General features: G+C 37.0%; 3 protein-coding genes and 1 long non-coding RNA gene across 6 annotated transcripts; 3 read left to right on the forward strand and 1 right to left on the reverse strand.

Moving 5' to 3' along the window:
- The first annotated feature begins 1,869 nt into the window (after positions 1-1,869).
- LOC118817583 lies at positions 1,870-38,224 on the forward strand. 3 transcript variants are annotated; one of them, XM_036584402.1, is made up of 8 exons: positions 1,870-2,143; positions 3,103-3,171; positions 15,601-15,924; positions 16,185-16,712; positions 16,833-16,937; positions 17,060-17,081; positions 17,191-17,213; positions 17,316-18,024. In XM_036584402.1, exons 1-8 carry the CDS (start codon positions 2,092-2,094, stop codon positions 17,477-17,479), a joined length of 1,287 nt encoding a protein of 428 aa, XP_036440295.1. In that variant the 5' UTR covers positions 1,870-2,091; the 3' UTR covers positions 17,480-18,024. The 3 variants fall into 3 exon arrangements, 1 of the variants encoding a protein (XP_036440295.1); XR_005008031.1 differs by lacking the exons at positions 1,870-2,143; positions 3,103-3,171; positions 15,601-15,924; ... (3 more) ...; positions 17,191-17,213; positions 17,316-18,024 and adding exons at positions 35,188-35,345; positions 36,160-36,869; positions 37,135-37,603; ... (2 more) ...; positions 38,029-38,051; positions 38,154-38,224; XR_005008030.1 differs by lacking the exons at positions 1,870-2,143; positions 3,103-3,171; positions 15,601-15,924; ... (3 more) ...; positions 17,191-17,213; positions 17,316-18,024 and adding exons at positions 35,843-36,228; positions 36,549-36,869; positions 37,135-37,603; ... (2 more) ...; positions 38,029-38,051; positions 38,154-38,224.
- LOC118817586 lies at positions 4,137-5,965 on the forward strand. The gene is made up of 5 exons (XM_036584407.1): positions 4,137-4,782; positions 4,903-5,007; positions 5,133-5,154; positions 5,259-5,281; positions 5,384-5,965. Exons 1-5 carry the CDS (start codon positions 4,461-4,463, stop codon positions 5,545-5,547), a joined length of 636 nt encoding a protein of 211 aa, XP_036440300.1. The 5' UTR covers positions 4,137-4,460; the 3' UTR covers positions 5,548-5,965.
- A 6,410-nt stretch (positions 38,225-44,634) lies between the features above and the next one.
- Positions 44,635-45,349, reverse strand: LOC118817588. The gene is made up of 3 exons (XR_005008033.1): positions 45,326-45,349; positions 45,194-45,216; positions 44,635-45,091 (listed from the first exon to the last, which is right to left on the reverse strand). It is a non-coding gene; the product is annotated as an uncharacterized LOC118817588 (long non-coding RNA).
- Positions 45,350-63,677: 18,328 nt separating this feature from the next.
- LOC118817584 lies at positions 63,678-68,451 on the forward strand. The gene is made up of 8 exons (XM_036584403.1): positions 63,678-63,722; positions 64,940-65,008; positions 65,356-65,643; positions 66,891-67,412; positions 67,533-67,637; positions 67,760-67,781; positions 67,891-67,913; positions 68,016-68,451. The coding sequence occupies exons 2-8, from the start codon at positions 64,948-64,950 to the stop codon at positions 68,177-68,179; spliced, it is 1,185 nt and encodes a 394-aa protein (XP_036440296.1). The 5' UTR covers positions 63,678-63,722; positions 64,940-64,947; the 3' UTR covers positions 68,180-68,451.
- Positions 68,452-72,089: the final 3,638 nt, after the last annotated feature.

A 72,089-nucleotide genomic window follows, 5' to 3' on the forward strand; every position in this document is an offset into this window, starting at 1 on the left:
AGAGTAAGTCTGCGTTTTCGTTTATATTATATTTTTAGCACACACTGGTACATTAGCTCATACTGAGACAGATTTACAGCCAAGATGGAAAAAACGTTACTTCAGTAAAAATGCTAAAAACAAATAAAAACCATAAAATGTTGTGGCTCCCAAGGTGGTTTGATTTTAGTTGAAAGGACAAAATGGTGACCCCTGTTCAACACCAACATTGTATTTACCTTGTAGCAGTTGTACAGTGACTCTTTTAGGGACGCTGTTTTCCATTCCTTAGAACTCACTGAACCCTCTTTGGACTATGGTTTGTATTTGCAACCAGTGACATATCTAGAACTTCCAGAAGGCCTAGGTCTTTTCTCACCAAACAGATCCCACCCACTGTAAATTAAAACCTGATGGTTAATCCACTGTCAGTTCCTAATTATGTTGGTGGTTAATCTGATGTGTTAGGACTTTAATCCAGCTCCAGAGGGCCTAACCAATGGGAGAACTGGCTTAGCTGTATCTACCTACACTCCTTAAAAAGATGGTTCCTCAAGGGTTCTTTAGTACAGAAAATGGTTCTATATAGAACCTTTTTAGAAAACAGTTCAACTTAGCACCAGAACTGGTTCCTCTGATGGTACGAGGTCAAGCTCGTACACACTTAAAAAAGATGGTTGTTTTAGGTTTTTTTAGTAAAGAAAATGGTTTCATATAGAACCATGACCACTCAAAGAACCTCTGCATTATTAAAGGGTTCTTTGCATGGTGAGAGGGTTCTTCAGATTGATGGAGAATGTGTTATATATGGTTCTATTAGAACCTATTTGAAAAGGGTTCTATATAGCACCAAAAAAGGTAGTAATTCACAATAGAAGAGCCCTTTTTGGTGCTATACAGAACCCCCTTCAAAAAGGTTCTATACTGAACCATCTACAGCACATTCTCCATCAATCTGAAGAAGAACCATTTAATGAGGCAAAGAATCCCTGTAATCATGCAAAGGGTCCTTTGAATGTTAATGGTGCTATATAGAACCATTAAGAACCCTTAAAGAACTATCTTTTTTAAGAGTGCAGAAATCACGGATGAAGGAAATTCTGATTGGACAGTTTGCTGTGCGGCGTTTCTTTTGTTTTCAACCAAGAGTTTAAATACAACAAGCGCAACGATTTGATTAAACAAAAAACTGGTTTAAAGTTACAGACATGCATTTTTGTATTTCACAGAAATCATTGGGCCTCCTCTGAAGGCCTAGAAGGTCCTGAGGGTTCCCCACTGATTTCTAGGCCTTTACATTCTTTCTCTTATTGTTTCTTTGGTGTTGAAGTCGACACAATAAAATTTTCTATGCAGATGAAACCATGAACGTTGGCCGATATTGATACTGATCCAATGTTTCATCTTTGAAACACTACTAGGCATAATATGAGCTGTTTTTAACTAAGGCACTTCACTTAAGATGAGCATCTCAAAGTAGTTTATCATACTGAAAGTACTCAGTCACTCTATTACCTACAACATCATATCACTCAGTGTAGTGAGGGCTGTTTCAGACTAGACTTGATACAGGATTAGATTACACACACTTGTTCCCTCTGATGTCTGATGCAGCATTTTCTGCTAATGTTGACCTGATACCAATACACACTGTGAGAAAAAATCTTATACCCTGATTATAAGCATTAACTTTCTGCCTGTAATCTGCAGAAGACAAATAATCCAACAAGCTGACAATGAATCTTTTTTAAGAAACATATAGGGTGCAGATATTTCCTGTGTGAGAAGGGAAGTAAGACAACGTCTGCCTCTGTGGTTGATGCCCATTTATTAAAATGAAGTCATCACCTTCTAGAAATAGAGCTTCTGTCCTGATCTTATAGTTTACACATGACGGCTCCATGTTCTAGCAATGTTTTCAATCTGTTCTGTGCTGATAGAAGCTGGATGTACTAAGAATTTCAACTGCAGTTCTACAGGAAACTCAGGACTGGAGGGACGTCAGCACTCAAGGGGTGTCAGATCTTTTTTTCACTCAGTTTTTTTTTTTGACAGTCATTTTTACTTCTGCTTGAGTCAAGATTTCACTGAAGTGAACAGTTTGACTCCAGTATGAGTTTGAAGCTCGTCTGTCCAATGCCATCCATCTCAAAGCCATCATTAGGTGAGAAGAATCCATTGTTTATTCATTGTTATAAGAAATGTGTTGACATATATTTACAGAAATACATAACTTGCTATCAAATCTTACTGTGAAGTAGTTATTCATTTATTAATTTATTCCTTTTAACAAGAAAGGTTCTAACTTTGACTCATAATAATGGTGGAACCCCTTTTAGCGCTGTATCGAACCATTTTCCCCCAAAGGGTCCTTAAAGAAGCAAAAATTTCAAAATTACTGCATAATTCCATTAATTCAATGTAAACAAAGTCATTCAGAGTGGTTTGATGTGAGATGGTTCTTTGTAGAGAAACCCAGAGACTCAGATGTCTTTACAGTGGTGGTGATGGGAACCAGGGGTCACAATGTCTACAACACAAATTCAGCCATTTTATTTACTATCCGAAACCACCAGTGAACCTTCTGAGTTTTTATAAATAATGTTGATGATTGTAACATAGCGCTAAATCTGAAAAAAAAACCCAGCATGTATTATCTTTTGAGAGGGAGCTTTATATGGTATTAAAGTCTTCAGACATCTGGTTCCCATCACCACCACTGCGAATAATTCTGACTTGGTAAGTCTCTCCAGAATGGAGCATTTTGTATGAAACCACTCTGAATTACTTCAGTTACATCTTAACTATTTGATTATTTAATAATTCTGAAAAAAAAATGGTGGAATTCCCCTTTAAGTAAAGCAATTGACTCTATATAATCACTGGCTTTCCTAAAGAACCCTTGAAGGACCCCTTTTTTTAAAAAAATAGCCCATCATCATTTGTGATCTCTTCATTATTCAGCATTTTTAATTAAAGACTGATAAAGAATGTCTCTGTATTTTTGTACACAGAGTTTTTTGAACAGTATTAAACTAGAATGAAGTGAAAACAGGAGAAATGAATAGGAAGTTAATCTGCATGTTTGCATTTTTGTTTCTGACTTCTGCTTTTTTACCGCAGTGAATGAAATGGAAGTCATGGTGTGGCTGTGTTTCTCTCTTCTGCTCTGTTTTCTTGGTAAATGCCATGGTGAGTCATTTTCACTTTGTTGTGAGTATATTAGCATTTCATTGTCATTCAGGAGGCTGTTTTATATAATATTGGTCTATATTACACTTCTGTCATGAAATTTCAACTACAGTTTGAAATAAAAGACAGAGAAATTAATAAGTCAATATGAACTTGAGAGGAAGTCTTTTCTTGTTTGTCTGTTATTATTAATAAAGAGAGCTGGATTAAAACTAATGGCTAAAATTTTGCAAACTGTTTTCCCCAAACTTACAGTAATTTCTTTTTTGTTTTTAAGGACAAACTCAGTTCATCTACACAGCAATGGATAAAGTAGATTGAGATGTGAAACAAACAAATGGCAAATAAGCACAGAGTCTGACAACCGGATTGACCTGAACTGCTCACTGCGTGACCACATCAGGATTGAGCTTCTCAAGAATTATGATAAACTGGACTTTTGCACAAATAATCATTCACAGTCAGAGCCTGATTGTACTCTAACAGTAAAGAGTGGATTTGTTGCCTGTGTTAAATCTCTGGATCCTGGATTTTTATATCCATTCAAACCGTCTCCCAACGTCATCCATTCATACATAGTTGCTGTTCCGAACCCAAACAGTGAGTAACGTTTCATTCTCTGTATTATTATTGTATCACTACCAATGTTCATGTCACTGTTGAATATATTGTAAATAACACCAGACTATGTAAGTAATCATTCATTTAATCATTTAATCTTTCTCCTTTTAATTTAATTTAATTTCTCCCTTTGTTCATGTCTCACTTACCCTTTGAATATCTCTCAGCAGTTCTGTGTGCTTGTCTGCTCTATTTAGTTTGTTACATGTCAGATGTGTGCACTAACTGAGACAAAGTGTAACACACCACTCTTTTCTCCCTGCATAACAAAACTGCCGACTAGTAACAGCACAGTTTTTCCCATGTTCTTTATCAATATGCATCCTAAATGTATTCTGAATGTTTTCTGAATACATTACTTTTTACGTGTTGTAACGGACTGCATTACTGAACACATTTAGGACAGTGTATTCAGAATTCAGATATCACTACTTTTTCTTGCTAAACTCTGGCAGTAACCAAGACAAAGTAATACACTCTACTCTTTTCTCCCTGCAGTAACATCCACACCTGAGGAAACATCTTCACTGAAAGTAACTAAAGGTGAATCAGTGAGTTTAAACTGTAGTTTCACCTTCACACAAGAATATAATGGGGTGTCCTTTGTTGTTTACTGGATTAAGACTGTTGGACAGAGCAGCACCTGTGTGTATTCTTATGATTTTGCTATGAATGAGGTTGTGCTCGGTCACCACTGCAACATACAGGAAGAACTGCTTAACAGACTCTCAAACCAAACCAAAGAACCGAACAGTCACAACATCAGGATCAGTGAAGTGATGGAGTCGGACAGCGGTCAGTACCTCTGTGCTGTACAAGTGCACCCACATAATAAAAACACTACTAAAGGAAACTGGAAGGTGATACAAAGAGTTACAGTCAGTGTTCACAAAGACAAAAGACCACAGCCAACCATGACCACTGTGACTCAGACAACAACTGAGGACACAACAAAGAAAACAACAAAGAAAACAACTGAGGAAAACATTGGTGAGTTTGTATTGAACTGATTTTATGTGTGTATCATAGGGGAGATATAAATGACCCTCACAGCTAATCTACATTATTTTATTTCTAACTGCTGATGTTTTCACTGTTGTCTCTACACAGATCATGATCGTCTTAAGCCCTTATATGTTACAGTTCCCATAATCCTGTGTCTTCTGCTGATTGTCTTGGTCGTGTTAATAAGAAAGAAGTGCATCACTTCACAAGGTAACCACACTGTGAAGAAATAGCTTGATGAACAAAGTTCTCTGTGTTTTTATCTGACCATTTACTATTAGACATTTGATATTGTGATTATTTAATATATATTTAACATATTTTCTTTCATACAGGATGTCAGACTGTACAGCAAAGGTGAGCTATCACAGTTTATCTTCATTTTATGTAGACATGATTTCCATAATTGCATCAACTGTTACTCATTTCTGTTACACCATGTTTTCCTTTGATTGCTGCAGAGAAGAAGCTCCTAACATGGACTGTAAGTGTGTCAGTGTTTCAGTCGTGTCATCTTCTTCCTCTTTTCCGTGTTCAGTCGTCTCTGTAATGCTTACTGTATAATCTTCACTCATGCTACGTGCAGGTTCTCCACATGCTGTTGGAAATGGTGAGGAGGGGACGTTCTTTGGATCTAAGACGGCTGATCCAGGCCGTGAAGAATCCACACCATCTACCGACTCTTATTCAGTTGTTAGACTGAACAGCTTATATGAATCTGGGGCTTCAGATCACAACAGACATATTTAATACGAAGCTGCTGATCTGTGTGTGTTAAAGGTGCCTCAGTGCCGCAGCTCACATGCTGAAACACTGTAGAGAAGAACGCAGAGTAACAAAGTGGTCAAGCTTGTTAAATAATGCCTTTTGCAAATTTTGATACATCACCAGTCAAAAGCAAAAGTTTGAGCACCCCTGGTCAGATTACATTCATTGTTGAATTCCTAAGTGAAACTAAGTTACCACATCCTCTACAGAGAACACTTCTTGCACTTGACTGCACTTATTTTCACTTCAGTCAACAAAACGTTATTTGACCAGGGGTGCACAAACTCTTACATATAACTATATGTGTATAACTATATGCATTTTTTCATTTCTTTTGTTTTAAAGGAGAGATATTACTGCTTTTTTGAAATGTATTTACAGTTCTCTGTGCTCTTTAATGTCTAAAATAAATAACATCTTAATTAAGCTTTTGTGTGATGTTGAAGTTTGTAACAGACATTGAAGTAGCACATTCTTTACTTTGGATGTTACAGTTTGGATGTTGTATCTTTCAGTAAAGATTTAAACTTAAAGCTGGTCTCTGAATATTATTGGAGGAGCCTGTTAGCTTAGCTGTAAGCCCAACTTGCTCTAATGAGGACAGAATATGGTCCAGTTCACCCACAAAGAGCCTGTTAACATCAGTGAAAAAGAGTCTACTGACTCAGTCACCAGCACAGATTAATGTTTGTGTTATGTCTCTTTACATCATGTTATATATGTTCCTGTCCATCAGAGACGTCTGAATAGAAACTGCAGAGGTGATGGTGAAAGTATGTGCCTTTTCACACAGGCACATGGGCAAGACTTCACATTTCAAATTTATTGAATGGTACATACAATGACAGGTATCATATACATGAACTGGCAAAGAAAAAAACAGTTTTTGTTTACTAGGTCTCGTTATAAGCAGGACTGCTCAAACCAAGGTCTGTGGGCCAAAGTTGATCAGTGAGGATGTTTGATTTGAGCTTCTAGTAAGTTACCCCAACCCCACCCCCTCACCAAATGAGAGAACATACATTTTTATGCTATAGATAACTCACTGAATTTGTATTTTAGTTACAAAATATAAGTAAATGTTATAAAATACAAATTTAAAAACTCAGTGTGATACCAACGTACCTTCTTTATTTGTATATTATTTCGTTTTGTTGTTGTTTTTGGCCCTCTGCCCACCATAAACATTGCACTTTGCCCCCCCAAGACAAAGAGTTTGGGCATCCCTGCTTTAAAACATGATCGCATGCATGCCTTAAAATTTTATTTAGCCAAAATGAAAAAGAAACACTTATTTTAGCCCAGCGTGGCTATTAAGGAAGCAAACTAGTGTTGAAAGCATTTGTGATAGATATTTTTAGGCTGAAAAGCCATTATGACCCACCAGATGGCGCTGCTGCTGAAATAAAGCTATTCATTCAATCCCCACTCATTCAATCCCCACACCACGGTTGACACGCAACCTGCTAAGCATTTCACTTTCTTTCATAGATTAAATCTGGTGAAAATTAATAATTTAAGTTTAATTATTGCTGATTGATATCCAACATTTTCCTACCAACGATTTAGGAGCTGTGTAACAAGTAGTGTAGAGCAAAATTATAGATTTTTCCATTTTTAGAGTTTTATGAATTCATAAAGTACCAGAACAGTAAAAAACATCAGTTCCTATGCTGATAGACGGACAATGAAGTTTCACTGCAGCTCTGTGACTTAGCAGGTTTTGGACCTCACACTTCTGTAGTGTTTTTTTCTATATGTTTTATTTACAGCCTTCTTGATGAAAGATTTTCTCTGTGTTATTTGTAAAATAAATAAAAATTTGTGAAATCTTAGTTCTCACTTCTGCTTTTCATGACCATCACCGAATACCAGCACTGCGAGATTTTAGACCAGAAGACCAGTCTCATCCACAAAGGGCCAGTTTGATTGCAGGTTTTCATTCCAACGAATCAGGAGATCAAATGATCAGTTATCTGACGACGGACAGCAGCTGATTAATCAGGTACAGTCAGGTGCTCCTGCTTGTTTGGAGGGAAAACCTGCAGCTGCTCCGGTTCTTTGTGTCGGCCCTCCGGTCGTCTAAGAATTTTCTCTTCATGCCACAAACTAATGATGACAAAAACAACTCATGTTTAGGTACTGCTGTTTATTACAGTTACCAACAATTACAGGAACACTGCAACATTTCTTTTTTTGCTTTTTTACAAATTCTATCCTTTATTTTTACTGGGCAGAGCTAAACTGCTGTAGGCGGAACAGGCAGATACATGTAAATGTGTTGTTTTTGATATGTGACATCGCTAAAACACTGAATTCAAAACAGATTTTCGAAGACTAGTTTCCATATATGGACTGTGTGGGCTGAGGAGTGAACATTGCTGACATACTACATCAAATGTTTTTTTTAAAAAAGCAGGGAAAATTTAAATTTTCTATGATATGAGCTCTTTAAATCATCATGAATGAAAGCGTAAGGTGTAGGTTTTATTGCAGTTCTGTAGTTCTTGAGTTTTTGATACTGAAATCATACAGCGGTTAGTTTTAATATTATCCCTTCATAATTATATAGCCTACAGCTTTAGGTTAGATCTAGCTTTGTTTCGCTTTAGCCTGAAATATCTCTGTATTGTTTAGAAAGGAAATGTCTAAAAAGAACATTTAAACTGAGGAAATGAGCTCAGTTTTACACTTATTACAGCTAAATATGTGTTATGAATGTGTCACAGCTCTTTCAGTAAGACGAACAGTTACAACATCTCACACTTCTGCTTTTGAGCAAGTAATAGTGCTTCATTTTTCTGTTTTTTGTCTTCAGTAAAAGCCACAGTGAATGATTTTCACATTATTATGTTTGCATTATATATAATATTGTTTGTTGTGACATTTTATAATGTATCTTTGACTAAAGTTTGAACTAAATGACAGTCATTCTGTAGCATTAGATTCACTTTCATCAATAAAATCTATTTTTCTTTCTGTACAATATTTATATTCACTTTTGCTAAGTGTTAGATATCTTTAGCTTTTTAGTTTATTATTTATAAAGTAATGATAATAAAAACAAATGCCAGAATTCACAATCTGTTTTTATTTAGCCTCACAATCATTTCTATTTCTAAGGACAAACTCAGTTCATTTATACAGCAATGGATAAAGTAGAGTTGACATGTGAAACAACCAAATGGCAAATAAGCAAAAAGATTGACAACCGGACTGACCTGAACTGCTCACAGTGTGACCACATCAGGATTGAGCTTGTCGAGAATTATGATAAACTGGACTTTTGCACAAATAAGCATTCACAGTCAGAGTCTGACTGTGAACTGAAAGTAAAGAGTGGATTTGTTGCCTGTGTTAAATCTCTGGATCCTGGATTCCTTTTTCCATTCAAACCGTCTCCTAGTTGCTGTTCCAAACCCACACAGTGAGTAACTTTTCATTCTCTGTATCATCTTATGAAGGTGTAGATGATTTATTGGTTTTGAATAATTAGAATTATTATACCTGCAGTAACATGAGAGAACATCTTCACTGAAAGTAACTGAAGCTGAATCAGTGAGTTTAAACTGTAGTTTCACCTTTACACAAGAATATAATGGGGTGTCCTTTGTTGTTTACTGGATTAAGACTGTTGGAGAGAACAGCACCTGTGTGTATTCTTATCATTTTTCCATTTCTGAGCCGGTTGTGCTCGGTCACCACTGCACTGTGCAAGAAAAACTACTGTACTGTGCCGTACAAGTGCACCCAAATAATAAAAACACAAAGGAAACTGGAAGGTGATACAGAGTTACAGTCAGTGTTCACAAAGACAAAAGACCACAGCCAACATGACCACTGTGACTCAGAAAACCACTGAGGAGACAACTGGTGAGTTTCATCTACATGATGCATGTACTAAAGCTGCTCTCTATGATTTATGTATGTGCAAAATATGTATATGTATAAAATTTTGTATTCTTTTAAGTTTCTAAGTGTAAATAAGTTAACACATTCTCTACAGTGAAGACACTCAAATATGGCATTTTCTGCACATTTAATACACAATTTCTATTTCTAAATAACTCATTGGAAACAAATAAAACAGAAAATCAAATGTGCTATAACTTTTGCACAGGCTGCATTTTAGATTTAGGTTTAGATTTTGATTTTTTATGACCCACCACATGGCGCTGCCACTTAAATAAAGCCACTCATTCAGTTCCCACCAGGTACAGCAGGTGGCGCTGCAACACCATATTTCTCAGTTTAACACGGGGGTGTCCAGTCTCATCCACAAAGGGCCAGTTTGATTGCAGGTTTTCATTCCATCAAATCAGGAGAACAAATGATCAGTTATCTGAAGACGAACAGCAGCTGATTAATCAGGTACAATCAGATACAATCAGATACAATCAGATACAGTCAGGTACAGTTAGACACAGTCAGATACAATCAGGTACAGTCAGATACAATCAGGTACAGTCAGGTACAGTCAGGAACAGTCAGAAACAATCAGGTACAGCCAGATATAATCAGGTACAGTCAGAAACAATCAGGTACAGTCAGATATAATCAAATAAAGTCAGGTACAGCCATATACAATCAGGTACAGTCAGATATAATCAGGTACAATCAGATATAATCAGGTACAATCAGATATAATCAGGTACAGTCAGATACAATCAGGTACAGTCAGAAACAATCAGGTACAGCCAGATATAATCAGGTACAGTCAGATACAATCAGGTACAGTCAGTCAGGTACAGTCAGATACAGTCAGCTGCTCTGGTCCTCTGTGAATAAGATTGGTGGCCCTGGTTTAATGTCTGAGCTCATCATCTACTAATGATTTTCCTTCATGTCACAGATTAATGATGACAAAAACATCTGATTCATGTTTAGATACACTCTTGCAAAAGACGGTTGTTCAAGGGTTCTTCGATAAAGAAAATGGTTTTGTATAAAACCATGAACACTCAAAGAACCCTTTGCATAATTAAAGGGTTCTTTGCATCGTAAATGGGTTCTTTAGATTGATGGAGAATGTGCTGCAGATCGTTCTATCTAGAACCTTTATGAAAAGGGTTTACAGACATTATGGAAAAAATCCAAAAGGGAAAATACAAAAAGACAAAGTCAGAAGAAGTCAGAACCGGAACAGAATACAAACACACTGGAAGTAACGGTTCTGGTCATTTTACACTGTATTAATGTTTATTAGTGTGTATTTTAATAATAAATAGTGTTTTATGAGTATAATCACACTCACTGCTGAGATAAATGGTGTTAAATAATGTGTACACATACAAACTCAGTCACACACAGGTTTATATAATATAACTAAGAATATAAACGTCACTTTTATCTGCACTGTTTTACAGTATTTCTAATCACTGATACTGTGATGGTCGTCTGTTTACAGGTGTTCACCCTCTCATGCCTCTGTTTACTTCATGGCCCATATGTTTGTGTCTTCTGCTTTCTGTTTGGATCACATTTGCACTCATGAGGAAAAAGGCCAGCACTGCACAAGGTGACCCTCCAGTACGAATCTCTATGACCTCTATCTGACCCTCTAATAAAGAGCTCTATGATTAATGAAACTAATAATCTAGTTATATGTATTTATTTTCTGATGATCAGTGAAACTAATAATACTAATAATGTATATGTTTCTCTACAGGATCTCAGGCTGTGCCGTTACAAAGGTAGACTGTGACAATAAAGTTGAAGTTTAGGTCTTAAATTAACTTGATCACTTTCATTATTGTGGAATTGTTCCTCATTTCTTTTCCTGTCTCTGCTGCAGCCTCCAAAACGGAGAAGCAGCTCCTGACATTGATGGTGAGATTTGATGTGTTTCCTTTTTCTTCATAAATTCTAAATCTTTCTAAAAGCTCTCATTGGGTGATGTGTGATGTGTACAGGTACTCCATAAGCTGTGGGACGTGGTGAGGAGGGGAACTAGGATCCATGAGGAATTCTACCATGAAGATCCAAACCATGAAGAATCCACAACATCTGTTGATCTTTATGCAGCTTCCAGGCTGAATGATGGATCTGGAGCATCAGAGGACACCAAACATATTCATGATAAAGATTATCTGTTGTTTTTAAAGGGATGAATTGTAAAAATAGTATACATAGATATTAAATAGTCTCCCCCTTTTGATGAGAAATCATCGAGAAATGTTTAGGAATGTTCACTGACACGTTTATCCATTTCATTTAAATCTTCATTCTAATGTGAATTATTAAAATATATGTGTTTTCAGAATACGTGTGCCAGAACATTAATTTAAAACTGCTGTATGTGATCTTGCTTTGTTTTTCTTTGTGCAGCATTAAATCAAGTATCTCTAAGTTTTCACAAATCGAATGCTGAGGAATTTATACTCCTGCTGTATGAGGCACTTTCCATGAATAAGTTCACTTTATGGCCCATGACCTTTTTAAAAACACTGAAGTGACTGTTGTTGTCATTTCTGTGAAAAGTGAAGGGATCTGTACTTTAATATCCAATCAAAATGATTAAAAATAGCATTTAAATGATCACAAAAACACATAAAATGTCTGCGTTCACCTTTAATATGGTGATTTTGGGCTGTCCCACCTCACTGACACTGAGCTTCTCTTTGAAATATATTCATTAAAATCATCCAGTAACAAAACGACAATGTTATTTGATTTATTTCCAAACAATTCATGTCAAAAGGATTATTGTTCCCTATTAATTTATTTAACTTAACAGAAAAAGTCATTGTTTTTTCAATTTGCTGTTTTCTCAATTCTGATTTCTCAATTTACACACAAAAAACTGACATCAGTCAGTTGCATCAGTATTAGGCGTTAGCATGCAACATGTGCACCCTGTCAGGCTAACCACAAATCTCCAACCTTCTTACCCATTTTTCAACCTTCAGTTATTTTAATTGATGAAAATGAAATAAAAATGGCTTGAAACAAATATTTACATGAGAACATTATAATTGAAACAGCTTTACCTTTTGCTGTACAGTGTATATTTAATGTTTTTTTACTGTATTAATATTATCTTAAAGGGGGATATGATCTCTGTATTCAACCTGTAATCCAAGTTTCAATCCTGTTATTCAGTGATTTCTGGTGAAAATAGTCTAAAAACTTTTAATTTAGTAGGTTATGTTACCAGAAGTGTCAATTAGTAATGAGAGTCATTAGTTAAAATTACTAAAACTGAAAAAATGCACTATTTCTTTCATTAAGAGTGAAAAACTCTAAAGGCTTTAAAGTAATATATACAAGAAATATAGAAAACACAAGACATTTCAGAAAACAACGGCTCATATAGTCTCTGATTTGACAGTCTGAGACGGGAAAATTATATTTTCTGAAGGTTAAGTACTTATTTTGGTTAATAGTTCATCAAAAAATATCAAAGAAAAAAATACATTTTTAAAGAGTTTTGAGGCCTAAAATGAACACTAGTCATAAGCCATTTCACTCTGTGGGTGAACATAAGACAGGGCTGGATAAAACAGACTGCAGCACAGAGACTCCATTTTAGAGAAAAAAAATCAAATATGTCATAAAACAATGAACATTTTTCACTTTTCAAGATGTTTTTATTCAGTAAAAGTATCAAAACATACCTCCTATTTAGCTTTAAGAGAGGGTAAAACTTTTTATTCGGACTATAACTGGTATTTTGTGAGGTCAGTGAGTGTCCTGCCTACAGAGCTTCTTAAAGCAGCTTTTCATTCTTGTCCTGTGCCCTTTAGAAAGCTATGGGAGGTCATTACATCTCACTAAAGAAGAACAAACACAAACAAATTATAAATAATGGATAATCAAAATACAAACAACCCACAAAATTACACTTTGTTACGTGAAAAAAAAGTTTTAATTTATTTGTGTAGGCCACACCTCCGTCTGTGTCTCAGCCCCGCCCTCTCCATACTCTCCATTCTGGAGTGATTTGTTCACTCGAATCAATCCACTGAGCCGATTCTTTCCAACTCCCTGTTTCAATGAATCGAATGTTGGATTCAACAATTCAGTGATTCACAAGTTATGAAATAATTTTGGTGGTTAATCTGACACGTTAGGACTCCAGAAGGCCTGACCAATGGGAGAGCATGCTTAGCTGTATTTACCCACCTTAATTTCTTTGATGTTAAAGACGGCACAATAACACTGAAACCTTGAACGCGGCCGATGTTGATACTGATCCAGTGTTTTATCTTTAAACACTGCTAAGCTTTAATATGAGCTCTTTTCAATTAAAGAACTCATCTCAACGCAGACTATCATCCTGAAAGTACTCAGTCACTCTACAACCTACAACATCACATCACACAGTGTAGTGAGTGCTGTTTCAGACTAGACTTGGTCCAGGATTAGATTACACTCATTCCTTGTTTCCTTTGATGTCCCATCCAGCATTTCTGCTGATATCAGCCTGATACCAATACATTGTGAAACAAAAATCTTATACCCTGATTATAAGCTTGGCTATATTTTAATATTAATCACGCATTTAGCTTCAATCAACCAACATTAACTTTCTGCCTGTAATCTGCAGAAGACATATAACCCAACAAGCTGACAATGAAACTTTTTTAAGAAACATATAGGGTGTAGATGTTTCTTGTGTAAGTGAGAGGGGAAATCAGACAGTGTCTGCCTCTGTGGTTGATGCCCATTCATATGATATGAAGTCATTACCTTCTTCTAGAAATAGGGCTTCTGTCCTGATCCTAGTTCACCCTTCAGGGGTACAGGCTCTGACATTGTTTTAATCTATCTGATGCTGATGGATGCTGGATGCTCCAGAAGTTCCACTGCAGTTCTACAGGAAACTCAGTACTGGAGGGACGTCAGCACTCGAGGGGTTGTTGAACCTTTTTCACTCATTAGGTGAGAAGAACTCCAACATTTATTCATTGTTATAAGAAATGTGTTGACATATATTTACAGAAATACATAACTTGCTATCAAATCTTACTGTGAAGTAGTTATTCATTTATTAATTTAATCCTTTTAACAAGAAAGGTTCTAACTTTGACTCATAATAATTGTGGAACCCCTTTTAGTGCTGCATTGAACCATTTTCCCCCAAAGCGTCCTTAAAGAAGCATATACAAGAGGTTCTCCATCATAGAGGAGGAGAATTTCACTGATGCTTTAAAATTACTGCATAATTCCATTAATTCAATGTAAACAAAGTCATTCAGAGTGGTTTGATGTAAAATGGTTCATTTTAGAGAAACTTAGAGACAGTGGTGGTGATGGGAACCAGGGGTCACAATGTCTACAACATAAATTTAGCTATTTTATTTACTATCCAAAACCACCAGTGAACCTACATGTGTCTTCTGAGTGTTTATATGTAATGTTGATGATGGTAACATAGTGCTAAATCTGAAAAGAATAAGTAACCATCATGAATTATCTATTGTGAGGGAGCTTTATGCGGTATACTCTTCAAACGTCTGGTTCCCATCACTACCACTGTGAATAATACTGACTTGGTCAGTTTTTCTAGAATGGAGCATTTTGAATGAAACCACTCCGAATGGCTTTGGTGGAATTCCCCTTTAAGTAATCAACTGGCTCTATGTAACCACTGGCTTTCCCAAAGAAGGACCTTCCCTTGAAGGACTTCTGTTTTTTTACCACAGTGAATGAAATGGAAGTCATGGTGTGGCTGTGTTTCACTCTGCTGCTCTGTTCTCTTGGTCAATGCTACGGTGAGTAATTTTCACTTTCTTGTGTGTTTATTATGATTTTATTGTCATATAAGAGGTTGTTATATATAATATTGTTCTATATTACATTCTGTCATTCAGTTTTTGCTACAGTTTGAAATCACAGACATTAATTTCTATTGCAGAGAAAGTCTTGTTTTTCTGTCTGTCCAGTGTTTTTGTTCACTTTCACTGTTATTTTGAAAAATGAACTCTGAGTCATTGACACTTTGGCTGTTATTGTTAATGCAGTGAGCTGGATTAAAACTACATTCGCAAGCTGTTTCCTCAAACTTACAGTAATTTCTTTTTCATTTCTAAGGGCAAACTCAGTTCATTTATACAGAAAAAGATGAAGTAGAGTTGAGATGTAAAACGAACAAATGGCAAATAAGTACAGAGTCTGACAACCGGATTGACCTGAACTGCTCAGTAAAATGTGACCATAATAAAATTGTTGACCTTGAGTGCGATGATGATGATGATGATGATAATGATGACTCACAGCCAAAGCGTGTTTGTAAACTGAAAGTAAAGAGTGGATTTGTTGCCTGTGTTAAATCTCTGGAGCCTGGATTCTTATATCCATTCAAACCGTCTCCCAACATCATCCATTCATACATAGTTGCTGTTCCAAATAAAGACAGTGAGTAACGTTTTATTGTCTCTTTCATTTATATCACTGATATATTGTAATATATTGTACTATGTACATAGCCATTTATTTGGGGTCCTTTATTTTAATTTCATTTCATTTCTTCCATAGTTAATGTCCAATTTTCTCTTGAATATTTGTCAGCAGTCTTGCTCACTCCTCTGCTCTACTTCAGATATTACAGTTTCAGATGTTATACATGTGTGCTGTACCTGAGACAAAGTGTAGCATAACACTTCTTCTCCCTGCAGTAACATCTACACCTGAGAAAACATCTTCACTGAAAGTAACTGAAGGTGAATCAGTGAGTTTAAACTGTAGTTTCACCTTCAAACAAGAATATAATGGGGTGCCATTTGTTGTTTACTGGATTAAGACTGTTGGACAGAGCAGCACCTGTGTGTATTCTTATGATTATTCCCTGTATGAGCCGGTCGTGCTCGGTCACCACTGCAACGTGCAAGAAGAACTGCTTAACAGACTCTCAAACCAAACCAAAGAACGGAACAGTCACAACATCAGGATCAGTGAAGTGATGGAGTCAGACAGCGGTCAGTACCTCTGTGCTGTACAAGTGCACCCAAATAATAAAAACACTGCTAAAGGAAACTGGACAGTGATACAAAGAGTTACAGTCAGTGTTCACAAAGACAAAAGACCACAGCCAACCATGACCACTGTGACTCAGACAACAACTGAGGAGACAACAAAGAGAACAACAAAGAAAACAACTCAGAAAACAACAAAGACAACAAAGAAAACAACTGAGGAAAACATTGGTGAGTTTGTATTGAACTGATTTTATGTGTGTATCATAGGGGGGATATAAATGACCCTCACAGCTAATCTACATTATTTTATTTCTAACTGCTGATGTTTTCACTGTTGTCTCTACACAGATGATGATCGTCTTAAGGCTATGTATATTGCAGTTCCCATAATCCTGTGTCTTCTGCTGATTGTCGTTGTTGTGTTTATAAGAAAGAAGTGCATCACTTCACAAGGTAACCACACTGTGAAGAAATAGCTCGACAAACTAAGTTCTCTGTGTTTTTATCTGATCATTTACTATCAGACATTTGATGTTGTCCTCATTTCATATATTATATATTTCTCATTCATACAGGATCTCAGACTGTACAACAAAGGTGAGCTGTCACAGTTATATTTATCTTCATTTTATGTAGACATGATTTCCATTATTTCATCAACTGTTACTCATTTCTGTTACACCATGTTTTCCTCTGATTGCTGCAGAGAAGAAGCTCCTAACCTGGACTGTAAGTGTGTCAGTGTTTCAGTCGTGTCATCTTCTTCCTCTTTTCCGTGTTCAGTCGTCTCTGTAATGCTTACTGTATAATCTTCACTCATGCTACGTGCAGGTTCTCCATATGCTGTTGGAAATGGTGAGGAGGGGACTTTCTTTGGATCTAAGACGGCTGATCCAGGCCGTGAAGAATCCACACCATCTATTGACCCTTATTCAGTCGTTAGACTGAACAGCTTATATGAATCTGGGGCTTCAGATCACAACAGACATATTTAATACAAAGCTGCTGATCTGTGTGTGTTAAAGGCGCCTCAGTGCAGCAGCTCACATGCTGAAACACTGTAGAGAAGGATGCACAGTACTGAAGTGGTCAAGCTTGTACAGAAGTGTGTTCTCTGTAGAGGGTGTGTTCACTTATTCTCACTTAAAAATTAACACAACATGTCATTTGACCAGGGGCACAAAACTCTTGCATACAACTTATATGTGTATCACTATATGCATTTTTAAAATCTTTTTCGCTTTAAAGGAGACTTTTTTTTTTTCAAATTTAACACAGTATTTACAAATTTAATCATTCTTTGTGCTCTTTAATGTCTAAATCAAATGACACATTAATTTAGACTTTATCATGTTAAAGTTTGTAACAGACATTTAAGTAACCAGAAGACTGGTTGGTCATGTTTGTCACATTTCACATGGGCAAGACTTCACTTTTCACAGTTTTCAAATGCTACATACAATGGCAAGTAAAATATATGGGAACTGGCAAAAAAACAGTTTTGTTTACTAGTTCTTGTGTTAAGCACAGGGTCAGCAGAACCACGGTGGAGAGCGTTTGACCCACCAGTTTGCAAAGGACTGGGTGATGCCTCACTGCTTGAGTATTTGACCCACCAGTTTGCAAAGGACTGGGCGATGCCTCACTACTTGAGTATTTGACCCACCAGTTTGCAAAGGACTGGGCGATGCCTCACCACTTGAGTTCAGGACGCGACATAAAAACCCCCGCTTTCCCTAAACTGCATGAATGGCTGACCAGCAGGAACCAACAGAGTAAAACTCTGTTTCAGAATCTCAGTTTCAGCTGGGAGGCACTTTCAGACCCACCCTGGATGGTGCAGACCTGTCTTTAGTTTGGTTTTAATATGCAACTTTACCTGAATTCAGGAAGCACTAAAAAGCTGAACCACACTAATTCAGAGAGAATTCAACACCTGAGCATGTTTTTGTGGTACTGTCTGCACAATCTACAGCTTTAACATTTTACTCTTTACAGACACTCATATCCTTCCTGCACTGAAAGGCAAGCAATAAAATAATAATATGTGTTTGATTATCAATTGTAGAGCATATTTTTGGCCAAGCATCAGTGATCAGTTAAATTTAAATTGGCATTCACACAGATGATAAGCGTCTCCATTTTCTGTTTCTCTGTTTTCATGGTGGTGAATGTGAGAGTAACAGAGCACTTCCCCACAAAACTTCTGATCAATAAATAAACACCCACCAGTGTAATTTAATGCACTTTAGCCCTTACAGTCCACCATCCGAACCAAACGAAAGAGATACAATATCACAAAAACACTTTAGAAAACGAACAAGTTTGAAAACTGCCTGATGTCCTTCAAGAATGTTAGCTAACAAATACTGCTATCTGAGGCGGCAGCTACTGAAGCAGCATCAAAACTAACACTGACACTGCTCATGATCAGGTTCAATGGAGGGTAGAGGAGCCTAAATCAGTACTCAAGTAAAAGTATTGATAATGCATAAAATAATTACACAAGTAAACTTCCCCAAAACAACATGAGTAGAAATACAAAAGTAGCAGGTTGAAAATCTATTTTAAGAACTGAGTTCTGCAGTGAAACTTCTTAATACATGCGACATTTATCAGCAGAGGATAAAGATAGTACCACTGAAATATTGCCACTGTCAAAACATATTGAAATGAAACACAAAAAAGAATTAAAAACTAAATATGAATGGCTAAAATGTAACTGAGTGAAAAGATTTCTTTACTCATTAATATACTTTAGCAGAAGTAAATGTACTCAAAAATACAACAAAAAATAAAGTACTAAGTACTAAAAACAAAACTCAGGAGAGCAAAAATCCATCAATATTGTAGTTACATACATGTACTTGAGTAAATGTAAGTAGTTACTTTTTTAGCAATATGTTTTGCCCCACCACTTCTGGAGGTTTGGTGCCACCCCTGATGATAACTGTCTGAAAAAAATAGAAGAACGTTAACGAAGGAGGGGTGAAAAGACTTACGGTGTAAAGTATTATGTGATCAGTAATATGATTGTGTGTGTCATAGATATGGTGTGTATGATCTACGTCCTCTGAGTTTGAGGCTTTCGTTCGTAAATATATCAGTATGTCTTCATTACTGCCCACACATACAACACACACACAAATAACTGCTTTATTGCTGTGATTTGCTGCAGAAAACAAGCTACACACTTACAAACAAGGTTCTTTAAGGGTTATTGAAGAAAATGGGTCCATTAACCTTGAACACTCAAAGAACCCTTTGCATGATTAAAGGATTAATTCCATTGTGAAGTGGTTCTTCAGACTGATGGAGAATGTGTTGTTTATGGTTCTATATAAAACATTTTTGAAAAGGGTTCTATATAGCACCGGCAAGGTTACAAGCTTAATCTCGTAACAAGAGAAGAACCTTTTTGGTGCTATATAGAACCTGAAATGAATTTTAAAAATGGTCAAAACTTGATATGCTACATAATCATGAATACTGACTTTTCCAATAATGTCTTAATTACATGTTTCTTATTATAAAAATTAAATTTTAATATATCTTGGAGATCTTTTGACCAAATAACTCATGTGATGAACAGAGGTGCGTGGAGGAGCTTGAAACGCTAAAGGAGCTTTCACACATTAAAGTAAGGAAATTATTACTGCACTAAAACAGCTGAAAAATAAAACATATAGAAAAAAACACCACAGAAGTGTGAGGTCCAAAACCTGCTACGTCACAGAGCTGCAGTGAAACTTCATTGTCCGTCTATCAGCATAGGAACTGACGTTTGTTTCCTGTTCTGGTCCTTTATGAATTCATAAAACTCTAAAAATGGAAAAATGTATATTTTTGCTCTACATTACTTGTTACACAGCTCCTAAATTGCTGATTGGACAATGTTGGAAATCAATCAGCAATAATTAAACTTAAATTATTAGTTTTTGCCAGATTTAATCTATGAAAGAAACTGAAATGCTTAGTAGGTTGCATGTCAACAGTGTTGTGGCAGCGCCACCTGCTGTACTGGGTAGGGTAGGCACCATCTGATGGGTCATAATGGCTGGTCAGCCTAAACATATGAATCACAAATGCTTTCAACACTACTGTTCTTCCTTAATAGCCACTTTGGGCTAAAATAAGTGTTTCTTTTTCATTTTGGCTAAATAAACTTGTAAGGCATGGATGCTATCATGTTTTAAAGCAGGGATGCCCAAACCTTTTGTCTTGGTGGAGCGAAGTACAATATTTGAAATGTGAAATACAATTTGAAATGTGAAATCTTGTCCATGTGAAATGTGACAAACACACCCAACTAGCCTTCATACTTTCAACATCACTTCTGCAGTTTCCATTCAGACGTCTCTGATGGACAGGAACGTATAAAACAGTGAGGTGACATAACACAAACATTGAACTGTGCGGTCAGTAGACTGTAGCCATTAACAGGCTCTTTGTGGGTGAATTGGACCATATTCTGTCCTCACTAGAGCAAGCTGGGCTTATAGCTAAGCTAATAGGCTCCTCCCATAATTTTCAGAGACCGGCTTTAAGTTTAAATCTTTAAGATACAACATCCAACCTGTAACATCCAAAGTAAAGAATGTGTTACTTCAATGTCTGTTACAAACATCAACATCAAAGGCAGACTTAAGGTGTCATTTGAATTAGGCATTAAAGAGCACAGGGAACTGTATTAAATAAAAAAGGAGTAATACGTCTCCTTTAAAGTGAAAAAGATTTTTAAAATGCATATAGTGATACACATATAAGTTGTATGCAAGAGTTTTGTGCCCCTGGTCAAGTGGCATGTTTTGTTGATTTTTGAAGTGAGTATAAGTGAACACACCCTCTACAGAGAACATGCTTCTTCACATTTTAATGCACAATTATTTGTATATTTGCTGAATTGAACATTTTGGACCTTTGTGTAAAAGTTATGCCACAATTTTTTATTTTATGTTTTTCACTCCAATATGTTAAACTCAGCAAAGGCAATAATAATTTGCTAATAAAAATTAGCGAAAAACAAAAATGCCATATTAAAGTGTTCCCTGTAGAGGATGTGGTCACTTAGTTTTCACTTAGAAAACCAAAGAAACATGTAATTTGACCAGGGGTGCTCTAAACTTTTGCATATGACTGGTGATCTATCAGAATCTGCGAAAAGCATTATTTAACAAGCTTGTCCACTCCGTTACTCTGCGTTCTTCTCTACAGTGTTTCAGCATGTGAGCTGCGGCACTGAGGCGCCTTTAACACACACAGATCAGCAGCTTTGGATTAAATATGTCTGCTGTGATCTGAAGCCCCAGATTCATATAAGCTGTTCAGTCTAACGACTGAATAAGGGTCAATAGATGGTGTGGATTCTTCACGGCCTGGATCAGCCGTCTTAGATCCAAAGAAAGTCCCCTCCTCACCATTTCCAACAGCATATGGAGAACCTGCACGTAGCATGAGTGAAGATTATACAGTAAGCATTACAGAGACGACTGAACACGGAAAAGAAGAAGAAGATGACACGACTGAAACACTGACACACTTACAGTCCATGTTAGGAGCTTCTTCTCTGCAGCAGTCAGAGGAAAACATGGTGTAACAGAAATGAGTAACAGTTGATGCAATTATGGAAATCATGTTTACATAAAATGAAGATAAATATAACTGTGATAGCTCACCTTTGTTGAACAGTGTGACATCCTGTATGAATGAAAATATATAATATATGAAATGATCACAATATCAAATGTCTAATAGTAAATTGCTACATAAAAACATAGAGAAATTCATTTTTCAAGCTATTTCTTCACAGTGTGGTTACCTTGTGAAGTGATGCACTTCTTTCTTATAAACATGACCAAGACAATCATCAGAAGACACAGGATTATGGGAACTGCAACATATAAGGGCTTAAGACGATCATCATCTGTGTAGAGACAACAGTAAAAACATCAGCAGTTAGAAATAAAATAAGTATGTAATAATAATAAGTTACCCTTATTAGTCCCACAATGGGGAAAACCACCTCTGCATTTAACCCATCTATGCAGTGAAACACCCACATACACACTAGTGAACGCACACACTAGGAGCAGTGAGAACACTTGCCCAGAGCAGTGGGCAGCCCTATCCACATTATCTAAATAATGCAGATCAGAATCAGAATCAGAATCAAGCTTTATTGGCCAGGTATGCTACGCATACAAGGAATTTGGTTTTGGTTACAGGAGCTCACAGTGCACAGTACCAGACAGACATTTACATGTAGTGAATAAAATAAAATAAATATAAAATATAACAAAATAAAATAAAGTAAAATAAACCATGCTTTCCTACCATCACTCACTCAGACACACACAGTCATTCCTGTAAACCTTACAATGTGCAAAGTATGGGTCTGAAGTTAAAGTGCTGAGTGCAGCAGCAGGTTGAACTTCCTCAGCTGACGCAGGAAGCAGATTAACAGTGATGGTCATTTATATTTTCCCCAGTCATACATACTTATAATCATTTCCATGCAAACTCACCAGTTATCTCCTCAGTTGTTTTCTGAGTTGTTTTCTTTGTTGTCTCCTCAGTTGTTGTCTGAGTCACAGTGGTCATGGTTGGCTGTAGTCTTTTGTCTTTGTGAACCCTGACTGTAACTCTTTGTATCACCTTCCAGTTTCCTTTAGCAGTGTTTTTATTATTTGGGTGCACTTGTACAGCACAGAGGTACTGACCGCTGTCTGACTCCATCACTTCACTGATCCTGATGTTGTGACTGTTCGGTTCTTTGGTTTGGTTTGAGAGTCTGTTAAGCAGTTCTTTTTGCACAGTGCAGTGGTGACCATACTGGGGCGAATTACGCTTGGAATAATCATAAGAATACACACAGGTGCTGCTCTGTCCAACAGTCTTAATCCAGTAAACAACAAAGGACACCCCATTATATTCTTGTGTGAAGGTGAAACTACAGTTTAAACTCACTGATTCACCTTCAGTTACCTTCAGTGAAGATGTTTCCTCAGGTGTGGATGTTACTGCAGGGAGAGAAGAGCAGTGTATTACACTTTATCTCAGTTAGTGCATACAGATCTGACGTGTAACAAACTAAATAGAGCAGACGAGCACACAGAACTGCTGAGAGATATTTGAGGGTAAGTGAGACATGACCCAAGGGAGAAACTAAATTAAATGAAAGGAGAAAGATAGAATGATTGAATTAATGACTATTTGAATAATCTGGTGTTATTTACAATATATTCAGCAGTGATATGAACATCTGTAGTGATACAGTGATAATATAGAGAATGGAAAGTTACTCACTATGTGGGTTTGGAACAGCAACTATGTATAAATGGATGACGTTTTGAGATGTTTTGAATGGATATAAGAATCCAGAATCCAGAGATTTAACACAGGCAACAAATCCACTCTTTACTTTCAGTTTACAAACACGCTTTGGCTGTGAATGTTTCTTTTTGCAAAAATTCATTTCATCATTGTCAACGACAATCTTAATCCTGATGTGGTCACACTGTGAGCAGTTCAGGTCAATCCTGTTATCAGACTTTGTGCTTATTTGCCATTTCTTTGTTTCACATCTCAACTCTACTTTTTCCTTTGCTGCATAAATGAACGGAGTTTGCCCTTAAAAACAAAAAAGAAAAAGTTTGAGGAAAACAGTTTTCAAATTTTAGCCATTAGTCTTAATCCAGCTCACTTATTAATAACAGCAGACACAGCAGTCAATATGAACTCTCAGATTAATTTCTCAAAATAACAGTAAAAGTGAATAGAAACACTGAACAGTCAGAAACAAGATTTCCTTTGAAGGGAAATTAATGTCACTGTTTTTTATTTCAAACTGTAGCAACAACTGTATTACAGAAGTGTAACATAGAACAATGTTATATATAACAGCCTCCGGAATGATAATATACACATGAGAAAGTGAAAACTACTCACCGTGGCATTTACCAAGAAAACAGAGCAGAGGAGTGAAACACAGCCACACCACGACTTCCATTTCATTCACTGTGGTAAAAAGCAGAAGTGAGAAACAAAAATGCAATCATGCATCATTTTCACCTCATTTTAGTTTATTACTGTTCAAGGAACTCTGTGTACAAAAATACAGAGACATCCTTTATCAGTCTTTAATTAAAAATGCTAGATATTAAAGATATCATAAATAATGATGGGCTACAGGGGTTTCAAGGGTTCTTTAGTGAAGCCAGTGGTCATGTAGAGTCACTTGACAACTTAAAGGGGAATGCCACCATTTTTTCAAAAATGCACGCTGCACACTCGCTTGACTGTGTTTGAGCATATTCTAACACACAAAATGCCTTTTCATTTCTAGTGAACGCCATTCTTCAACCTGAAAAAAAAAAACATTAAAAATTAAACTTGGTTAGTTTTTACACATTCTGTTAAAATTTGAGATCATTTGAGGGAGAATTGGCTGTTATTAGACTACGGAATGATGTCAATTTTTTTGGGACACCCTGTATTTACGAATGAACCCAGCATTTCTCACAGTAACATAGAACTTTTGCAGAAAATGAGAACATTCAGCTGACAGATTTGAGCATTAAGTTAACCTGCACAGACACTAATATAAAACACAAAGGAAGATTTTACATGAGGAGCTTTTACTGAGCTTAGCAATCGAACAAATGAAGGTCTGAGTGAGTTTAAAGGGATAAATAAAGCCTTTCGCTGAGAAACTCAAACTCAGAGGACGTAGATCATACACACCATATGTAAGACAAACACACTCACATTACTCATCACGTGATACTTTACAATGCAAGATTTTTCACCCCTCCTACGTTAACTTTGTTTTCTTTTTTGCAGACAGTTATAATCAGGGATGGCACCAAACTTCCAAACGTAGTGGGGCGAATCATATTGTTAAAAAATTAAAGGCGGCTGAGTGATGAAACGCCATTAGGCCACTGACTACATTTACATTTACATTTACATTTACAGCATTTAGGAGACGCTCTTATCCAGAGCGATTTACAAAAAGTGCTTAAAAGCAAAAAGTATCTTTGCTAGTTGCAAGTCGTTCAGAGAGAAAGCCAGTCCTGAGCTCAGATACTGCTAGAAACAAAAGCCCCTGTTGATACCCAGAGAAAAGGAACAATTAAACATAGCACAATACACTGTAATAAGTGCAGTACAATACATTTCAATAAGTACTTAACTCAGTGCTCACTTAAGTGCTGTATAAAGAGATGTGTCTTCAGTCTGCGTTTGAAGACCCTGAGAGTCTCTGCTGTTCGGACAGCCAGTGGGAGTTCGTTCCACCACCTGGGTGGCAGGACAGAGAAAAGTCTTGATGCTTGTCTTCCACACGTCTTGAAGGATGGCGGGTCAAGCCGAGCTGTACTCGAAGCTCGAAGGGCTCAAGGTAGAGTTCGTGTTTTGACTATTGCCATTAGGTGCAGAGGGGCTGATCCATTTTTGGCTTTGTAGTCAAGCATCAGGGTTTGAAATCTGATGCGTGCAGCTACAGGAAGCCAGTGAAGGGAGCTCAGCAGTGGAGTGACCTGACTGAACTTAGGAAGACTGAAGACGAGCCGCGCTGCTGCATTCTGATGGATTTTTACTCTCCTGAGTTAAGTTTTTAGTACTTAGTACTTTTATACTTCAGTATTTTTGTAGTGTTTTTGAGTACATTTACTTCTGCTAAAGTATATTAGTGAGTAAATAAATCTTTTTACTCAGTTACGTTTTTTTCATTTTAGCCATTCATGTTTAGTTTTTAATTCCTTTTTGTGTTTAATTTCAGTACATTACTGGCATGGCCTTAACTAGCTATGAGGACATCAAGGTCCTGACCTCAGTAGTTTCAGAAGGATTTTTTTCCCACTTTTCTCCAGTCATGAGATTGAATGTAGAAACAGCACCGTTATGATAATGCAGAAAGTTAGTCCTCTCAGCAGTGCAGCCACAGTATCACAGACCCGCACAAATGGGGACAGGATATTTATTATGCCCCATTTTTTAAATCTGATTTGTTTTCTGTGAGCTGTCACTGTATTATGGCCAACCAAAATCTGCCAAGCTCCGCCTCATTTTCTTCAACCATCCAATCACTGCTTAACAACCATTGCTGTCTGTAATTGCTTCAGTAGTCAGCGTCTTTCTTGTTCGTGACTGGTGTTGAAACTCCCAGCTCCTCGGGAGTTTATGAAAGGTGTAATGAGACTCACTGTGGAAAAAGCAACGTAACTATCCATTGAGGAGTGACTGGTTTTCTGCTGACCTCAGAACAGCTGTGGTTTGGTCATAGATTTAACTACCCGCTTTGTTTATCTCTGTAGGTACTGGGCTACTCTGCCCAGAGAACCACAGTTGACTTGAGATGTTCAGGTATGCAGCACACATGCTATAGGCTATCATATAACATCACTATGGTAAAAATGTAGCTAGATAGTTAAGAGCTTATGAGCACTATTAACACAATAAGATTGTAAAATGCAAACCCTATATTTGAATTTTGTTTGGACTACTCGTAATGATGCTGGCTAAATCAGTGAGCTTTAGTCAAGTTCCAGTAGCTGCTCAGTTTTGGCTACTTTTTTTTCGTCTTCAGTCTTCCTAAGTTCAGTCAGGTCACTCCACTGCTGAGCTCCCTTCACTGGCTTCCTGTAGCTGCACGCATCAGATCTAAAACCCTGATGCTTGACTACAAAGCCAAAAATGGATCAGCCCCTCTGCACCTAATGGCAATAGTCAAAACACGAACTCTACCTTGAGCCCTTCGAGCTTCGAGTACAGCTCGGCTTGACCCGCCATCCTTCAAGACGTGTGGAAGACAAGCATCAAGACTTTTCTCTGTCCTGCCACCCAGGTGGTGGAACGAACTCCCACTGGCTGTCCGAACAGCAGAGACTCTCAGGGTCTTCAAACGCAGACTGAAGACACATCTCTTTATACAGCACTTAAGTGAGCACTGAGTTAAGTACTTATTGAAATGTATTGTACTGCACTTATTACAGTGTATTGTGCTATGTTTAATTGTTCCTTTTCTCTGGGTATCAACATGGGCTTTTGTTTCTAGCAGTATCTGAGCTCAGGACTGGCTTTCTCTCTAAACGACTTGCAACTAGCAAAGATACTTTTTGCTTTTAAGTCTCCTAAATGCTGTAAATGTAAATGTAAATGTAGTCAGTGGCCTAATGGCGTTTCATCACTCAGCCGCCTTTAATTTTTTAACAATATGATTTGCCCCACTACGTTTGGAAGTTTGGTGCCACCCCTGATTATAACTGTCTGCAAAAAAGAAAACAAGGAGGGGTGAAAAATCTTGCATTGTAAAGTATCACGTGATGAGTAATGTGAGTGTGTGTGTCTTACATATGGTGTGTATGATCTACGTCCTCTGAGTTTGAGTTTCTCAGCGAAAGGCTTAATTTACCCCTTTAAACTCACTCAGACCTTCATTTGTTCGATCACTAAGCTCAGTAAAGCTCCTCATGTAAAGTCTTCCTTTGTGTTTTATATTAGTGTCTGTGCAGGTTAACTTAATGCTCAAATCTGTCAGCTGAATGTTCTCATTTTATGCAAAAGTTCTATGTTACTGTGAGAAATGCTGGGTTCATTTGTAAATACAGGGTGTCCCAAAAAAATTGACATCATTTCGTAGTCTAATAACAGCCAATTCTCCCTCAAATGATCTCAAATTTTAACAGAATGTATAAAAACTAACCAAGTTTAATTTTTAACGTTTTTTTTTTTCAGGTTGAAGAATGGCGTTCACTAGAAATGAAAAGGCATTTTGTGTGTTAGAATATGCTTGAACACAGTCAAGCAAGTGTGCAGCGTGCATTTTCGAGAAAATTCAATAAAAATGCACCAACTGGAGCTGCGCTGGACACAAGACATGCTACAGCGTGTTTGGCAGGAGCTGGACTACCGACTTGACATGTGTCGCGTCACAGGTGGTGCGCATATTGAACATTTGTGTAGCTTTGTGAAATCGGTTATAAAATCTACATCCCTCTGAATTTCTTGTTCAAATTTTGATAAATAAATCTTGTATTGTTCAACATAAATAATTTTGTTTGCCAGGACATGTAGTTACTCAGATATTCACATCTCAAATTATGTCAATTTTTTGGGACACCCTGTATATCAATATGTCTTCATTACCACCCACACATACAGTAAATGCTTCACTGCTGTGATTTGCGGCAGACAACAAGCTACACACTTACAAACATGGTTCTTAAAGGGTTCTTTCGCAAAGAAATTGGTTCTATAAGAACCATGAACTCTCAGAGAACCTCTTGCATGATTGAAGGATTGTTTCCATCGTGAAATGATTCTTCAGATTGATGGGGAACGTGTTCTTTATGGTACTATTTAAAACCTTTTTGAAAAGGGTTCTATATAGCACCAACAAAGGTTCTTCCACTGTTACAAGCTTGATCTCGTAACAAGAGAAGAACCTTTTTGGTACTATATAGAACCGTAAACAACACATCCTCCATGAAATTGAAAAACAATTTCATGGAGGATGAAGAATGAAAAATTGAAGAACAATTTCATGATGCGAAGAACCCTTTAATCATGTAAAGGGTTCTTTGAGTGTTCATGGTTCTATATAGATTGATAAAAGCTTCATCATTACCTCAGATGACTTTTTAACATGGAATATATGTATATATATATTTAATGTTGGCTAACTTGGCTTTAGCTTTTATTGTATAGATCGTTGTTGCAATGCTTTCACAATACAAATGTAATATTGTTATGTCAGTAAAGTTAACATGAACTTGAACTTGAAATATGTAGTCAGATATGTGTATGTACATGTGAGTGTCATTCACTCTGGGACAGTGGTTGAGCACTAAACCACAACCTTTTTGCATTGCAAGATTTCTTTATATGTTGTAATCACAAAGTTATAACCAGGGTCGCCGGAACCACAGTGGTGAACAGGCATTTGACCCAACAATTTTCAAAAGGCTGGGTGACGCCGTGCTAATTTTTGAGTCCAGGACGTGACATAAAAACCACCGCTTCCTCTAAACTGCATGTAACATAGTGATAAATTTTAAAAATAAGTAACCATCATGTATTTTCTGTAAGGGAGCTTTAAAAGGTATTTGATTCTTCAGACGTCTGGTTCCCATCACTACCAACGTAAACAATTCTGACTTGGTTGTTTACATCTCAACAATTTAATTATGCAGGAATTTTGAAAAAATGGTGGCATTCCCCTTTAAGTGACTCTATATGACCACTGGCTTTACTAATGAACCCTTGAAACCCCCGTAGCCCATCATTATTTATGATTTCTTTAATATCTAGCATTTTTACTTAAAGACTGATAAAGAATGTCTCTGTATTTTTGTACACAGAGTTCCTTGAACAGTAATAAACTAAAATGAGGTGAAAATGATGCATGATTGCATTTTTGTTTCTCACTTCTGCTTTTTATCACAGTGAATGAAATGGAAGTCGTGGTGTGGCTGTGTTTCACTCCTCTGCTCTGTTTTCTTGGTAAATGCCACGGTGAGTAGTTTTCACTTTCTCATGTGTATATTATCATTCCGGAGGCTGTTATATATAACATTGTTCTATGTTACACTTCTGTAATACAGTTGTTGCTACAGTTTGAAATAAAAAACAGTGACATTAATTTCCCTTCAAAGGAAAACTTGTTTCTGACTGTTCAGTGTTTCTATTCACTTTGGCTGTTATTTTGAGAAATTAATCTGAGAGTTCATTTTGACTGCTGTGTCTGCTGTTATTAATAAAGTGAGCTGGATTAAGACTAATGGCTAAAATTTGCAAACTGTTTTCCTCAAACTTTTTCTTTTTTGTTTTTTAAGGGCAAACTCCGTTCATTTATGCAGCAAAGGAAAAAGTAGAGTTGAGATGTGAAACAAAGAAATGGCAAATAAGCACAAAGTCTGATAACAGGATTGACCTGAACTGCTCACAGTGTGACCACATCAGGATTAAGATTGTCGATGACAATGATAAAGTGACTTTTTGCAAGAAACATTCACAGCCAAAGCGTGTTTGTAAACTGAAAGTAAAGAGTGGATTTTTTGCCTGTGTTAAATCTCTGGATTCTGGATTCTTATATCCATTCAAAACATCTCCAAACGTCATCCATTTATTCATAGTTGCTGTTCCAAACACACATAGTGAGTAACTTTTCATTCTCTGTATTATCACTGTATCACTACAGATGTTCATATCACTGCTGAATATATTGTAAATAACACCAGATTATTCAAATAGTCATTAATTCAATCATTCTATCTTTCTCTTTTCATTTAATTTAGTTTCTCCCTTTGTTCATGTCTCACTTACCCTCAAATATTTCTTAGCAGTTTAGTGTTTTTGTCTGCTCTATTTAGTTTGTTACATGTCAGATCTGTGTGCACTAACTGAGATAAAGTGTAACACACTGCTCTTCTCTCCCTGCAGTAACATCCACACCTGAGGACACATCTTCACTGAAAGTAACTGAAGGTGAATCAGTGAGTTTAAACTGTAGTTTCACCTTCACACAAAAATATAATGGGGTGTCTTTTGTTGTTTACTGGATTAAGACTGTTGGACAGAGCAGCACCTGTGTGTATTCTTATGATTATTCCAAGCGTAATTCGCCCCAGTACGGTCACCACTGCACTGTGCAAGAAGAACTGCTTAACAGACTCTCAAACCAAACCAAAGAACGGAACAGTCACAACATCAGGATCAGTGAAGTGATGGAGTCAGACAGCGGTCAGTACCTCTGTGCTGTACAAGTGCACCCAAATAATAAAAACACTGCTAAAGGAAACTGGAAGGTGATACAAAGAGTTACAGTCAGGGTTCACAAAGACAAAAGACCACAGCCAACCATGACCACTGTGACTCAGACAACAACTGAGGACACAACAAAGAAAACACCTCAGAAAACAACAAAGAAAACAAGTAGTGAGTTTCATCTACATTATACTGTATAAAAGCAGCTCTCTATGATTTATGTATGCATAAGTAAGGTATACGTATAGAAGTTCATATACTGTTCACTTTCCACACATCCTCTACTGAGAACACACTTAAATATGGCATTTTCTACACGTTAGTGCTCAATTTCTATTTACTCTCTGAGTTTAAAATATTGAAAACAAATAAAACATAAAATATAAAATGTGCCATAACTTTTATATTTAGATGTTTTTCCCCAATATGTTAAACAGTAATTGTGCATTCAAATATGCAAAGGTTTGTTCCCTTTAGAGGATGTGTTAACCTATTCACACTTATATCAATAAATCAATGTCATCTGACCAGGGGTCATATATATGTATATAAATATACTGAAATTTGTTCTTCAAACTAGCTCATAAGATATCAACTATCTTTTTAAAAAGAAGAAATTTTGGTTGCTTTATGCTGTATTAATGTTTATTAATATGTATTTTAATAATAAATAGTGTTTTATGAGCATAATCACACTCACTGCTGAGATAACTGGTGTTAAATAATGTGTACACATACAAACTCAATCACACCAGGTTTATATAATATAACTAAGAATATAAACGTCACTTTTATCTGCACTGTTTTACAGTATTTCTAATCACTGACACTGTGATGGTCGTTACAGGTGTTCACTCTCTCATGCCTCTGTTTACTTCATGGCCCATATGTTTGTGTCTTCTGCTTTCTGTTTGGATCACATTTGCACTCATAAGGAAAAAGGCCAGCACTGCACAAGGTGACCCTACAGTATGAATCTCTATGACCTCTGTCTGACCTTCTAATAAAGAGCTCTATGATTAATGAAACTAATAATCTAGTTATATGTATTTATTTTCTGATGATCAGTGAAACTAATAATACTAATAATGTATATGTGTCTCTACAGGATCTCAGGCTGTGCCGTTACAAAGGTAGACTGTGACAATAAAGTTGAAGTTCAGGTCTTAAATGAACTTGATCACTTTCATTATTGTGGAATTGGTCCTCATTTCTTTTCCTGTCTCTGCTGCAGCCTCCAAAACGGAGAAGCAGCTCCTGATATTGATGGTGAGATCTTAGATTTGATGTGTTTTTATTTTTCTTTACAATTTCTAAATCCTTTAAAAGCTCTCATTGGGTGATGTGTGATGTGTACAAGTTCTCCATAAGCTGTGGGACATGGTGAGGAGGAGAACTAGGATCCATCAGGAATCCTGCCAAGAAGATCCACACCATGAAGAATCCACAACATCTGTTGATCTTTATGCAGCCGCCAGGCTGAATGATGGATCTGGAGCATCAGAGGACACCAAACATATTCATGATAAAGATTATCTGTTGTTTTTAAAGGGGTGAATTGTAACAATAGTGTTCATAGATATTAAATAGTCTCCCCTTTCACTGACACGTTTATCCATTTCATTTAAATCTTCATTCTAACGTGAATTATTAATGTGTTTTCAGAATATGTGTGCCAGAACATTAATTTAAAACTGCTGTATGTGATCTTGTTTTGTTTTTCTTTGTGCAGCATTAAATCAAGTGTCTAAGTTTTCACAAATCGAATTCTGAGGAATTTATACTCCTGCTGTATGAGGCACTTTCCCTGAACAAGTTCACTTTATGGCCCATGACCTTTTTACATTTTAAAAAAAATTAAAAAAAATACAACAATTTAATGAATAAAGAATAATTTTTCCCTATTAATTTATTTAACTTAACAGAAAGTCATTTTAATCTGTATCCCAAATTTTACGTGCAACCCTGTTACCCAAACTTGTTTTCTCTGGAACATTCCTACAGGAAATTTACATCAACTTATTGTTTTCTCTATTTGCAGTTTTCTCAATACTGATTTCTCAATTTACTCACAAAAACTGACTTGGCTGCATCAGTATATATATGTGTGTGTGGGTGTCTGTGTGTTTGTGGGTGTCTGTGTGTGTGTGTGTGTGTGTGTGTGTGTGTATGTGTTTATTTAAACTATATGGTTATTAGTAGTTAGCATGCAACATGTAAGCACAAATCTGTAACCTTGTTACCCATTTATTCTATTATTCAATTATTCAGTTATTTTAATTGAAGAAAATGAAGTAAAAATGGCTTGAAACAAATATTTACAAAAAAATATTTTGACTGAAACAACTTTACCTTCTGCTGTATGGTGTATATTTTATATGTTTTTTACTGTATCAATATTATCTTAATGGGGGATATGATCTCTGTATTCAACCTGTAATCCAGGTTTCAATCCTGCTATTCAGTGATTTCTGGTGAAAATAGTCTAAAAACCTTTATTTTAGTAGGTTATGTTACCAGAAGTGTCAATTAGTAATGAGAGTCATTAGTTAAAATTACTAAAACTGAAGAAACTTCAAAGCCTTAAGAGTGAAAAACTCTAAAGGCTTTAAAGTAACATATACAAGAAAAACAGAAAACACAAGACATTTCAGAAAACAGCGGCTCATATAGTCTCTGATTTGACAGCTTGAGGTGGGAAAAAAGTACTTATTTTGGTTAATCGTTCAGCAAAAAACATCAAAGGAAAACAATAAATTTGAGGCCTAAAATGAACACTAGTCATAAGCCATTTCACTCTGTGGATGAACATGAGACAGAGCTGGATAAAACAGACTGCAGCACAGAGACTCCATATTAGAGGAAAAAAATGGTATATTTCATAAAACAATGAATATTTTTCATGTTTCAAGATGTTTTTATTCAGTAAAAGTATCAAAACATACCTCCTATTTAGCTTTAAGAGAGGGTAAAACTTTTTATTCAGGCTATAACTGGTATTTTGTGAGGTCAGTGAGTGTCCTGCCTACAGAGTTTCTTAAAGCAGCTTTTCATTCTTGTCCTGTGCCCTTTAGAAAGCTATGGGAGGTCATTACATCTCACTAAAGAAGAACAAACAAATTATAAATAATGGATAATCAAAATACAAACAACCCACAAAATTACACTTTGTTATGTGAAAAAAAAGTTTTAATTTATTTGTGTAGGCCACACCTCCGTTTGTGTCTCAGCCACACCCTCTCCATACTCTCCGTACTGGAGTGATTTGTTCACTCGATTCAATCCACCGAACTGATTCTTTTAAACTCCTTGTTTCAATGAATCGAATGTTGGATTCAACAATTCAGTGATTCACAGGTTATGAAATGATTCCAGAAGGCCTGACCAATGGGAGAGCTTGCTTAGCTGTATCTACCTACCTTAATTTCTTTGATGTTAAAGACGGCACAATAACACTGAAGCCCTGAACGCGGCCGATGTTGATACTGATCCAGTGTTTTATCTTTAAATGCTCTTTATAATTAAAGCACTTCACTTAAGATGAGCATCTCAAAGTAGTTGTAGTCACAACATCATATCACTCAGTGTAGTGAGTCCTGTTTCAGACTAGACTTGATACAGGATTAGATTACACTCAGTCCTTGTTTCCTCTGATGGTCCATCCATAATTTTCTGCTGATATTATTTTATGCAACATATAGGGTGTAGATGTTTCTTGTGTAAGTGAGAGGGGAAATCAGACAGTGTCTGCCTCTGTGGTTGATGCCTGTTCATTGATATGAGGTCATTACCTTCTTCTAGAAATAGGGCTTCTGTCCTGATCCTAGTTCACCTTTCAGGGGTACAGGCTCTGACATTGTTTTAATCTATTTTAGTGCTGGATGCACTAAGAAGTTCCGCTGCAGTTCTACAGGAAACTCAGTACTGGAGGGACGTCAGCACTCGAGGGGTTGTTGAACCTTTTTTACTCAGTGGTGTTTTTTCGACAGCCACTTTTACTTCTGCTTGAGTCATGATTTCACGGAAGTGAACAACTTCTGCAGTATGAGTTTGAAGCTCGTCTGCACACAGTGTCCACCACAAAGCTGTGATTAGGTAGAAGAACTCCAACGTTTATTCATTGTTATAAGAAATGTGTTGACATATATTTACAGAAATATATAACTTGCTATCAAATCTTACTGTGAAGTAGTTATTCATTTATTAATTTATTCCTTTTAGCAAAAAGCGTTTTAACTTTGACTCATAATAATGGCGGAACCCATTTTAGTGCTGCATTGAACCATTTTCCCCCAAAGGTTCCTTAAAGAAGCATATACAAGAGGTTCTCCATCATAGAGGAGGAGAATTTCACTGATGTTGTAAAATTAATAGATAAATCTATTAATGCAATGTAAACAAAGCCATTCAGAGTGGCTTAATGTGAGATGGTTCATTTTAGAGAAACTTAGAGACTCAGATGTCTTTACAGTGGTGGTGATGGGAACCAGGGGTCACAATGTCTACAACAAAAATTTAGCCATTTTATTTACTATCCAAAACCACCAGTGAGCCTACACGTGTCTTCTGAGTGTTTATATGTAATGTTGATGATAGTAATCGAGCGCTAAATCTGAAAAAAAAAAAGTAACCATCGTGCATTATCTTTTGAGAGGGAGCTTTATGCGGTTTAACTCTTCAAACGTCTGGTTCCCATCACTACCACTGTGAATAATACTGACTTGGTCAGTTTTTCTAGAACAAAGCATTTTGTATGAAACCACTCTGAATGACTTTGGTTACATCTTAACTATTTAATTCTGAAAAAAATGGTGGAATTCCCCTTTAAGTAAACAACTGACTCTATGTAACCATTGGCTTTCCCAAAGAACCCTTGAAGGACCCCCTGACTTCTGCTTTTTCACCACAGTGCATGAAATGGAAGTCATGGTGTGGCTGTGTTTCACTCTGCTGCTCTGTTCTCTTGGTCAATGCTATGGTAAGTAAATTTCACTTTTTTGTGTGTTTATTATAATTTTAGTGTCAATCGGGAAGCTGGTATATATAATATTGTTCTATATTACATTCTGTCATTCAGTTTTTGCTACAGTTTGAAATCACAGACATTAATTTCTATTGCAGAGAAAGTCTTGTTTTTCTGTCTGTCCAGTGTTTTTGTTCACTTTCACTGTTATTTTGAAAAATGAACTCTGAGTCACTGACACTTTGGCTGTTATTGTTAATGCAGTGAGCTGGATTAAAACTACATTTGCAAGCTGTTTCCTAAAACTTACAGTAATTTTCTTTTTCATTTTTAAGGACAAACTCAGTTCATTTATACAGCAAAGAAAAAAGTAGTCTTGAGATGTGAAACAAACAAATGGCAAATAAGTACAGAGTCTGACAACCGGATTGACCTGAACTGCTCAGTAAAATGTGACCATAATAAAATTGTTGACCTTGAGTGCGATGATGATGATGATGATGATGATGATTCACAGCCAAAGCGTGTTTGCAAACTGGAAGTAAAGAGTGGATTTTTTGCCTGTGTTAAATCTCTGGAGCCTGGATTCTTATATCCATTCAAACCGTCTCCCAACATCATCCATTCATACATAGTTGCTGTTCCAAATAAAGACAGTGAGTAACGTTTCATCCTCTCTTTCATTCATATCACTTAGATATTGTAATATATTGTAAATAACATGATACTATGTGCATCATCATTTATTTGGGGTCTTTTAATTTCATTTCATTTCACTTCTTCCTTAGTTAATGTCTAATTTTCTCTTGAATATTTCTCTGTAGTCTTGCACAATCCTCTGCTCTATGTAGTTTGTTACATGTCAGATCTGTGTGCACTAATCAAGATAAAGTGTAACACACTGCTCTTTTCTCCCTGCAGTAACATTCACACCTCAGAAAACATCCTCACTGAAAGTAACTGAAGGTGAATCAGTGAGTTTAAACTGTAGTTTCACCTTCACACAATAATATAATGGGGTGCCATTTGTTGTTTACTGGATTAAGACTGTTGGACAGAGCAGCACCTGTGTGTATTCTTATGATTTTTCAATTTATGAGCCGATCGTGCTCGGTCACCACTGCAACGTGCAAGAAGAACTGCTTAACAGACTCTCAAACCAAAGAACCGAATAGTCACAACATCAGGATCAGTGAAGTGATGGAGTCGGACAGCGGTCAGTACCTCTGTGCTGTACAAGTGCACCCAAATAATAAAAACACTGCTAGAAAAGGAAACTGGAAGGTGATACAAAGAGTTACAGTCAGTGTTCAGAAAGACAAAAGACCACAGCCAACCATGACCACTGTGACTCAGAAAACCACTGAGAAAACAACAAAGAAAACGACTGGTGAGTTTGCACTGAACTGATTGTTTGTATCATTGGAGAAAATATAAATGATCCCTCACTGTTAATCTACATTATTTTATTTCTAACTGCTGATGTTTTCACTGTTGTCTCTACACAGATGATGATCATTGTCATTGATTGTTATGGTTGTGTTTATAAGAAAGAAGTGCATCAATTCACAAGGTAACCACACTGAAGAAATAGCTAAGTTCTCTGTGTTTTTATGTAGCCATTTACTATTAGACGTTTGATATTGTGGTCATTTAATATATTATATATTTTTCATTCATACAGGATCTCAGGCTGTACAACAAAGGTGAGCTGTCACAGTTATATTTATCTTCATTTTATGTAGACATGATTTCCATTATTGCATCAACTGTTACTCATTTCTGTTACATCATGTTTTCCTCTGATTGCTGCAGAGAAGAAGCTCCTAAAATGGACTGTAAGTGTGTCAGTGTTTCAGTCGTGTCATCTTCTTCCTCTTTTCCGTGTTCAGTCGTCTCTGTAATGCTTACTGTATAATCTTCACTCATGCTATGTGCAGGTTCTCCATATGCTGTTGGAAATGGTGAGGAGGGGACTTTCTTTGGATCTAAGACGGCTGATCCAGGCTGTGAAGAATCCACACCATCTATTGACCCTTATTTAGTTGTTAGACTCAACAGCTTATATGAATCTGGGGCACAGCAGACATATTTAATCCAAAGCTGCTGATCTGTGTGTGTTAAAGGCGCCTCAGTGCAGCAGCTCACATGCTGAAACACTGTAGAGAAGAACGCAGAGTAACGAAGTAGTCAAGCTTGTTAAGTAATGCTTTTTGGAGATTCTGATAGATCACCAGCCATATGCCCATTTAATACAGTTCTTTAATGCTCTTTAATGTCTAACTCAAATAATACCTTAATTCAGACTTTGTATGATGTTAAAGTTTGTAACAGACATTTAAGTAACACATTCTTTACTTTAGATGTTATAGGTTGGATGTTGTGTCTTTCAGTAAAGATTTAAACTTTAAGCTGGTCTATGAGCCTGTAAGTTTAGCTATATGCCCAGCTTGCTCTAATGAGGGCAGAATATGGTCCAATTCACCCACACAGAGCCTGTTAACATCAGTAAAAAAGAGTCTACTGACTCAGTCACCAGCACAGATTAATGTTTGTGTTATGTCACTTCACATCATTGTTTTATACATTCCTGTCCATCAGAGACGTCTGAATGGAAACTGTAGAGACGATGGTGAAAGTATGAAGGCTAGTTGAGCATGTTTGTTATATTTCAGGTGGGCAAGACCTCACATTTCACATTTTTTGAATTCTACATACAATGACAAGCAACATATATGTGAACTGGCAAAAAAAAACAAAACAGTTTTGTTCACTAGATCTTGTATTAAGCACAGGGTCGGCAGAACCACAATGGTGAGTGGGCATTTGACCCACCAGTTTTGCAAAGGACTGGGCGATGCCCCACTACTTTTTGAGTTCAGGATGCAACATAAAAACCTCTGCTTTGCCTCAACTACATGAATGGCTGATCAGCACGAACAGACAGAGTAAAACTGAGTGGCAGAGCCGATCAGAATCTCCATTTCAGCTGGGAGGCACTTGCCTCGGATGGTGCGGACCTGTATTTAGTTCAGTTTTAACATGCGACTCCACCCAAATTCAGGCAGCACTGAAAAAGCTGAACCGCACTAATTCAGAGAGAATTCAACACCTGAGCACGTTTTTGCGGTACTGTCTGCACAATCTGCAGCTTTCAACATTTCACTCTTTACAGACACTCATATCCTTCCTGCACTGTGAGCTGCTGTGAATAACAAAAGGCAAGCAATAAAATAATAATATGTGTTTGATTATCAGTTGTAGAGCATATTTTTGGCCAAGCATCAGTGATCAGTTAAATTTAAATTGGTATTCACACAGATGATAAGCGTCTTCATTTTCTGTTTCTCTGTTTTCATGGTGGTGAATGTGAGAGTAACAGAGCACTTGCATCCCCGTAACACTTCTGATCAATAAATAAACACCCACCAGTGTAATTTAATGCACTTTAGCCCTTACAGTCCACCATCCGAACCAAAGGAAAAAGATACAATATCACAAAAAACACAAAATGTGGTGGGTCTTTGAGTAGGAAAACTGCCTGATGTTCTTCAGAGATGTTAGCTAACACTAAGTACTAAGTACTAAAAAAAGTACTCAGAAGAGTAAAAACCCATCAATATTTCAGTTAAGTACATGTACTTGAGTAACTAGTTACTACCATAAATAAAGAGCTGTCATTAGCAAGACATGAAAGGCAATTTTAGTCAGTGGGCTAATGGCATTTCATCACTCAGCTGCCTTTTTTTGTTTTTTAACAATATGATTTGCCCCACTACGTTTGAAAGTTTGTTGCCATCCCTGGTTATACGTGTCGGAAAAAAAGAGAACAAAGTTAGTTAAGGAGGGGTGAAAAATCTTGCAGTGTAAAGTATCATGTGATCAGTAATGTGAGTGTGTGTGTAATAGATATCGTGTGTATGATCTACGTCCTCTGAGTTTGAGTTTCTCAGTGAAAGGCTTAATTTACCCCTTTAAACTCACTCAGACCTTCATTTGTTTGATCACTAAGATCACACAGTAAAGCTCCTCATGTAAAGTCTTCCTTTGTGTTTTATATTAGTGTCTGTGCAGGTGAACTTAATGCTCAAATCTGTCAGCTGAATGTTCTCGTTTTATGCAAAAGTTCTATGTTACTGTGAGAAATGCTGGGTTCATTCATAAATATATCAGTATGTCTTCATTACCACCCACACATACAATAAGTGCTTTATGCTGTGATTTGCAGCAGACAACAAGCTACACACTTACAAACATGGTTCTTTAAAGGAAGACAATAGTTCCATGAACCATGAACATTCAAAGAACCCTTTGCATGATTAAAGGATTGATTCTGTCATGAAGAGGTTCTTCAGATTGATGGAGAATGTGTTCTTTATGGTTCTATATAAAACATTTTTGAAAAGGGTTCTATATAGCACCAGCAAGGTTACAAGCTTGATCTCATGACAAGAGAAGAACCTTTTTGGTGCTATATAGAACCATAAACAACACATCCTCCTCAAATTGAAGAACCATTTCACGATGCGAAGAACCCTTTAATCATGGAAAGGGTTCTTTGAGTGTTCATGGTTCTACATAGATTGATAAAAGCTTCATCGTTACCTTAGATGACTTTTTAACATGTAAAAAACTATATTCAGAACTGACCTCTGTCTCTGCACAGGCTTTTGCTCAGCACACATATATATATATATATAGAGAGAGAGAGAGAGAGAGAGAGAGAATTGTTGCAATGCTTCGACAATACAAATGTTATTTTGTCATGTCAATAAAGTAAATATGAACTTGAACTTGAGAGAAATATCTGGTCATATATGCAGCCAGATACATATATGTGTATGTGAGTGTCATTCACCGTATGGAAAATAAAAAATATGGAAATGTATTTTTACAAGTTTGAAATACTTATCAAATAAATTGCAGTCCATGACAAAATACATTCCAAACACTAAAATGTATTCATATTTTTAACAGTTGCAGTCCTAAAATCTGGGGGGGCTGCATCTGCCCCACGCTTCCTGCGCCCGTGGGGTCCACTGCAGCCAGTCATGTGTATGGGAGTCATTCAACTATCTATCGGTCTATCTTTCTATCTATCTATCTATCTATATATATATATATATATATATATATACACCGATCAGGCACAACATTATGACCACCTCCTTGTTTCTATGCTAATTGTCCATTTTATCAGCTCCACTTACTATATAGGAGCACTTTGTAGTTCTACAGTTACAGACTGTAGTCCATCTGTTTCTCTGCATACTTTGTTAGCCCCCCTTTTACCCTGTTCTTCAGTGGTCAGGACCCCCATGGACCCTCACAGAGCAGGTACTATTTGGGTGGTGGATCATTCTCAGCACTGCAGTAACACTGACGTGGTGGTGGTGTGTTAGTGTGTGTTGTGCTGGTCTGAGCGGATCAGACACAGCAGTGCTGCTGGAGTTTTTAAGCACCTCAGTGTCACTGCTGGACTGAGAACAGTCCACCAACCATACATATCCAGCCAACAGCATCCTGTGGGCAGCGTCTTGTGGGCAGCATCCTGTGACCACTGACTACAGGATGACCAACACAAACTGTGCAGCAGCAGATGAGCTACTGTCTCTGACTTTACATCTACAAGGTGGACTGACAAGGTAGGAGTGTCTAATAGAGCGGACAGTGAGTGGACAGTGTTTAAAAACTCCAGCTGCACTGCTGTGTCTGATCCACTCGTACCAGCACAACACACACTAACACACCACCATCACGTCAGTGTTGCTGCGGTGCTGAGAATGATCCACCACCCAAATAGTACCTGCTCTGTGAGGGTCCATGGGGGTCCTGACCACTGAAGAACAGGGTAAAAGGGGGCTAACAAAGTATGCAGTCATAATGTTATGCCTGATCGGTGTATATTTAAGCAATCGAACACTCAAGGTCGTGTGTTATCACAAATAACTTCATGACTGTGATGATCTATGGCACTTTGCCTTCAGCTCGTGCCTGTGACCAAATCACAGCCGTGATGTTATAGCGGTAACACACAACCTTGAGTGTTTTATTGCTTTTATACAACAGTTAAATAAATAAAGTAATAAATTAATAAACTGGGCTGTGAACGCGGCGTTTAATATGTTTTAATGTTTGCAGTTCCTTCACCAAATTATAGTTCCTTAACAAGCAGCTTGTTGCTATGTGAGAGTAACGAGCTCTGCTCACTCACTGCACAGCCAGCAGTTCGTTCTCCAGCTCCACACAGAACAACTGACAGTTTGGGAATTTAGTGTAGTCTCATTTTCAGAGTCTGACCAAATCGGCTGTAAGTCGATGTATGTAATCTTAAAAGTATTTGTTTTCTGTTTGTGGCAAACTATGAAGTAAAAACGTTCAGATGGCTTGAGCGTCTCCTACAGCTATATACAGGGAGATTCACTCGAAAGAGGCCCCGAAAATTCTGTTGTAATTCCCGTTAGGATGAAGCGATCCAAACCGAAAAAATGCACTACATACCTTGACGTACGTGTAATTGATTGCATTACATGCGATGCCGGAAGTGATCTCCATTTTCTGCCAGACACATGAAGGGGTACGGGGGTATGCACCCAGAAGTTGCAAACAGAGGTTAAACATTGCGACGGCTGTCTGGTGCCTACCTCATCGCTCCGACGCAGTGGCCTCTTTTGAGTGAATATATATATATATATATATATGTATATATATATATATATATATATATACACACAAAATCTTTTCTTTAGCTTTTATCATATAGATAATTGTTGCAATGCTTCCACAATACAAATGTTATGTTGTCATGTCAATAAGCAAACATGAACTTCAGAGAAATATCTAGTCAGATATGTGTATGTATATGTGAGTGTCATTCACTCCGGGACAGTGAATGAGCACTAAACCACAACCTTTTCTTTTACTCACCATATGTTAGACCACAAGATGTTGCAAATATAAGTGTTTAGGTGTTTTAGTTTAGCGATTTATTTTACACGTAATAGCACACTTTTATGAAAAAGGCTGTACAGTGAAACAATCTGAAATCCAATTTAAAAATGGTCAAAACTTGATATGCTACATAATTGTGAATACTGACTTTTCCAATAATATCTTACGTGTTTCTCTAAATATATGTCAATATGTCTTATTATAAAAATAAAACTTATTATATCATGGAGATCTTTTGACCAAATAACTCTCATGTGATGAACAGAGGTGTGTAGAGGAGCTTCAACCACACACTAAAATATGGAAATTGTTACTGCACTGAAATAGCTGAAAAATAAAATAGATACCAGAAAAAACACTACAGAAGTGTGAGGTCTAAAATCTGCTAAGTCACAGAGCTGCAGTGAAACTTCGTAGTCCATCTATCAGCTTAGGAACTGATGTTTTTTACTGTTCTGGTTCTTTATGAATTCATAAAACTCTAAAAATGGAAAAAGTAATATTTTTGCTCTGCATTACTTGTTACACAGCTCCTAAATTGTTGATAGGACAATGTTGGAAATCAATCAGCAATAATTAAACTTAAATTATTAGTTTTTGCCAGATTTAATCTGTGAAAGAAAGTGAAATCCTTAGTAGGCTGCATGTCAACAGTGGTGTGGCAGCGCCACCTGCTGTACCAGGTAGGGATTGAATGAGTAGCTTTATTTAAGCAGCAGCGCCATCTGGTGGGTCATAATGGCTTTTCAGCCTAAAAATATCAATCACAAATGCTTTCAACACTACTGTGCTTTTTTGTCTTGGGGGAGCAACGTACAATGTTTGAAATGTGAAATCTTGTCCATGTGAAATGTGACAAACACACCCAACTAGCCTTCATACTTTCACCATCACCTCCGCAGTTTTCACTCAGACGTCCCTGATTGACAGGAACGTGTAGGAAAATGATGTAAAGTAGTCAGTAGACTCTTTTTTACTGACGTTAACAGGCTCGTTGTGGGTGAATTGGACCATATTCTGTCCTCACTAGAGCAAGCTGGGCATATAGCTATGTTAACAGGTTCCTCCCATAATATTCAGAGACAGGCTTAAAGTTTAAATCTTTACTGAAAGATACAACATCCAACCTGTAACATTCAAAGCAAAGAATGTGTTACTTAAATGTCTCTTACAAATGTCAACATCATGCAAAGTCTAAATTAAGGTGTCATTTGAATTAGGCATTAAAAATCAGAGGGAACTGTAAACACATTTAAAAAAAAGCAGTAATATCTCTTCTTTAAAGCGAAAAAGATTTTTAAAATGCATATAGTCATATGCAACATTTGTATTAAACAGTTTATGCACCCCTGGTCAAATAACATGTTTTGTTCATTTTGTAAATGAGTATAAGTGAACACATCCTTTACACAGAACATGTTTCTTCACATTTTAATGCACAATTACTGTTTATTTGCAGAATTTACCATATTGGACCTTTGTGTAAAAGTTATGCCACATTTTTTTTATGTTTTTCAGCCCAATATGTTAAACTCAGCAAAGGCACTAATAATTGTGCACTAAATTTCGCAAAAAACCTAAAATGCCTAAAATACCAGGGGTGCTCAAACTTTTGCATGTGACTGGTGATCTATCAGAATCTGCAAAAAGCATTATTTAACAAGCTTGTCCACTCCGTTACTCTGCGTTCTCCTCTACAGTGTTTCAGCATGTGAGCTGCTGCACTGAGGCGCCTTTAACACACACAGATCAGCAGCTTTGGATTAAATATGTCTGCTGTGATCTGAAGCCCCAGATTCATATAAGCTGTTGAGTCTAACAACTAAATAAGGGTCAATAGATGGTGTGGATTCTTCACGGCCTGGATCAGCCGTCTTAGATCCAAAGAACGTCCCCTCCTCACCATTTCCAACAGCATATGGAGAACCTGCACGTAGCATGAGTGAAGATTATACAGTAAGCATTACAGAGACGACTGAACACGGAAAAGAGGAAGAAGATGACACGACTGAAACACTGACACACTTACAGTCCATGTTAGGAGCTTCTTCTCTGCAGCAATCAAAGGAAAACATGGTGTAACAGAAATGAGTAACAGTTGATGCAATTATGGAAATCATGTCTACGTAAAATGAAGATAAATATAACTGTGACAGCTCACCTTTGTTGTAAAGTCTGACATCCTGTATGAAAGAAAATATGTTAAATATATAGTAAATGACCACAATATCAAATGTCTAATAGTAAATGGTCAGTTAAAAACACAGAGAACTACATGTTTGTCGAGCTATTTGTTCACAGTGTGGTTACCTTGTGAAGTGATGCACTTCTTTCTTATAAACACGACCAAGACAATCAGCAGAAGACACAGTATTATGGGTACTGCTACATACAAGGGCTTAAGACGATCATGATCTGTGTAGAGACAACAGTGAAAACATCAGCAGTTAGAAATAAAATAATACAGGTTGGCTGTGGGGGTCTTTTATATCCCCCCTATGATACATACATATAATCAGTTCAGAGCAAACTCACCAGTTGTTTTCTTTGTTGTCTCCTCAGTTGTTGTCTGAGTCACAGTGGTCATGGTTGGCTGTGGTCTTCTGTCTTTGTGAACACTGACTGTAACTTTTTGTATCACCTTCCAGTTTCCTTTTTTAGCAGTGTTTCTATTATTTGGGTGCACTTGTACAGCACAGAGGTACTGACCGCTGTCTAACTCCATCACTTCACTGATCCTGATGTTGTGACTGTTCGGTTCTTTGGTTTGGTTCGAGAGTCTGTTAAGCAGTTCTTCTTGCACAGTGCAGTGGTGACCGAGCACGACCGGCTCATACAGGGAATAATCATAAGAATACACACAGGTGCTGCTCTGTCCAACAGTCCTAATCCAGTAAACAACAAATGGCACCCCATTATATTCTTGTGTGAAGGTGAAACTACAGTTTAAACTCACTGATTCACCTTCAGTTACTTTCAGTGAAGATGTGTCCTCAGGTGTGGATGTTACTGCAGGGAGAAAAGAGCAGTGTGTTACACTTTGTCTCAGTTAGTGCACACAGATCTGACATGTAACAAACTAAATAGAGCAGACGAGCACACAGAACTGCTGAGAGATATTCAAGGATAAATGAGACATGAAGTAAAGAAGAAATAAAATGAAATGAAATTAAATAAAGGATAATGATTAGATGATTGAATGAATGACTATATACATAATCTGGTGTTATTTACAGTGTATTCAACAGTGATATCAACATCTGTAGTGATACAAAAATAATAAAGAGAATGAAAAGTTACTCACTTTTTGTGTTTGGAGCAGCAACTATATATGAATGGATGACGTTTGGAGATGTTTTGAATGGATATAAGAATCCAGAATCCAGAGATTTAACACAGGCAAAAAATCCACTCGTTACTTTCGCTTTACAAACACGCTTTGGCTGTGAATGTTTTTTTTTTTTGCAAAATTTCAGTTCACCACCATCATCATCATCAAGCTCAATCTCAATGTGATCACATTTTACTGAGCAGTTCAGGTCAATCCTGTTATCAGACTTTGTGCTTATTTGCCATTTGTTTGTTTCACATCTCAACTGTACTTTTTTCTTTTCTGTATAAATGAACTGAGTTTGCCCTTAAAAAGAAAAAGGAATTACTGTAAGTTTGAAGAAAACAACTTACAAATTTTAGCCATTAGTTTTGATCCAGCTCACTTTATTAACAATAACAGACAAACTGTTAATATGAACTCTCAGTTTATTTCTTAAAATGACAGTAAAAGTAATCAGAAACACAGGCAAAAACACAAGATTTTCTTTGAAAGGGAAATGAATGTCACTGTATCTGATTTCAAACAGTAGCAACAATTGAATAACAACATTGTTCTATATTACAGAAGTAAATTATCTATAACAGCCACCTGAATGACAATAAACACATAAGAAAGTGAAAATCACTCACCATGGCATTCACCAAGAAAACAGAGCAGAAGAGTGAAACACAGCCACACCATGACTTCCATTTCATTCACTGTGGTAAAAAAGCAGAAGTCAGAAAAAAAAAATGCAATCAGGCAGATTAACTTCCTATTCATTTCTCCTGTTTACACCTCATTCTAGTTTAATACTGTTTAAGGGACTCTGTGTACAAAAATACAGAGACATTCTTTATCAGTCTTTAATTAAAAATGCTGGATAATGAAGAAATCATAAACGATGATGGGCTACACTTTTAAAAAAGGGGGTTCTTCAAGGGTTCTTTAGTAAAGCCAATGGTCATATAGAGTCACCTGATAACTAAAAGGTGAATTCCACCAATTTTTTAGAATTCTTGCATAATTAAATAGTTTAATAGATTTAAACAAAGTCATTCAGAGTGGTTTGGTGTCAAGTGCTCAGTTCCAGTGAAACTTACCGAGTCAGAATTGTTCACAGTGGTAGTGATGGGAACCAGACATCTGAAGAGTTTAATACCTTTTAAAGCTCCCTTACAGAAAATACATGATGGTTACTTATTTTTCAAATGTATTACTATGTTATGTTTAGGGTTTAGGGAAAGCAGAACTTTTTATGTCACGTCCTGAACTCGCGGGGCATCGTCCAGTCCTTTTGGTGGGGTCAAATGCCCACTCACCACCATGGTTCTGGTGACCCTGATTATAACTATGTGATTACAACATGTAAAGAAATCTTGCAATGCAAAAAGGTTGTGGTTTAGTGCTCAACCACTGTCCCAGAGTGAATGGCACTCACATATAAATACACATATCTGACTACATATTTCATAAGTTCAAGTTCATGTTAACTTTACTGACATGACAAAATAACATTAGTATTGTGAAAGCATTGCAACAATTATCTATATAATATATATAGGCTGAGCTTTAAAGAGAGAAAATCTGTGCTGAGAAAGAGGTCAGTTCTGAACTCCAAGGTGGCCTAATATTGTTTTTTAGATGTTACAAAGTCATCTAAGGTAATAATAAAGCTTTTATCAATCTATGTAGAACCATGAACACTCAAAGAACCCTTTACATGATTAAAGGGTTCTTTGCATCGTGAAATGGTTCTTGAAATGGTTCTGATGTGTTGTTTATGGTCCTTTATAGCACCAAAAAGGTTCTTCTCTTGTTAGGAGATCAAGCTTGTAACATTGGAAGAATGCTTGTTGGTGCTATATAGAACCCTTTTCAAAAATGTTTTATATAGAACCATAAACAACACATTCTCCATCCATCTGAAGAACCTCTTCACAATGGAAACAATCCTTCAATCATGCAAAGGGTTCTTTGAATGTTCAAGGTTCATATAGAACCAATTTCTTTGCTAAAGAACCCTTTAAGAAACATGTTTGTAAGTGTGTAGCTTGTTGTCTGCCGCAAATCACAGCAATGAAGCATTTACTGTATGTGTGGGTGATAATGAAGACATATTGATATACAGGGTGTCCCAAAAAATTGACATAATTTGAGATGTGAATATCTGAGTAACTACATGTCCTGGCAAACGAAATTAAATAGGTTTCATGTTGAACAATACAAGATTTATTTATCAAAATTTGAACAAGAAATTCAGAGGGATGTAGATTTTATAACCGATTTCACAAAGCTACACAAATGTTCAATATGCGCACCGTCTGAGACACGACACACGTCAAGTCGGTAGTCCAGCTCCTGCCAAACACGCTGTAGCATGTCTTGTGTCCAGCACAGCTCCAGTTGGTGCATTTGTATTGAATTTTCTCGAAAGTGCGCGCTGCACACTCGTTTGACTGTGTTTGAGCATATTCTAACACACAAAATGCCTTTTCATTTCTAGTGAACGCCGTTCTTCAACCTGAAAAAAAAAACATTAAACATTAAACTTGGTTAGTTTTTACACATTTTGTTAAAATTTGAGATCATTTGAGGGAGAATTGGCTGTTATTAGACTATGAAATGATGTCAATTTTTTTGGGACACCCTGTATTTACAAATGAACCCAGCATTTCTCACAGTAACATAGAACTTTTGCATAAAGTGAGATAACACAGAGAACGGAAAGTTACTCACTTTGTGTATTTGGAGCAGCAAATATGCATAAATGGATGATGTTTTGAGATGTTTTGAATGGATATAAGAATCCAGAATCCAGAGATTTAACACAGGCAACAAATCCACTCTTTACTTTCAGTTTACAAACACGCTTTGGCTGTGAATGTTTCTTTTTGCAAAAATTCATTTTATCATTGTCATCGACAATCTTAATCCTGATGTCACACTGTGAGCAGTTCAGGTCAATCCTGTTATCAGACTTTGTGCTTATTTGCCATTTCTTTGTTTCACATCTCAACTCTACTTTTTCCTTTGCTGCATAAATGAACTGAGTTTGCCCTTAAAAACAAAAAGAAAAAGTTTGAGGAAAACAGTTTTCAAATTTTAGCCATTAGTCTTAATCCAGCTCACTTTATTAATAACAGCAGACACAGCAGTCAATATGAACTCTCAGATTAATTTCTCAAAATAACAGTCAAAAGTGAATAGAAACACTGAACAGTCAGAAAAACAAGATTTCCTTTGAAGGGAAATTAATGTCACTGTTTTTTATTTCAAACTGTAGCAACAACTGTATTACAGAAGTGTAACATAGAACAATGTCATATATAACAGCCTCCGGAATGATAATATACACATGAGAAAGTGAAAACTACTCACCGTGGCATTTACCAAGAAAACAGAGCAGAGGAGTGAAACACAGCCACACCACAACTTCCATTTCATTCACTGTGGTAAAAAGCAGAAGTGAGAAACAAAAATGCAATCATGCATCATTTTCACCTCATTTTAGTTTATTACTGTTCAAGGAACTCTGTGTACAAAAATACAGAGACATCCTTTATCAGTCTTTAAGTAAAAATGCTAGATATTAAAGAAATCATAAATAATGATGGGCTACGGGGGTTTCAAGGGTTCTTTAGTAAAGCCAGTGGTCATGTAGAGTCACTTGACAACTTAAAGGGGAATGCCACCATTTTTTCAAAAATGCACGCTGCACACTCTTGTTTGACTGTGTTCGAGCATATTCTAACACACAAAATGCCTTTTCATTTCTAGTGAACGCCATTCTTTAACCTGAAAAAAAAAACATTAAAAATTAAACTTGGTTCGTTTTTACACATTCTGTTAAAATTTGAGATCATTTGAGGGAGAATTGGCTGTTATTAGACTATAAAATGATGTCAATTTTTTTGGGACACCCTGTATTTACGAATGAACCCAGCATTTCTCACAGTAACATAGAACTTTTGCATAAAATGAGAACATTCAGCTGACAAATTAGAGCATTAAGTTAACCTGCACAGACACTAATATAAAACATAAAGGAAGACTTTACATGAGGAGCTTTACTGAGCTTAGTGATCGAAAACATGAAGGTCTGAGTGAGTTTAAAGGGATAAATAAAGCCTTTCGCTGAGAAACTCAAACTCAGAGGACGTAGATCATACACACCATATGTAAGACACACACACACTCACATTACCCATCATGTGATACTTTACAATGCAAGATTTTTCACCCCTCCTTCGTTAACTTTGTTTTCTTTTTTGCAGACAGTTATAATCAGGGGTGGCACCAAACTTCCAAACGTAGTGGGGCGAATCATATTGTTAAAAAATTAAAGGCGGCTGAGTGATGAAACGCCATTAGGCCACTGACTACATTTACATTTATATTTACAGCATTTAGGAGACGCTCTTATCCAGAGCGATTTACAAAAAGTGCTTAAAAGCAAAAAGTATCTTTGCTAGTTGCAAGTCGTTCAGAGAGAAAGCCAGTCCTGAGCTCAGATACTGCTAGAAACCAAAGCCCATGTTGATACCCAGAGAAAAGGAACAATTAAACATAGCACAATACACTGTAATAAGTGCAGTACAATACATTTCAATAAGTACTTAACTCAGTGCTCACTTAAGTGCTGTATAAAGAGATGTGTCTTCAGTCTGCGTTTGAAGACCCTGAGAGACTCTGCTGTTCGGACAGCCAGTGGGAGTTCATTCCCCCACCTGGGTGGCAGGACAGAGAAAAGTCTTGATGCTTGTCTTCCACGCGTCTCGAAGGATGGCGGGTCAAGCCGAGCTGTACTCAAAGCTCGAAAGGCTCAAGGTAGAGTTCGTGTTTTGACTATTGCCATTAGGTGCAGAGGGGCTGATCCATTTTTGGCTTTGTAGTCAAGCATCAGGGTTTGAAATCTGATGCGTGCAGCTACAGGAAGCCAGTGAAGGGAGCTCAGCAGTGGAGTGACCTGACTGAACTTAGGAAGACTGAAGACGAGCCGCGCTGCTGCATTCTGGATGAGTTGTAGGGGCTTGATGGCCTCATAGAAAGTCCAGCCAAGAGCGAGTTGTAGTAGTCAAGCCTTGAGATGACAAGACTGAACGAGCATCTCGGTGGCCTCTAAAATTGCCTTTCATGTCTTGCTAATGACTTGTCTTTATTTATGGTAGTAACTAGTTACATTTACTCAAGTATATGTAATTAACTAAAATATTGATGGATTTTTACTCTCCTGAGTTAAGTTTTTAGTACTTAGTACTTTTATACTTTAGTATTTTTTGTAGTATTTTTGAGTACATTTACTTCTGCTAAAGTATATTAGTGAGTAAAGAAATCTTTTTACTCAGTTACGTTTTTTACATTTTAGCCATTCATGTTTAGTTTTTAATTCCTTTTTGTGTTTAATTTCAGTACGTTGCTGGCATGGCCTTTACTAGCTATGAGGACATCAAGGTCCTGACCTCAGTAGTTTCAGACGGATTTTTTTCCCACTTTTCTCCAGTCATGATCCCGTTATGATAATGCAGAAAGTTAGTCCTCTCAGCGGTGCAGCCACAGTATCACAGACCTGCACAAATGGGGACAGGATATTTATTATGCGCCATTTTTTTAAATCTGATATGTTTTCTGTGAGCTGTCACTGTATTATGGCCAACCAAAATCTGCCAAGCTCCGCCTCATTTTCTTCAACCATCCAATCACTGCTTAACAACCGTTGCTGTCTGTAATTGTTTCAGTAATCAGCGTCTTTCTTGTTCATGACTGGTGTTGAAACTCCCAGCTCCTCGGGAGTTTATGAAAGGTGTAATGAGACTCACTGTGGAAAAAAGCGACGTAACTATCCATTGAGGAGTGACTGGTTTTCTGCTGACCTCAGAACAGCTGTGGTTTGGTCATAGATTTAACTGCCCGCTTTGCTTATCTCTGTAGGTACTGGGCTACTCTGCCCAGAGAACCACAGTTGACCTCTTGAGATGTTCAGGTATGCAGCACACATGCTGTAGGCTATCATATAACATCACTATGGTAAAAATGTAGCTAGATAGTTAAGAGCTTATGAGCACTATTAACACAATAAGATTGTAAAATCCAAACCCTATATTTGAATTTTGATTGGACTACTCGTAATGATGCTGGCTAAATCAGTGAGCTTTAGTCAAGTTCCAGTAGGTGCTCAGTTTGGCTATGGGCTCCACAGTCGGCTAAATTAGTGATTAGATGAGAAATTAAAACTGTATTTTGTTACCTACACACAACATACCACATCTGGCATGAGAAGTTTCACAGTTAACCAGCATATTTATGGTGTAGCATCATGTAGCTAACGTTATTAAGAGATCAGCAGGTGAATTAGACTGCGTTTTGTCTTATTAACTGTATGAGTAGCTGCCTTTCCCGTTATCAGGGGTTTGGTACAGAAGCAATACAAAACGTTTTTTTAAGAGCTTTGAGTTTAACGTACATATTGTATGTAAGAAATTGCTTTGGCTGGCTATGAAATTCGATTTGTGTTCTTGTTAGTTATGTAGCCTTTAGCACGCTAACGAGCCAGCTAGCAGAGGAAAGTGATGAAGATGTATCAGAGGTCATGTATAACAGGGGGAGTAGTTTGTAGCTTAAAGTCCAGTAAATCAAATGTTATGGTCTTGAAATGTTAAGCCTTCCAAAGTAGTTTGTTGCTATAGCTTACAAACTGCTTTGTCCGCCGTTCTTCTGTGTTTGAAAAGGGAAATGAGTCAGGTTGCAATGATTTCTCGGCAAGTTCTGCTGCTGAATTTGGAATTTGCTGCTGGAGTGTTAAAACAGGTATTGTAAAACAGGAACAAGTCAAAGTTGCTCTGGGTAGCATTAACGTGGCGTCTTGTCCAGAGATAAACAGAGTGAGTGGTTCAGTCTATGACCGAACCACTGCTGTTCTGAGGAGAAGTCAAAACCAGTTACTGCTGATTGGGTGGTTTCCACACTGAATCTCATAAAGCCCTTCAAAAGCCCTCGAGGACCTCACTGTCCGAACATGACAGGTGCTGATAACAAACCAGCATGAGGCAATCGTGAATAGAATCAGAATCAGTGACTGGAGGGCTGAGAAAACAAGGTGGAGCGTGTCTTAGAGCGTAATGGTATTGATTGGCCATAACGCTGAGACAAGTCTGACACAAAACAAATCAAATGTCATTATCTTAAAAAATGCAGCTTAATAAACATTCTTACCCCAGTAGATTTGACTAGATTGGGTAGAGTTGTGAGGCTGTGCCTCTGTGTGACTACAACATTATCAGAACTGCAATGTTTCCACATCAAAAATCATGAATGGAGATACATGAAAAAACCTTCTGAAACTACTGATGTCCAGACATTGGCGTTCTCATAACTAGTTACGGTCATGGGTAAAACGGGCTGATTCTCGTGATTGTTCTTATAAAAACTCAGCCAATTTGGCAGACCCACCACTATAGATGGTATTTATAGTAGTGAGAAGGAAATTGAAGTACTTTTTGGGGGTCTTAGAAAACCACATGAATGCATCTGTCAGAGCAGTACAAGCTATTCAGAAGGAAGTGAATGAAATAGAAGAAGTAGCTCTGCAAAACTGTATTGAATTAGATCTTCTCTTAGCAGAGAAAGCAGGTGTTTGTCAGGTTGTGGGAGGTGAGTGCTGCTGCACTTATATTTCCAATGCCTCAAGATCCAGGACACCTCTAACGGTATAAAAGAACTGCCGGAAAACCAGAGTTGGGATCCTTCTTATCTGTATTTGTGGTTCACCAGTGGGGGTTTGTGGAGAAAAGTCAGTTGTGGTTCAGTAATTATTCTGATCCTCGTTGTTATGTTGGTGTGGAAACTATTCATGCTGTGCCTGATCCGCTGTATGACTGGTCCCAGACCGGACCTTTCTGTGGAAGATGACTTCAGTGATTAAGCAGTCTTGGCCCACACACTTACCTTTGTATGATAGTGTTGACACTAATAGTGTCAAAGACAGGAAATGTGAGAAAACAATCTTATATTCTGATGATAATCTTAGCTATATATTTATATTAATCAAGTATTCAGCTTTAATCAAACAGTGTTAACTTTTCTGCCTGGCAACAAAGTATAATCAGCAGAAGACGTATAACCTGACATGCTGACAATGAATCTTTTTTAAGAAACATATAGGGTGCAGATATTTCCTGTGTAAGCAGGACAGGAAATCAGATAACGTCTGCCTCTGTGGTTGATGCTCATTTATTGAAGTCATCACCTTCTAGAAATAGAGCTTCTGTCCTGATCTTAAAGTTTACTTCAGTGTGGGTTTGAAGCTCCTCTGCACACACTGTCCACCACAAAGCCGTCATTAGGTGAGAAGAACTCCATTGTTTATTCAGTGTTATAAGAAATGTGTTGGCACATATTTACAGAAATAAATAACTTGCTATTAAATCTTATTGTGAAGTAGTTATTCATAATTATCTACACTTTTAGCGACAAGGATTCTGACTTTGACTTTAAATCTGAAAAAAATGTTTTCTTTAAGCAATATTTTGTAGTAAAATTATCTGCATCAGCTAAGCGGCCGCGCTGCGTTTACATCTCTGTTAAATATGATCTTTAGAAAGTGCAGTTTAGTGAAGGTTGTGGTTGTAGTTTATTCTCTTTCTTCATTTCACCACCAAACTGCAGCTGCGCTGATGAATCTGTGGGCTGGTCGCTGTGAAGAGGAGCTGCAGTTTCCTCATAATGCCCCAAATCAAAATCAGACCTGATGAGCATCTCTGTCCATTATCTCATCAATCTAACACATCAAAACCCGTCAGACGGTCTCAGGGAGCTGTTAGTTACTCCTGCACCGGACAAATGACACGGCCTGTATCTACTACGTTGATTTTGCGCACAAATAAAAAAAATAAACAACGTGAGTTCCGTTAAAAATGAAACATGACAACGATTAAAAGAAAACAAGAGAACGAATTCGAAAATCGTGATCACGAATAAACAAAAACGTACCCATGAAGTAAAGAAAACGTGCGCGCGTTTAAAAGAAAACGAGGGAACGATTTAAGAAATCGTGACCACGAATAACAGAAAATGTGTGCACGAGCTGCAAAACGTTTGCTCAAATTATTATTTTTTTTACCTCTGTCCCTTCCGGGGCTCTGTATTCATGTGCAGAAAACTGTGGTTAACTGAAGGCCTGAAAGGAAACATCTGATGAGTCCTTGAAATCACTCCGAACATAAACTGCATTTCTAGGCTGTATACGCAGGATTCTTTACTTTGGAACAACCTGCTATGACGTAGCAGTCGAGAAATGCAGCCTAGGCTTTGGAACGCAGCTATAGAGTTCCTTAAACAGCACTAAACTAATATGAGGTGTAAACAGAAGAAATTAATGCTTTGCACCATGATTTTTTTTACCACAGTGAATGAAATGGAAGTCATGGTGTGGCTGTGTTTCACTTTTCTGATCTGTTTTTTTTGATAAATGCCATGGTGAGTAAATTTCACTTTTTATGTGTGTGTTTATCTTTTTATTATCATTCAGGAGGCTGTTATGTATAATATTGTTCTATTTTACACTTCTGTCATTCAATTTTTACTACAGTTTGAAATCACATACAGTGACATTCATTTCCCTTTCAAAGAAAATCTTGTTGACAGTTTATCTGTGAGCTGGATTAAAACTGGCTAAATTGTAAACTGTTTTCCTCAAAATTTCTTTTTTGTTCTTAAGGACAAACTCAGTTCATTTATATGAACAAGTATAAAACAGTGTTGACCTGTGAAGGAAACAAATGGAAAATAAGCACAAAGTCTGACAACCTGATTGACCAGAACCGCTCGGTACAGTGTGACCGCATCAGGATTGAGCTTGTTGATGAAGATGAACTGGAATGTTGCAGAAATAAACAATCACAGCCAAAGTGTGTTTGTGATCTGGCAGTAAAGAGTGGATTGGTTGCCTGTGTTAAATCTCTGGATTCTGGTTTCCTTTTTCCATTCAAACCGTCTCCCAACGTCGTCTATTCCTACATATTTACTATTCCAAACCCACTCAGTGAGTAACTTTTCATTCTCTGTATTATTGTTGTTAATTAGTGTCTTATTTTCTCTCTAATGTTTCTCAGTAGTCTTGCGTTCTCATCTGCTCTGTTTAGTGTGTCACGTGCCATACATGTGTGCAGTAAGCAGGGTTGGGATGTAACGGAATGAAAGTGTTTGAAAAAAAATGAAATGAATGAAGTATCTGTATTCAGTCCACGTTACATTTTGTAAAGGCAGCTTTCAGAACACAATTACTTTTTACATTTTAGGAGAATATTTTTAGAATACTTACTTTTAGAATACTTAAGGATATAACATTTTTCAAATAATGGTAAGTAACTATTTAAAATAAAAAAAAAGACTTACTCTAAAGAAGAACTCAAAAATGGCTTCATTGCAGACACTTAAGTTCCTGCTAAAGCCTGAGTAGACTGATAATCACTGTGATGATCAGTTATTAATCTGAGTGTTAATAAACTGTTTTGAGGGATGCCTGAACTGAACAGTCAGCTCTCTTCACAAGTGATAAGCTTAGCTTTGGTCTTGTACTGGACTTCCATACATGCCATTACCTGACAATCACACAGCTACTCACTTCATACTCAAAGTTATGAGATTTTGTTATTGGGATGCGGCAAATTGTTGTCTTAGTTTGTGAAAGTGCAGTGGGATTAAGGCAGCAGCAGCACTGACGCAGGTGGAATTTTGGATTCATTTTGGTACTTTATCTGAATAATTATTTTTTTCTTGAAACATATTAACATGAGAATTACATAACAAAACTGCTCATCAGTTACAGCGAGGAGTGAATTAAATAAAATTACAGCTGAGTTTTTCTTGTGTGTTTTATTAATATGCATCCTAAATGTATTCTAAGTGTGTTTTTTTAAGTATTATAATGGAGTACATTACTGAACACATTTAGGACAGTGTATTTATTATTCAGCCATCACTACTTTTGTAACATATTTTGCTAAACTGGCAGTAACCAGGACATGTAATGCATTCTACTCTTTTCTCCCTGCAGTAACATCCACACCTCAGAGAAACATCTTCACTGAAAGTAACTGAAGGTGAATCAGTGAGTTTAAACTGTAGTTTCACCTTCACACAAAAATGTAATGGGATGTCATTTGTTGTTTACTGGATTAAGACTGTTGGACAGAGCAGCACCTGTGTGTATTCTTATGATTATTCCAAGCATCAACTGCTCCAGTACGGTCACCACTGCACTGTGCAAGAAGAACTGCTTAACAGACTCTCAAACCAAACCAAAGAACCGAACAGTCACAACATCAGCATCAGTGAAGTGATGGAGTTGGACAGCGGTCAGTACCTCTGTGCTGTACAAGTGGACCCAAATAATAAAAACACTGCTAAAGGAAACTGGAAGGTGATAGAAAATATTACAGTCAGTGTTCAGAAAGACAAAAGACCACAGCCAACCATGACCACTGTGACTCAGACAACAACTGAGAAAACAACAAAGAAAACAACTGAGAAAACAAGTGGTGAGTTTCATCTACATTATACCTGTATAAAAGCAGCTCTCTATGATTTATGAATGCATAAGTAAGGTATACGTATAGAATTTCATATACTGTTCACTTTCCACACATCCTCTACTGAGAACACACTTAAATATGGCATTTTCTTCACATGTTAGTGCTCAATTTCTATTTACTCTCTGAGTTTAACATATTGGAAACAAATAAGACATAAAATATAAAATGTGCCATAACTTTTATATTTAGATGTTTTTGCCCAATATGTTGAACAGTAATTGCATTAAGATAGGCAGAGGTTTGTTTCCTTTAGAGGATGTGTTAACTTATTCACACTTATATCAGGGGTCATATTTACGCAAATATCAACTATCTTTTTGAAAAAAAGAAATTTCTGAAGATCCTGGTTGCTTTACACTGTATTAATGTTTATTAGTATGTATTTTAATAATAAATAGTGTTTTATGAGCATAAACACACTCACTGCTGAGATAAATGGTGTTAAATAATGTGTACACATACAAACTCAGTCACACACAGGTTTATATAATATAACTAAGAATATAAACGTCACTTTTATCTGCACTGTTTTACAGTATTTCTAATCACTGACACTGTGATGGTCGTCTGTTTACAGGTGTTCACCCTCTCATGCCTCTGTTTACTTCATGGCCCATATGTTTGTGTCTTCTGCTTTCTGTTTGGATCACATTTGCACTCATAAGGAAAAAGGCCAGCACTGCACAAGGTGACCCTCCAGTATGAATCTCTATGACCTCTATCTGACCCTCTAATAAAGAGCTCTATGATTAATGAAACTAATAATCTAGTTATATGTATTTATTTTCTGATGATCAGTGAAACTAATAATACTAATAATGTATATGTGTCTCTACAGGATCTCAGGCTGTGCCGTTACAAAGGTAGACTGTGACAATAATGTTGAAGTTCAGGTCTTAAATTAACTTGATCACTTTCATTATTGTGGAATTGGTCCTCATTTCTTTTCCTGTCTCTGCTGCAGCCTCCAAAACGGAGAAGCAGCTCCTGATATTGATGGTGAGATCTTAGATTTGATCTGTTTCCTTTTTCTTTATATATTCTAAATCTTTCTAAAAGCTCTCATTGGGTGATGTGTGATGTGTACAAGTTCTCCATAAGCTGTGGGACGTGATGAGGAGGGGAACTAGGATCCATGAGGAATTCTACCAAGAAGATCCAGACCATGAAGAATCCATAACATCTGTTGATCTTTATGCAGCTGCCAGGCTGAATGATGGATCTGGAGCATCAGAGGACACCAAACATATTCATGATGAAGATTATCTGTTGTTTTTAAAGGGGTGAATTGTAACAATAGTGTACATAGATATTAAATAGAAATCATCAAAAAATGTTCAGGAATGTTTACAATTTGCTTATGTTTACAAGGGGGGAGGAGGGAAGAGGGGGACAGATAGTTAGTTCAGCACCAACATTCCCAGATTACCATAGGACTCTCTGTCCCAGATCTGCGCCTTTTTCTAACAGGAAAACGAATTAACCAAAGGCTCGACTAAACAGGTACGTTTTTAGCCTAGACTTAAAGATGGAGGCTGTGTCTGAGTCCTGAACAATGACTGGTAGGCTATTCCAAAGCTGGGGGAGCGTTGTATGAAAAGGCTCTTCCCCTGACGTAACTTTATTTATTCTATGTACTAACACTGCACTCACTGGACTCTGTCTATCATTCGTTATAACAGGCGCTAGATATTCAACTCATCACTGTGAACTTTATGAAATGGTTGGTAGGCCTTTACTTTCAGTGTGAAGACAAATTCATTGGATAATTTTTGTCTATAATGCGATAATTGTCTATAAAGCAGAAACAATTTCCTAGAGTGATTTTACGATAATTGTTAAAGAACTGTATCATTCCGTTTGTTGTTGTTTTGAATTTGGTTTTGACCCTGATTTGATCTGTTGGTTGTGGTCGTGTTGTTTCTTTGTTGATTGTTTTGTGTGCTGCCTTCTTGGCCAGGGCTCACTTGTAAAAGAGATTTTTACTCTCAATGTGATTTACTCTGGTTAAATACATCATCATCATCATCGTCGTTAACCGCTTAGTCCAGCTAGGGTCGCGGTGGTTAAATACAGGTAAAATAAAAATAAATAAAAAAATAAACACACCAGCCAGAGCAAACCGTTCAAACTCCCATCCCTATATCATAACATACATAACGTGTGTGAGTAACTGCTTTGTCTGGCTATAAACTTGCAGTAGAACCACGGTGTAACGCTTTTCTTTGTGTTCTTGTTAGCCGTGTAGCCTTTAGCATGCTAACGAGCCAGCTAGCAGAGGAACATGATGAAGCTGTATAAACAAGTCATGTATAACAGCAGTTTGTAACCTAAAGGTCAAATGTTAAGGTTTTAAAATCTTAAACATTTCAAAGTACTTTGTTGCTATAGGTTACAAACTGCTTTGTCCGCCATTATTTTGCAGTTTGAAAAGGGAAATGAGTCAGTTCGCAAAGATTTCTGGGAAGTTCTACTGCTGAATTTGACACTGGTGTTCGCCCCTCTGAGGACTCATCTAACAGCCTTCACGTCAGCGAATAACGTAATGGAACAGCCCTTAAGAAGGCATTGGGAATTCCCCCCAATAGGAAATGGAGAGTCCGAATGGACTAGGGAGTGTTAAAACTGGTCCTGAAACTGGGAAAGAAGTCAAAGTTGTTCTACGTAGCATTAACATGAGGCCTTGTCCAGAGATAAAGAGAGTGGACGGTTCAGTCTACGGCCGAACCACGGCTGTTCTGAGGACAGCTGAGAAACAGTAACTGCTGATTGGGTGGTCTCATTACTGTTTTCACATAATCCCTTAAAGCCCATCATAAACTCCTGTGGACCTTAGTGTCTTCATGCTAGCTACAAACATGTGCTGATAACAAACCAGCTTTGAGTAGTTGCAGGTAGCAACAGTTGCTAATCAGTGATTGGAGGGCAGAGAAAATAAGGCAGAGCGTCCACTGTCAGAACTAAAGGGTCTTTGCAGGTACATTTTTTGTTCATCAAGGTACAAACAATATAAATGTACTATCAAAGGTACAACAGTGGTTTTAAGGTCCAGTTGTGAACCTTTATTAAGTTTTTCCCAGTGGAAAAGTACATATTGGGTAGAATTGTCACCTCACAGCAAGGAGAGCCTGGGTTTGATTCCCCGGCCGGGACGACCAGGGTCCTTTCTGTGTGGAGTTTACATGTCCTCCCCAATGCTTGCGGGTTTTCTCTGGGTGTTTTGGTTTCCTCCAACAGTCCAAAGACATGCAGTCAGGCCAACTGGACATGCTAAATTGCCCCTATCAGTGAGTGTGAATGTATATGTCTGTGTGTCTGCCCTGCAATGCACTGGCAACCCAAAGGGATAAACAGCTTAGAAAATGTGTGTAAGACGAGACGGGGTGTGGAGTCCTAGAAAACCTAGAAAATATAATCTCATTGGATTATGGCGCAATTATGTTCCCTGTCTAAAGGTACTGAGATGTACCCTTGAGGGAACCAACCCAGAGCATGACTTAGAGCGTAATTGTTTTGACTGGCCATAACAGAGCAGCAGGACTAACACAAAACAAATCACGTCACTATTGTCGTGTTTGTCTTCTCTGTGTGGGTGGAGGTGTGAAATGGCTCACACAACAACTGAAATGTGGTTGGATGGTGGGTTTACTTGTAGATAAAGGCTTGCAACAGAAGACGTGCATAAGGAGTTAAGTGCTCTTTCTTAGTGCAGAGCTATGGGCTAAAAAATATCCACACCGAGGAGTACGAGCACTGACCTGAACTTACAACAAAACTCCTCCAAATATTCTCCCCACTAAGACACATATAACAATGCTATTGACTACTGAGGAATACATATGCAGAACACATCATTAAATAACACTATAACATTAACACAAAGGCAACTGTAGAAACTAGATAACTCTACTCACTAATCACTACTGTTACACTGTTCTAAAAATGCACCTTAATAAGTGTTCTTACCCCATTTGATTTGATTTGACTGGGGAGACTTGCAAGGCTGTGCTCCACAGTGGCTACCACATTATCAGAACAGTGCTGTTTGGCAGACCCACCTTTGCTGCTGTGTGTGATTTTAATGCCCCCAAAAAATTATGATACATGTAACTAACTAGATTGGCCTTGTTCATTAGATGAGTGCATCTATAAGGCATTTAAGTGATGCAGAAGCAAAGACGAACCTTCACGCAAGCTAAAATGATATTTGTGATGATTATTCCTGGTTATGGTATTTCTATGGTATGCATAGTAGTGAGAAGGAAATTAAGGTATTTTTGGGGGTCTTAGTACAAGAGCAGTACAAGCTATTCAGAAGGAAGTGAATGAAATAGAAGAAGTAGCTCTGCAATACTGTGCTGCACTAAATCTTCTCTTAGCAGAGAAAGCAGGTGTTTGGCAGGTTGTGGGAGGTGAGTGCTGCTGCACTTATATTTCCAGTGCCTGAAGATCCAGGACACCTCTAACGGTATAAAAGAACTGCAGGAAAACCAGAGTTGGGATCCTTCTGCGTTCGTATTTGTGGTTCACCAGTGGGGGTTTGTGGACAAAATTACTGTCGGTTGTGGTTCAGTGATATTTCTGATCCTTGTTATGTTGGTGTGGAAACTATTGATGCTGTGACTCGCTGTATGACCGGTCCCAGCACCAAGAACATGTCACTTGATTATGATCCTCACTCATACTGCAAAACTGACTGGCCATTTGAGTACCACCCGGACCTTTCTGTCAAAGATGACTTCAGTGATTAAGCAGTCTTGGCCCACACACTTACCTTCATATAATGGTGTTGGCACTGATAGTGTCAAAGACGGGAAATGTGAGAAAACATCTTATATTCGGATGATAAGATTAGCTATATTTTTATATTATTCAAGTATTTAGCTTTAATCAAACAGTATTAACTCTCTGCCAGACAACAAAGAAGACATATATATGTCAGCAGAAGACATATAACCTGACATGCTGACAATGAATCCTTTTTAGGAAACATATAGGGTGCAAATATTTCCTGTATAAGCAATACAGGAAATAAGATAACGTCTGTGGTTGATAGTCATTCATTGAAATGAAGCCATCACCTTCTAAAAATAGGGTTTCTGTCCTGGTCTTAAAGTTCATACATGAAGGGTACATGTTCTAGCATTCTAGTATCTAGCATCATAAGCTTTATACTGTTTGCCTATATAGTCCATTGTCACATGATGAATGTTTGAGACAGATCTCTCCCAGTACTGGAATAAAGGAAGGTTTTTCATTAACTCAACTGCATGATTTCTCATCTTTTACTTGATTGAATCATTTTTCCCATCAATACCATCAATACCAATATGCAACATGGAATCTGTAGCTCTCAGTTTGGAGCTTTAACAATTTATTTTGGACCAAAAGGATCCAAAAAGAGAAGAACAGAGTCTAAAACACTTTAGTATCTCTGCTGATGGATGTTGGATGTACTAAAAAGTTCCCTGCTGTTCTACAGGAAACTCAGGACGTCAGCACTCGAGGGGTTTCAGACATTTTTTCGTCAGGGTTTTTTTAGACAGCCACTTTTACTTCTTCTTAAGACATGATTTCACTGAAGTAAACAATTTGACTTCAGTGTGGGTTTGAAGCTCCTCTGCACACACTGTCCACCACACAGCCATCATTAGGTGAGAAGAACTCCATTGTTTATTCAGTGTTATAAGAAATTTGTTGGCACATATTTACAGGAATACATAACTTGCTATTAATCTTACTGTGAAGTAGTAATTCATAGTTGTCTACACTTTTAGCAACAAGGGTTCAGACTTGTAACAATAGTGGAACCTTTTTTGGTGCTATACAGAACTGTTTTTTCCAAAGTTCTTTAACCCCTTAAATGGCCAGGTACACAATTCCAAAACCTAAGAATAACTCAGTCAGTTTGCACTGAAGTCCCTGTAGTTACTGAATAATAAGCAATTGTATGTAGTAAGTCTGGGATTTTAAGGGGTTGAAGAACCATATACAAGAGGTTCTCCGTCATAGAGGAGGGGAATTTCACCAATGTTTCAAAATGATCATTGCGATGTAACCAAACTCATTCGGAGGGGTTTGGTGTGAAATGGTTCATTGTAGAGAAATTTACCTACTCAGATTTCTTTACAGTGGTGGTGATGGGAACCAGGGGTCACAATGTCCACAACAAAAATATAGCCTTTTTATTTACTATCTAAAACAACCAGTGAATCTACACGCGTCTTCTGAGTGTTTATCTGTAATGTTGATGATGGTAACTTAGTGCTAAATCTGAAAAGACATGTTCTGTGTAGACGATATTTTGCAGTAGAGTGATCTGCATGTATCTCTCCAGAATTTAAAACTTCCTATTAAAGCTATTGAAAAACAGTGTCTCAGGCATCAGACAGTGTTTTCTGATCCATGTTATGTATTATTTTTTTGTAAGAGAGCTTTAAAGTTATTAAACTCTTCAGACGTCTGGTTCCCATCACTACCACTGTGAACAATTCTGACTTGGTAAGCATTTCACTAATGGAGCTTTTCACACCAAACCACTCTGAATGACTTTGTTTATATCTCAACTATTTAATTATGCAGGAATTCTGAAAAAAGGGTGGAATTGCCCTCCTGTTAAATAACTCTTTAAAACCACTGGCTTTAGGAAAGAACCCTTGAAGAACCCCTTTTTTAAAAGTGTAGTGTCATCATCTGTGATTTCTTCAGTATTCAGAATATTTAATTAAAGACTGATATAGAATGTTTTTTTTTTGTACACAGAGTTTCTTGAACAGTATTAAACTAAAATGAGGTGAAAACAGGAGAAATGAATGGGAAGTTAATCTGCATGTTTGCATTTTTGTTTCTGACTTCTGCTTTTTTACCACAGTGAATGACATGGAAGTCATGGTGTGGCTGTGTTTCTCTCTTCTGCTCTGTTTTCTTGCTAAATGCCATGGTGAGTAAATTTCACTTGTTTGTGTGTTTATTATCATTTTACTGTCATTCGGGAGGCTGTTATATATAATATTGTTATATATAATATTGTTCTATTTTACGCTTCTGTTATGAAATTTTTACTACAGTTTGAAATCAGATACAGTGACATTAATTTCCCTTTCAAAGAAAATCTTGTTTTTCTGTCTGTTCAGTGTTTCTGTTCACTTTTACTGTCATTTTAAGATATGAATTTTCAGTTATTGGCTGTTTGTCTATTATTGTTGATAAAGTGAGCTGGATCAAAACTAATGGTAAATTTAAAGGCTGTTTTTCTCAAACTTACATCAGGTTTTTTTTTTTTTTAAGGGCAAACTCAGTTCATTTATATGAACAAGTATAAAACAGAGTTGACCTGTGAAGGAAACAAATGGAAAATAAGCACAAAGTTTCACAACAAGATTGACCCGAACCATTTGGTACAGTGTGACCGCATCAAGATTGAGCTTGATGATAAAGATAAACTGGAATTTTGCAGAAATAAACAATCACAGCCAAAGTGTGTTTGTGAACTGGAAGTAAAGAGTGGATTGGTTGCCTGTGTTAAATCTCCCAACGTCGTCTATTCATACATATTCACTGTTCCAAACCCAAACAGTGAGTAACTTTTCATTCCCTGTATTATTGTTGTTAATTAGTGTCTTATTTTCTCTCTAATGTTTCTCAGTAGTCTTGCGTTCTCATCTGCTCTGTTTAGTGTGTCACATGTCATACATGTGTGCAGTAAGCAGGGTTGGGATGTAACGGAATGCAAGTATTTGGAAAATGACGTATCTGTATTCAGTCCAAGTTACATTTTGTAAAGGCAGCTTTCAGAACACAATTACTTTTTACAGTTTAGGAGAATATTTTTAGAATATTTACTTTTAGAATACTTAAGGATATAACATTTTTCAAATAAACACCATCAGTGCTTGGTAAGTAACTATTTTAAAATAAAAAAGACTTACTACAAAGAAGAACCCAAAAAAGGGCTTCTTTACCATCACCGAAGTTCCTTCTAAAGCTTGACTAGACTGATAATCACTGTGATGATCAGTTATTAATCTGAGTGTTAATAAACTGTTTTGAGGGATGACTGAACTGAACAGTCTCCTCATTGGTGCACATGTTCACAAGTGATAAGCTTAGCTTTGGTCCTGTACTGGACTTGTGTGTGTGTTCTTTGGCAAGTACCATACATGCCAGTATGCTGAAAATCAACAGCTTCTCACTTCATACTCAAATTTGTGAGATTTTATAATTGGGATGTGGCAAATTGTTGGTTTAGAACCTATTTGTCAAACACAAGGCCGGGGGCCAAAACAGGCCCATGGCACAATCCTATTCAGCCCGCAAAATTATTTTAATTTTCTATTATTATTAACCTGTTTCACCATGCACTACAGTCCCCAGCATGCCAGGTGTCTAGTTCTGACAAATAGGCTGGTTTTAAAAGCTTACCTCCTGGGGAGATTTAAAGAGGTGTAGCAGTTATCCATTGCTAATGTAGTCTATTGTTTTATGTAAGATTTAAAATTATTTTTGAATAGTTCCAGTATTCAGTCCCTGTTTTGCTGTTGCAGTTTTGACATCATTTGAATATGGCCAGTTTGGTTCATGGCAAAATGTTAAGTAAAATGAAATAAAAAAACACAGCTGTGCTTTATCAATATGTGCTTTATCAGTATGTATTCTAAGTGTATCTGAATATGTTATTTTCTATGTATTGTAATAGAGTAGATTACTGAAGACATTTAGGACAGTGTATTTATTATTCACCCATCACTACTTTTTCAAAGTATTTTGCCAAACCTGGCAGTAACCAAGACAAAGTAATACATTCTACTCTTTTCTCCCTGCAGTAACATCCACACCTGAGAGAACATCTTCACTGAAAGTAACTGAAGGTGAATCAGTGAGTTTAAACTGTAGTTTCACCTTCACACAAAAATACAAGGGTATGCCATTTGTTGTTTACTGGATTAAGACTGTTGGACAGAGCAGCACCTGTGTGTATTCTTATGATTATTCCAAGCATAATTTGCCCCAGTATGGTCACCACTGCACTGTGCAAAAAGAACTGCTTAACAGACTCTCAAACCAAACCAAAGAACTGAACAGTCACAACATCAGGATCAGTGAAGTGATGGAGTCAGACAGTGGTCAGTACCTCTGTGCTGTACAAGTGCACCCAAATAATAAAAACACTGCTAGAAAAGGAAACTGGAAGGTGATACAAAGAGTTACAGTCAGTGTTCAGAAAGACAAAAGACCACAGCCAACTGGAACCACTGTGACTCAGAAAACAACAAAGAAAACAACTCAAAAAACAACAAAGAAAACAACAAAGAAAACAACAAAGAAAACAACTGAGGAAAACATTGGTGAGTTTGCCCTGAACTGATTTTATGTGTGTATCATAGGGGAGATATAAATGACCCTCACAGCTAATCTACATTATTTTATTTCTAACTGCTGATGTTTTCACTGTTGTCTCTACACAGATGATGATCGTCTTAAGCCCTTATATGTTGCAGTTCCCATAATCCTGTGTCTTCTGCTGATTGTCTTGGTCGTGTTAATAAGAAAGAAGTGCATCACTTCACAAGGTAACCACACTGTGAAGAAATAGCTCAAAAAAAGTTCTCTGTGTTTTTATCTGGCAATTTACTAATAGCCATTTGATATTGTGATCATTTAATATATATTTACCATATTTTCTTTCATACAGGATGTCAGACTTTACAACAAAGGTGAGCTGTCGCAGTTATATTTATCTTCATTTTATGTAGACATGATTTCCATTATTGCATCAACTGTTACTCATTTCTGTTACACCATGTTTTCCTCTGACTGCTGCAGAGAAGAAGCTCCTAACATGGACTGTAAGTGTGTCAGTGTTTCAGTCGTGTCATCTTCTTCCTCTTTTCCGTGTTCAGTCGTCTCTGTAATGCTTACTGTATAATCTTTACTCATGCTATGTGCAGGTTCTCCATATGCTGTTGGAAATGTTGAGGAGGGGACTTTCTTTGGATCTAAGACGGCTGATCCAGGCCGTGAAGAATCCACACCATCTATTGAGCCTTATTCAGTCGTTAGACTGAACAGCTTATATGAATCTGGGGCTTCAGATCACAGCAGACATATTTAATCCAAAGCTGCTGATCTGTGTGTGTTAAAGGCGCCTCAGTGCAGCAGCTCACAGGCTGAAACACTGTAGAGAAGAACGCAGAGTAACAGAGTGGACAAGCTTGTTAAGTTATGTTTGTATCACCAGTCATATGCAAAAGTTTGAACACCCCCAGGTCACATTAGGTTTTATTGATTTTCTAACTAAAAATAAGTTAACATATCATCTATAGGGAACACGCTTTAACGTGATTTTTTCATATTTTAGGCACAATTTCAATTTTCCTTGCAGAGTTCCACATTTCAAGGAAAAAAAAACAAAATAAAAAACATTTCATATTTTTTTTTTCATTCCAAATAGTTAAATTCAGCAAACAAACAGTAATTGTGCATTAAGATGTGTAGAAGCATGTTCTCTGTAGAGGATGTGTTCACTTATACTCACTTAGAAAATCAAAAAATACATGTAATGTGACCAGGGTGCCCAAACAACTTTACATACACATACAAGTATCTCCTATATGCATTATAATGTTTTTCACTTTAAAGCATATATATTTCACTGCTTTTTTCAAATTTAACAGTTCCTTGTGCTAATATATAAAATAAATATCATAAATATCATATCAGTTTTGAATAATGTGTTTGTATGATTGAATCTTGTAACAGGCATTTAATATATTCTTTACCCGAATCAGTCACCAGCACAGACATTTAATGTTTGCTATCTATGATACTGTATCATTGTTTTATGCAGTCCTGTCCACCAGTGTAATTCATATGTGAAACAGCAGAGGTGATGGTGAAAGTGTGAAGGCTAGTTGGGTGGGTGTATTTGTTTGAGTGGGGATGAACTCAATGTGTTCAAGGTGTCAATAATGTTTACTAGGGTTCCTTAAAAATAGGGCTGCTCAATGCTGAAGCAACAACAAACATAGTTTTATTCTATATGTCACTAACTAAATTCTTATTTAACTTTGAATTTATATTTTAGTTACAAAATAAATGGTAATGTTATAAAATAAAATAGTAAAATCCCATTTTGATACCTACCTACATGCAGTCATTTTTTATTTTGTTTGGTTTGTTTGGCCCTCGGCTCATCACAAACACTGCACTTTGCTCCCCCAAGAAAAAAGGTTTGAGTAACCCTGATTTAAAGCGTGACAGCGTGCATGCCTTAAAACCTTAGCCAAAGTTGAAAAGAAACACCTATTTTAGCCCTAATTATCTGTTCAAAAAGTACAGTAGTGTTGGCAGCATTTTTGGTTTATAGTTGTATACTGAAATGCCATTATGACCCACCAGATTCGTTCAATCCCTACACACTACAGCAGGAGGCGCTGCCATACCACTGTAAATACAAAATCTGCTTATGATTTTCTCTGCCTTTCACATGAATGAAACAAGCAAAAACAAATAATGTAAGTATAATTATTGCAATTTGATTTCCAGTACAGTCCTATCAACTATTTTAAGAGCAGTGTATCAAGTAATGTAGAACAAACACACACACACACACACACACACACACACACACACACACACACACACATATATATCAATTTTAAGAGTTTTATGAATTCATAAGGCCAGAACAGTGAAAAAACTTCAGTTCCTGTGCTGATACATGGACTAAAAAGGTCCACTGCAGCTTTATAAAAGTTACTCTGTGGATATATTTTTAGTGTTTTTCTGGTAGCTACTTTATTTTTGAGCTTTTCCACTGCAATTTCCTTACTTTAGTGTGTGGTTGAAGCTCCTCTACACACTTCTGTTCATTATATGAGAGTTCTTAGTTCAGAAGATCTCCATCTCCATAAAGAAATTTATTTTATAGTAAATATGTAACATATTTACAGAAACACATAACTCATATGTTATTCTAAATTGAGAAAATGAGATTTAAAAGGCTATGTGACACACACACATTTGACTGAACGATTGTCTGATTCATACTTATCATACTCAGGTACATACCTGACTGTCCCTGATTGTATCTGACTGTAACTGATTATACCTGACTATGCCTGACTGTATCTGGTTGTACCTGACTGTCCCTGATTGTACCTGAGTGTCCCTGATTGTATCTGACTGAACCTGATTGTATCTGACTGTACCTGACTGAGAAAACAACAAAAAAACAACTCAGAAAACAACAACTTAACACACTTAAATATGGCATTTTCTGCACAGTTCAGTCCTCAATTTCTATTTACTTTCTGAATTTAACATATTGGGAACAAATTAAACATAAAATTTAAAATGTGCCATAACTTTTGCACAGGGTGCATTTAATGTTTATGTTTCATCAGATAAACAGTGTGTTCTCTGCAGAGGGTGTGTGAAGTTATTCACACTTAGAAAACCAATACTACGTGTCATTATATATATATCATTATATATATATACCTGAAGCAGCAAAACAACCCCAGACCATCACACTACCACCACCATATTTTACTGTTGGTATGATGTTCCTTTTCTGAAATGCTGTGTTACTTCTACGCCGGTTGTAATGGGACATACACCTTCCAACAAGTTCAACTTTTGTCTCGTCAGTCCACAGAGTATTCTCCCAAAAGTCTTGGGGATCATCAAAATGTTTTCTTGCAAAACTGAGACGAGCCTTTATGTTCTTTTTGCTCAGCAGTGGTTTTCGTCTTGGAACTCTGCCATGCAGGGCATTTTTACCCAGTCTCTTTCTTATGGTGGAGTCATGAACACTGACCTTAATATTGATGGTGAGATCTTAGATTTGATGTGTTTTTATTTTTCTTTATGAATTCTAAATCTTTCTAAAAGCTCTCATTGGGTGATGTGTGATGTGTACAGGTTCTCCATAAGCTGTGGGACGTGGTGAGGAGAACTAGGATCCATGAGGAATTCTACCAAGAAGATCCAGACCATGAAGAATCCACAACATCTGTTGATCTTTATGCAGCTGCCAGGCTGAATGATGGATCTGGAGCATCAGAGGACACCAAACATATTCATGATAAAGATTATCTGTTGTTTTTAAAGGGATGAATTGTAACAATAGTGTACATATATATTAAATAGTCTCCCCTTTTGATGAGAAATCATTGAGAAATGTTCAGGAATGTTCACAAATACTTCTTTCCGTTTCATATAAATCTTCATTCTAATGTATGATATCAAAATATATGTGTATTCAGAATATGCATATCCTTGTTATCTTGTTTTGGTGTGTTCTCCATGGATCAATGTATTACAATGTATGGCATCCTTGCTTCTTCCTTTGTCTACCTTTTCACGCTGTTTTCCTTTGTGTTGGGAAACTCATTATTTGTTTTTTCCTTTTGCTCTAATAACTCAAACCCATCAGTCTTACCCTGAAAAACAGCCTTGGTTTTAATTTGTGGAAGCTGTGTAAATAATAAATCAGACAAGCAAAAAACTATCTAAAGTGATGGGCCGTTAAGGATGCAGGCACTGCCGCTTGTTTTGATGTACATATGCAGAAGAGGAAAAGAAATAGCCTAGAGATAATGAAGCTCTGATCATGATGACTGAATTTCCATGGGCAATGAATGATTTTGACTGCAGGATCTGTCAGCAGTTACCAAGCAGCACTAATACAGCAGTGTTTGCCCCACTCAAATTGTCTGAATGATGATCTATCAATTGGCTAAATTTGGCAGAGAAATCTGATAATGACTCCAGGAGCCCATTTCTCCCACAGATGGAGCAATAGAGTCTGTCTGCAGACATGCACTCCCAGGCAGATGCACTCTCAGCCCCAGTGAAGTCACATGCACATGCACCCTGCCACAATGGCAGAAGCAGCCCAATGACACGATAACTTTTGGCTGCTGCTGCTGCTTAGCGACATCATCACTTAACCCATTTTTCATCCATAACACGGCATAGAACCCATCATAGAACCCATCATAGAACCCATTAAAAGT

This window comes from Colossoma macropomum, unplaced genomic scaffold, assembly GCF_904425465.1.
Source record: "Colossoma macropomum unplaced genomic scaffold, Colossoma_macropomum, whole genome shotgun sequence".
Taxonomy (NCBI): Eukaryota; Metazoa; Chordata; class Actinopteri; order Characiformes; family Serrasalmidae; genus Colossoma; species Colossoma macropomum.

Bases quoted from the DNA above. Each gene is read 5' to 3' on its own strand.
- LOC118817583 (XM_036584402.1), top strand. From the start codon at position 2,092: ATGAGTTTGAAGCTCGTCTGTCCAATGCCATCCATCTCAAAGCCATCA. The intron at 16,713-16,832 runs GTGAGTTTGTAT...GTCTCTACACAG, and splicing joins AACAACTGAGGAAAACATTG to ATGATGATCGTCTTAAGGCT. The intron at 16,938-17,059 runs GTAACCACACTG...TCATTCATACAG, and splicing joins GAAGTGCATCACTTCACAAG to GATCTCAGACTGTACAACAA.
- LOC118817584 (XM_036584403.1), top strand. From the start codon at position 64,948: ATGGAAGTCATGGTGTGGCTGTGTTTCTCTCTTCTGCTCTGTTTTCTT. The intron at 65,009-65,355 runs GTGAGTAAATTT...TTTTTTTTTAAG, and splicing joins TTTTCTTGCTAAATGCCATG to GGCAAACTCAGTTCATTTAT. The intron at 65,644-66,890 runs GTGAGTAACTTT...TTCTCCCTGCAG, and splicing joins CACTGTTCCAAACCCAAACA to TAACATCCACACCTGAGAGA.
- LOC118817586 (XM_036584407.1), top strand. From the start codon at position 4,461: ATGAATGAGGTTGTGCTCGGTCACCACTGCAACATACAGGAAGAACTG. The intron at 4,783-4,902 runs GTGAGTTTGTAT...GTCTCTACACAG, and splicing joins AACAACTGAGGAAAACATTG to ATCATGATCGTCTTAAGCCC. The intron at 5,008-5,132 runs GTAACCACACTG...TCTTTCATACAG, and splicing joins GAAGTGCATCACTTCACAAG to GATGTCAGACTGTACAGCAA.